Here is a 70,238-nt window from a genome sequence, read left to right as displayed (position 1 = left end):
TGTGTGTCACCCGACAGCGCTGACTGAACGCCCCAACAAGGTCTCGGTCACATGGCTGTACTAACTGAGCCAGAGCAACGCTCGTTCTGGTTTTTCTCTTTCTCTCTTTTTTTCAGATTGGGAGAGTGAGTTCCTCGCCAGGGGGTGGAATCAACCCTTTAAAAACCGACCCGCCAAGATGGAAGAGCCTCGGTGTGAAGAAAGTGTACGACGTCCGCAGTTCTGACGGTCCCCCAGTTCGGACGAGGTGTGCCGTTCGTTTTCGACATTTTCGTTAAAAGTTCAGTGGGCATTTTCTGCCAAATTGACGAGCGGCCAATTCGGGTCGAGTGTTTGGTAGTGATATAAGGTGGATAAAGTATAGGTGGATAAAGTATATTTCGGGAAATTGGTGGAACCACCACATACGCTATCAGAATCGAGGGTAAAGTGAAAGTGTCTCAATCGATTCCTTAAGAACGATTCTAAGGGTGGGAAGCTAGTGAATTGTGACGACCTTTTAGTAATAAATAAAATTGTTAGAAGAATACAGAGTGATCAATATTCCGAAAAAAACCAGTGACCAAGCCGGGGGGCCCGCTACAGATGGAGTTGCTGTGCCGTTCTCAAGAAACGCAGAAGTTCTATCAGAAGCTCAACACTTCCCGCAAAGGCTTCGTGCCGCGAGCTGAGATGTGCCGGGATAAGGATGGGAGCATCTTGACGAACGGACGCGAGATGATCGAAAGGTGGAAGCAGCACTACGATGAACACCTGAATGGCGCAGAGAACACAGGCACAGAAAGTCAGGACAGCGAAAGCGATGGCTACGTCAGCACAACATAACCAGTGGAAACCAACCAGCTCCCACGATGGGGGAAGTTGAGGATGCCATTCAACAGCTCAAGAACAACAAGGCCGCTAGCAAGGATGGTATCGGAGCCAAACTCATCAAGATGGGCCCGGACAGGTTGGCCGCTTGTCTGCTTTGGCTGATAGTCAGAATCTGGGAAACGGAGCAGCTACCGGAGGGGTGGAAGCAAGGCGTTATATGCCCTATCTACAAAAAGGGCGACAAACTGGAGTGTGAAAATTATCGTGCAATCACCATCCTAAACGCCGCCTACAAAGTGCTATCCCAGATTCTCTTCCGTCGTCTCTCACATATAGCAAACGGGTTCGTGGGAAGTTATAAAGCAGGTTTCATCGACGGCCGCTGGACAACGGGCCAATTCTTTTCCGTGCGGCAAATCCTCCAGAAATGCCGTGAGTACCAGGTCCCTACGCAACATTTGTTCATCGATTTCAAGGCGGCATACGATAGTATCGACCGCGTAGAGCTATGGAAAATCAAAACGAAAACGAAAACAGCTTTCCCGGGAAGCTCACAAGATTGAACAGAGCAACGATGGACGGTGTAAGAAACTGCGTGAAGATCTCGGGCGAACACTCCAGTTCGTTCGAGTCTCGGCGGGGACTACGACAGGGCGACGGACTTTCGTGCCTGTTGTTCAATATTGCGCTTGAAGGTGTCATGCGGAGAGCCGGACTTAACAGTCGAGGCACGATTTTCACGAGATCCGGACAATTTGTTTGCTTCGCGGACGACATGAATATTATTGGGAGAAAATTTGAAACGGTGGCAGATTTGTTCACTCGCCTAAAACGCAAACAAGAGTCGGGCTAATGGTGAATGTATCGAAAGCAAAGTACATGCTGGTTGGCGGAACTGAGAGCGACAGGGCCCGCCTAGGAAGCAGTGTTACGATAGACGGGGTTCGTCTACCTCGAATCCTTGTTGACAGCTGACAACAATGTTAGTCGGGAAAGGCGAAGGCGCATCATCAGTGGAAGTCGTGCCTACTATGGGCTCCAGAAGAAACTACGGTCAAGAAAGATTCACCCCGCACCAAATGCACGATGTACAAAACGCTCATAAGACCGGTAGTCCTATATGGGCATGAGACGTGGACTATGCTCGAGAGGCACTTGCAAGCTCTTGGAGTTTTCGAACGCCGAGTGCTAAGGACGATCTTCAGCGGCGTGCAGGAGAACGGCGGGTGGCGGCGAAACATGAACCACGAGCTCACTCAACTCTACGGCGAACCCAGTATCGTGAAGGTAGCTAAAGCTGGAAGGATACGCTGGGCAGGGCATGTTTCAAGAATGCCGGACAACAACCCTGTAAAGAAGGTGTTCGCTACGAATCCGGTCGATACAAGAAGGCGTGGGCGCAGCGAGCTAGGTGGATTGACCAGGTGCATCAGGACCAGGAGAGCGTGGGTCACAGTCGAGGATGGAGAGAAGCGGCCATGAACCGAGTGAATTGGCGAAATATTGTTGGCGAGGCTTTATCAAGATAATTGATGTAAAGCCAAATAAGAGAAGCCGCATTTGAAAGGCAAAGAGTTATTCATACTTCGTATGTAGTTTTCCGAAATCATTTTTTTGAATTTTGTTTTTTACTTAAAGTTGTGACATTTTTTAAAAAACACACTGAAAAAACATAGCTAATTTCCTCGAGGATCAGCTTAGATCGACCAAAATTTTAAAACAAGGTGTCATAAGAACCGTAATCTTATATTCTTATAAGGGCGCTCACGATTTTTTTTTTGCGGAAAAATCTGAAAACTATTTAAAATCAATGAAACAGCCATTCAAGTCATCGCGTGCAAAAGTTTCGGTAAACCTGAAATTACTTAAAACACGAAAAATCTGTGAAATCTCAAATCAAGCATTTACGCGCCATTATTTGCGTTTGACAAAGCTATGTGTTATTAAAATCGGTTGAAAAAATGCAGATATATTGACAAAAATGATTTGCGTGCGGCTCAGGTGAACCCAAACTTTTGCAAGATTTGCATCATACTGAAGGGTGAACCCAAACTTTTGCACGATGACTTGAACGACTGTTTCATTGATTTTGAATAGTTTTCAAATTTTTCCGCATAAATTTCGAGAGTGCTCTTCAAAGAATATAAGATTACGATTCTAATGACACCTTGTTTTAAAATTTTGGTCGATCCTATGCTGAAGAAATTAGCTATGTTTTTTCAGTGTGTTTTTTGAAAAATGTCACAACTTTAAGAAAAAATTTAGTATACAGAATTCAAAAAATTGTTTTTGGAAAACTACATACGAAGTATGAAAAACTCTTGCCTTTCGAATGCGGCTTAGAGAGTTTCAATTGGACGTGTAATCCCAGAGATATGGACTGAACACTTTTGTATGTTTTTAGGAGGTGAACCCAAACTTATGCACGGGAGTGTATAAGACAAACGCTCGCTATGTGTGTTTTGACATGTTTCGCACTAAAAAATGATGATGTGATATTTTGATGTGAACGGTAAAGTGGGACAAAAGTTTGAATGGGGCAAGAGTTTCCTTTTAAGATTAATATTCGTGATATTTAAATGTAAAGCTCTTTAAAACATTTATTTTGCTTATTTTTTTCCTCCTTTGCACTTATAGTGGTACATCAGTACCCATAGTGGAGGGTCCCATGAGAAATCAATGGTTTGCGCCACTAAAGGAACCATTCTTAAAGCATAGCTCCATTAAGGTAAAGATGAATCAAAGCCAAAGTTTAAATTTTCAAGAGCACGAATCTGGAGAACCAAACATCCGTTTAAGCTGAAAACTTAATCGATTGGTCGCTAGTTGGTGGTGACCAATCGATTAGGTTTTCAACTTAAACGGATGTTAGGTTCTCCAGCTTCGTGCTCTTGAAAATTTGAACTTTGGCTTCGATTCATCTTCACCTTAAAGAAACAGTGTTCCTATTACTTGTATGGCGAAATACATCTAAAAAGTGCTTCTCAAAATTAGGAACTATTTTCGAGAAACTATTTGGTGCAGGAACTGCGTAATGGTGATGGTTTTCACACATACCAAATATTTCACTTTTAAAGCTTTCATTTACGATAAATTTTAAGTTAGGATTTAAAAGGATTTCTGCTTCTGCTGATCAACTGTGGGCATGAGCAAAGCAGGTAATCCATTACCTATAGCTCTTTTTCTTTTAGGTTCTCTTCACTGATAAAATCATATGGCTACGAAGCCTTTAGAGTCCAGCTATTTACGCCAGCTTGCTATAAACTTAAAATCACTCCTTTTTGACATTTCTTGCCTACACTATAATATTATTATCGTTTAATCGAAGCAAACTTTGTTATGTTGAAAATTGTTTATGTTGATGCATAGGAACGTCAAAACAGGTATCCTTGATATCAGGAACCGAAAACCTAAAAATATAGGTAATCCTTATTTTCTGTGTTAAATGCTTTTTGCCATTATAGGTTACTAATATGAAGTCATCACTGGTTCCTGTTAATTCTCTATAATGAGTTATCTTAGGAACTGAACCACGTTAAAGGGTTTAATAAACTATACAGAGAATTTGATGTCAAAACAAATGGACCATTGAACAAATTTCCAATGTTCAGGGGATATTCTCGCTGGAACAAATTGCGACCAGAGCGGTTCCTGGCCGATTGTTTGTTGGTTGATTAGGGTTCCGTGCCCACGGAACAGAGAAACTCAAACATATTTAACTACACTTCCGATTTGGGTCATGTTTTCCGGATTCAATACATAGCCTGTCCGTACAAACGATGGACCTATGAAATAAACAAGCTAATTTACCGACATAATCTAATGGCATGTAAGAAGCTGGTCATAAACGACATAGACCTTGACAAAGATAAATATTCGAATATCCCTGATCATCATTTGTAGATGTTTGAAAATTATTTGGATTGTGAGATTATTTTATCCACTTTCTCTATGAGGTTTGCGGGAGGTTATCAAATCTGTAACGGCCGGCTTGGGTTTGGATATGTCAGATTAACCCAGCCAATAACGATGCACAAAATGCTATTCTCTCGAATTTCTTCATCTCTATTAGGGTAAGTGTTCCCTTAGTTGTGGGTGTTCCTATAGTTGCGGTAGTGTCGTTTTCACTGATTTTATTACATTAGCCACAAAACCGACATTGCCAACCGACGTATTGGCTTGTTGATACACGGAATAGTTGAAAAGAGCGTTCAAATTGCTTTGAAACTGATGAAATATCACTAAAATTGCTAAAACTTTTCATGCTTGTACCAATAGTTGCGGTAAAGTGTTCCTATAGTAGAGGATCCCATAAGAAAACAGCGGCTACCGCAACTATAGGAACACAAATCAAAAATATACCGCAACTAATGGAACAGTGTACCAATAATGGAGATATTTTTTTTCACTGACATGCCGTGGATTACTGCGATGAAATCATTTTTCTCATTAAGTCAATGGTCGTTACTTCTCGTTACAACATTAACATGATGATGATGATGATGATTATTTAGCCACCATCAGCGCAAGGATTACCTATGGCTGCAGAATCATACCGGGATGGAATGATCTACCTGATGGTTTGTTGTAGCAGGGCTAGTTAATATCTTTGAAGACCTTTGGAAGACAACACTAAGGCTGTTTTCTCATGATAAAAGGCTGGCGACCCCACGCACTTTCATCCAGTCAACAGTTCAATTAACTCCCTTAGGCTACCCCTCCCCAATACCCAATATATAGTAATATATCATATATAATGTTATTAAAGTATCTTACCTCTGTTATTAAAGTATCTAACCTCTTTGTACCTACAGTTTAATAATATGAAAACTGCGTACATAGGTACAACCAGATTACCACTATCTACGTGTCCAGTACACAAATTATATGATTACTTTCCCCCATGAAATGAAAAACGGCGGAGTAATCATGAGGATAATCCTCACATGTTTCATGGAATGTTTAAAAGCAATTGGTCATCGATTGTGCAGTTTGTCGCTTCTGAGTTTAGAGCATTATCCGCACAAGAGCACCAATGGCCCTCAAGCAATCACAAACCATGTGAACTTCTCGTTACAAACATTAACAACATACATTAATTGCGCTTCTTGAATTTAGGCGGTTTGAATGAAGTTCAATCGTGCTTAGTACCTCCACTATTGGTACATCTAACCTAATTAAATCAGAAACGCATTTTTTGTGGGGATGCCTAAAATGAAAAAAATAAGGTTTTGAAAAATACAAAAAATACTGCAAAATAAATCCAGTGAAAGTTTATGACATTTCATTCAACAATCGAAAAGCATTACCAAGCCTAAACTATAAAATAGATAGGCAAGTTTAATCATCCCCCGCAGTTTTATAGCTAGCGTAAAAAGCTGGACTAGGTCAAAGTAAGCTAACGCATTATTAAAGAACTGAATTTAGCCTGTATGGGTATCTGGTTATTCTTCAATCCCTGTAAATTAGCCTGAATTAACCAGCTCGAATGAAGCATAGCATAACTTCGTAAGTCATTAGTCTATTCTAGTATCAAAGCGCTGGGTGCTGTTTATCATTAATTCTTGAGCGAAAAATTCAGCACAAAGAATGTTTGGAATAGTATGTATAGTAAGTATAAATAGTGAAATGTAAGTCATGCCGTCACACAAACTTTATATTACTGAGCTATCTCAAGGGTGGTAAAGCATTCAACATGGGCCCCAATAGCCATTGCAGAACTCCGTTAAGCTATTCAAGCATGACCGTACTGAAAGTCATAAGTTTGAATTCGGTCAAAAGACGTTTTATCGTTTCTCGCAAAATATTTTCCAAACTGAGACGGGAATCGAATACAAACTCCTTAGTCCAAAATGTTTGACGATACTAACCGGCACGGCCTTTGACTATCATTAGTCATCTCATGTCACTCGAGGTGCAAAGCGACTCATCTCATCTTCCCCGAGTCGCATGATAATCCTGAACATCCATAAGAAGTCAAAACGTTTCATAAGTCGGTGCTTTGAGAAGATCATCGACTTCATGGAAACATTGGGTCATGTAGCAGAAATGCTTTAGAATGCTGTTTGAGAGGACCTTCACAGCCTATCATTTATAATTTTTGTTTTTAGTATGGTTCCAAGAATCGATATCGAATCATGGGAACATTGACTCATGGTGGTAATCACTGTATATCTATATCGGCTCTATAAGACGTTTATCTGTATTTACAAAATAGCACACTCACTGTTGGCCTTGGTCAAGTCCTTTCTGCGCCAGATCACGCTCACGCAAGACTGCATCCACTTGCTTCTTGGACAAATCAAAAGCTCTTTTGGTTGCATCACGCTCCTTTTCAAATGTTACAATAACATTCCTAAAAATGAATCATCAATATCTTCATCAGTTGTTTGAATTACTTTATATAACTTTACTCACTTTAATTTAGCTACCTCGTGCTCAAATGTGCTCTTAGCTGTCTCTATTGCAATAATCTTCTTTTGTAGCAACTCCTTGCTCTTAGATAGTTTTGCGTTTTCCAACGAAATTTGTTATTTTCGTCTTCTTTCAGTTTTAAAATGTTTTACTTTAGTGTTCAGTTCATTTGTGACCTTCTCTTTGAGCTGTACCATGTTCTCAAAATCTCCTTGAGCTTTGGCTAGCTTTACCTGTAGTAGGTTGTTACTCGTGGTCAAGCGTTCAAGAGTCGTTCGAATGGCCAGCCATCTGCATGTTTTGTTGAACTGTAGTCTTGTGGCTTGCTTCGGATAATTGTTTAAAATGCAATGCTTCATCTGTTTTCTGCGCCAGCCTCAGCAACAACTTCAGAATGGCTGAACTTGTAAGTTTTCCAGCATTCGCTTGTCCCGAAAGGCGTCGTTAGAAGTTTCGTCCAAGACTTTGTAAAGCTCTTTGACCTTATTTTCGGCATCGTTACATTTGTGATCCCAACTCTTCCGTGTACACTCGCTGCGTATTAAGCCGACGATTAAGCTCCTCAACCTCAACGAACAGAACGAATCTCGTTCTCGTAATATATTCTCTTTATGTTGCCCATTGCAGCTCCTACATCAATCATCCTTGTCACCATGCCTATCCGAAGATTCCGCTGATATCTTTTCTAACTTCTCGCGCATTTGATTCATCGCTTCTTGGGCCGTCTGTTTCTCGAGCTTGTGGCAGCATCTGCTCTTCTCCAAGCATCTTCAATCTCCGATCGAAACGCCCTGGATTTGTTCCTGATCCTTTTGAGATATAGCCAACGCTTGAGCAATACGCCCTGCAGCTGCCGCAACCTCATCCTGCATCTTTTCGATTTTGTCCTGCTCGTCCAACAACTGCTGCCGCAACTGTTGGCTTGTGGAGCAACAACTTCTGGAAATCCTCTGCCAAAGCATATTGCTGATTTCCCTGCAAGTCTTTCACGGTTCTAAAATAAAATAGACCAGTTACCTCAATTGAAGCTCAACCCAGAATTTTATTAAGGCCAACTACAAACCCACCAGATTGGCTTTCGAGCACATCTCATCGAAGAATTCATCGGAAATTTCTTTCGGAATGAGGTCATCCTCGAACGTCGATTCTGGCGCCTGGGAGTCTTCCCCACTTTCTTCAACTATTTGATCCATGCTTTAACAGGCTGCAAATCTTAAGTCACTCAAAATTTAAATTTTCGAAGCAGCTACTAATAGCTGATGCAACGCAAAAAATATGGCCTTATTTTTTCTACCAAACAAATGGGTGCGTGATTCCAGGGTAACGTATCGTGCTACGCGACGGAATTGAAACTCCGGCTGTGAAATTGCGAAACAACCACGTGTCGACCGATAACAAAAAGCGCAACAAGTGGAAAGGGCCACAAGAATGAATTGGGCTCGTTATTCTTTACTTTCACAACGTTTAGTTGAAAACTAAGCTCCGACCTACTTTGATGGGCCATTGATGACGATAGTGATAATGTGAAAACATAGACACAGCCAGAGACGTATGTATCTATCGCAAAATAAATGGGGCACAACAGGTAAATGAGCAATACTTAACCCACCGTCGGGTCGCCCTAGGTGTACTGAGTACACGCACTTTGCGAAAAGTCGAAAAACACGTTGAAATCCCTTCAAATTGATCCGGCTGTTGGTCCTATTCCAAGATCTACTCTTCTTCTTGCTTGCAGAGAAGAAATTTTTCGAAAAAATCAACGAAAAGTATTCGAAACATCGTGTTTTAACCTAAGTTTAAGGCGTGTACTCAGTACACCAGTGCGACCGCTCGTGTATTTTTTTTACCGGGCCCGTCACACGAGCGCGTCGCATCGTGTACTGAGTACACGCGGAGCAATTTTGATAGTAAATTCCAAAGCTAGGCAAGATAGAATATGGATGTCTTCGGCAAATTTCTTCAGTAACAACGGTACCAATTGGTCAGTGGACAAAAATCACCTTGGAAACATCCTCATCTTCCTGTGGCCATCGGATTGTGCCCCGGGGGAAACCGACATAGTGGACATTTCGCAATGCAACATCTCGAACACAATATCTTCAGGATCTAGATTTTTTAGCAAGATGGGAAGCTTCGGCAAAGTTGTTCAGTAGGTCAAGGGCTAACATGTGATAGGCTGGCTTGTTTCGAAATTCTGCCACCAGATGGTGCTAGTGAGCATTTAATTTTTCAAACACCGATATCTCAAGATCCTGATTACCTAGAAAGATGATGTGATCGACAAAGTTGTTTAGTAGGTCAAGGACTAACATATGATAAGCTACCTAACAAGAAAAACTGCCACAAGATGGCGCTAGTGAACATGCAATATTTTAATCACGAATATCTCAGGATCCCGATTTTTTAGAAAGATGGTGTTTTCGGCAAAGTCGTTCAGTAGTTCAAGGGCTAAAATGTGATGATCTTCTTGATTCGAAATTTTTTCAATAGATGCCGCTAGTGAGCATGATATTTTTCGAACACAGATATCTCAAGGACCAACGTGTTAAGTGTAAAATAAACCTACTCAAAATTCTTCCACATTCAATTCAAATTGCAATGGGCTGCTAGATTTCAAATATTTCCATCAGCTAGGTAAAGAGCTCCAGGTTTATTTTTTTTAAGTACAGAATCTCAAGTTCCCAATTATTCTAAAACTTGACGTCTTCATCAAATTTATTAGGTAAGGAAAGTGCTCACCATGTTATTGGGCAATTATATTTTGAATTATGTAACCCTGCGCCAGCGTGAGCATTTTAATTTTCTGAACATCTTATGATACTGATCATTTGGCCTATTGCTCAATTGTAACCACCATTGACAGTTCTTTGATTTCCAGCACAGACAAAAAGGCGTCACACTCTCATAGGTGTCCATCGATCATTTTTTTAAAGACCGATTCGTTTATATGCAACCAAGCTGGAGGCTGCAGCGCTAGCGTCGTTTTCAGTAATGTTTGACGTTTACACACTACCGGCCGCTGTTGGCTCATCGGTTCAAACAAAGTCATTTTAGCATTGGGCTTACACGTTTCGCGGCAATGATTTTGATCGTCATTTTTTTAAATATAGTCAAACCTGTATTAGTCGATGTTCCATAGTTCGGTATCGACTCATGAAACCATACTTAAACAAAAAATCATAATTACTATAATGCTCCCTTTTATCTGCTTTCTTAAGAATATCTGTCCATGAGTCGATGATCTTTGAGTATCGACTAGAAATTTGACTGTACTTGAAATTCTGTAGTACATTCTGATGGGTTTTCATGCTGAATAGCGCCGTTTCGAATCAAACGGTTTAAACAATTTAGTTGAAGACTTCATTTTCATGATTAAGCAATCACGATCCTTGAAATTTGAGTTGAAAATATAGCATACTCAGTAGCACCATCTAGTGGAAGAATTCCCAAACAAGTGTGGCCCATCACAAGTTTGTACTTGACTTACTAACTTTTGAACCGAGGAGTTTATATTTGGATGTAATCGGGATCCTCAGATATTAGCAATCAAAATATGCATGCTCAATAGCGCCACCAGTTGAACGAGATTTTAAAGCTTGAGGTTCCTTGCATTTAGGCCTTCATCTTAATGAACAACCTTGCCGAAGGGGTAATATTTCTTAGTAATGAAAATATCTCAGGATCATTTTTCTAAGCGATCAGGATCCAAAAATTTCTGCATTCGAAAAATTGCATCTTTAGCGTCGGTTTGTGGAAGAAAAAGTTGTTCAGAAGATCAGGGACAATCATTATTTTACAAAATCTCGAACTTTAAGGATTGAGCAAAGAAAGAATTTGAGCTACTGAACAACTCTACCGAAGACGCCATCTTTCTAAGTGATCAGGCTCCTGAGATATTTGCGAAATAGATGTGTTATGCTCATTAGCGCCGACTGGTGGCAAAATTTTGAATCAGCTAGCTCAAACAATGATATTCCTTGAGTTACCGAACAACTTTGCCGAATACGCCATTTTCCTAAGTGGTCAGCACTTAGGAAAGTTTCATGCTCACCATCGCCGCCTAGTGGCAAAATCCCGAATTTCTTGGCTAAAAGAATGATAGCCCTTGAGCTACTGAACAATTTTGCCAAAGACGTCATCTTTCTAGTGGTCAGACTGCTGGGATATTCGCAAAACCAAGGGTGTTGTACAAAGTACAACGCGCGACTACTCGCGTTACAAAAATTCGCGCGACGACCGAAAGGTTAAGCTACTGGCCAATATTAGCCCACAATATGCGTCGTATTGAAGTGCGCTTTTGGCCCACCCCTTGGTTATGCGACCTTGCCGCGATGGAAGGGCATAATCCATTAGCCCATATGATGGAAACCAAAGGCGTAACCTGTAGTGGTGGTATCACATTTTGGCATTTTTTGCTTGAAGCCGCGTCATTATTTATATGGCATAGACTCAATAATATCTCGGATGGGATCCAACGGACATTCTGCGTCATTAATAGAATTGATGCCCATTTCAAATAACTAATCTATCCGAAGTGAACATTAATACTATTGGTGACGATCAGTTTGCCTTTTGATAACCTGAACGATCCGTAGTAGCGTTGGGCAATTTTGAATCGATGTTCCGAAAATCGATGTTTCCTTTCCGATTAATCGATTTTCTGAATCGATGTATGGAACGGTGTCCAGCCATTTGGCCGAACGCCGTTTGGCCGAATGTCGTTTGGCCGAATGTCGTTTGGCCGAATGTCGTTTGGCCGAACGCCATTTGGCCGAATGCCATTTGGCCGAAAGGGTCATTTGGCCGAATGCCGTTTGGCCGAATCATGAACAAAAAATCAAATTGCTACAACGCTGATGTGTAGGATTCATAAGTGTGACCCAATAACTGATAAGCTAATTAATTTGTTGATTTTTATGATGTGACGGGACGTCACGTTTGTCACTATATAAGAGCTCCAAGAGAATGATAACATCGACCCTTTTATTCAGGACGAAGTTGTGATCTCCACACTTCACGTTAAAACTCTGAGGTGATGATTGATTCGCCACTGGATTACCAATGGTGTAATAAGGTTTCAAGAGTTTTTAATGATTTCATCAGAAATTTTTCCTTCTTTAAACAAAGGCTATTCTTTCTAGTTATACAGGTTCCATTACTATCAGCAATGACTGACCTTATATTTTAATTGGGAATTTTTCCTTCTTTAAATCATCGGCAATTCTTTGTTGTTGTACTGGTGAAATTAATTATTATATGCATTGCACTTATTTTAATTTTCATAAGAGATTTATCCTTTCATGAGGGAAATATTTTTCATAATTAATTTAATTAAAGCTTAAAATACGTTCTTTTCAAAACATATTTTTTTTAGCTCAAGGGTTAACTTACACACTCCGAAAAAATCATGCGATTCTACGTCTTTTGTGCTGGCTGCTTGGTCGTTCATAGAAGTTAATATTCAATGTTATCTTCTTTTCCAAGCAGCCTAGATAGCCGTGTAGTGTCGGTAGTGGTTGTCTCAACTGGCTAAGAATAACACTACGGATTGCCTGATCCTGTAGTAAAAATCTACTAATCAGGTAACCCCAATCCCAAGGTGTGATGCGACCCGTGCTGATGGATGAATGGTTGAGGGGGTTTAAAATATGCTCAATCGCTAACGGAGCCTGGAGAGCACCAGGGCGAACTCTCCAGTATGTAGCTCTTACTGCATTAGGGCGGGGCAATGATGCAGCGGACCGTCTTTCCCCAGCGACTCGTGGGACCAAAAAATGAGTGCAAATAATCAAACCAAAATAAAAGGTGTCGACTGCCTTCCTCAGTTCGAAAAAGGTGACGACTGCCTCTCCCAGTCGGATGAAACGGAAACAGAGAATGCTTTTGGTAAGCTTGGACTGACCGAAGATGAGCTTCTCAGTAGTTCGCATGAAAACATGGAAACCGACCTCCCTCTGACACTCCCGAACGACCCAGGACTCCATCCTTCGGTTGAACCAATGGACGACGAAGAGGATGGAATTACAGTCACAATAAACTTGACAGGATCGCAGCCATCAATCACAGGATCGAACGTCACCTCGGGTCCTATTGATGGGAAGACCGATCAACATCCAACAGATGACGCGAACAAACAAAAACCTACTGGCACCAAAAAGATCACTCGGAGCCAAAGGAAGCAGCTAAAAGCACTCCGACAAAGTGGCTTAAGCCGCCCTGAGGCCCTATCCAGAATCACGGGGGGTGAGGCTATGGTGTCAACTCCTTCGAAACGCACTCGGCAGGACCTTGACAAGTCTACAAATGCTGAAGAAGAACATAAGCAGAAACGGATGAAACAACACCTGAATCCGAGAAAGCGCGTTGGGCAACAGGAAACCAACAGCTCAACAGCCTTGACGATCAACAAACCCCCTCCAGAAGATAAAAAACAGACTAGTCTAAGCTACGGTGAAATTACCAGTCGCAGGAGAGTCGGAATAATCCCAAAAGACTTCCCCACGACCCAACTTTCAACGACTCAGCTGGACGTTCTCCAGGAGGCACTGCTGCTTCGGGTTGAACAACAACGGAACGCGACAATGAAGCCCAAGTTCTCTAACCTTATCTACAAGTCTGGCCATATGGTTCTTATTTGTAAGGATCAGGAGACTGCGGAATGGGTAAAGGAGATAACACCTGCATTAAATCCCCTGGAAGGCGTTGAGTTGGTTGCAATGGATGAGGATAAGATTCAACGTCCAGAACTGATTCGAGCCTTCTTCCCTCAAAGCGCACAATACACCGATGATCGTATCAAAGCTCTCATCGAGAGTCAGAACGATCTGCTAACCAACAACTGGCGTGTCATGCAACGGCTCACTCCTAACAACAAGCATGTGGTGTGGGTCTTTAATGTAGATGGACCGTCCATGGAAAAACTCATTCAATCCAAGTTCATCCTCAACTACCGCTTTGGAGAAATACAGTTGAGGAAAGTAAAGAGCACAACCCCAAACTCCAATGACAATCCAACTGGACAGCCGACCCAAGAGAAATCTGAGGAGGCCTCTAGTAGCATCCCACAACCAACTCCCACCATACAGGCTAGCTTGTCTTCCTCTGATGGAAAAGATGCATATTTGACCTCACTTCCTGGCCCAAGCGGTGTCACCTCAATGGCTCCCAATAAGGGCAGTGGAAATGTCAAAAGTGTAAAATTGACCACAGGGGATAAGCCAGCAGGCCTAGGTAAGGGAAAGGACAAAAACCAAAATCTAAGACATCCCCCAAAATCAAAAGTTGATGATCCGCAACATCCAAAGAAGGACGGCAAACGTCCGGAAAATGCGAAACGCCTCAGCAATGATTAAAATCCTCCAAGTGAATCTCCATCATGCTCAGTGCGCAACAGATGTGCTTTGCAGGAGATTCACAAAAGAACACCTTTCCGTGGCACTGATTCAAGAGCCATGGGTCAACAAAACTCGAATACAAGGTATTCAACTAAACTCGTGTAGGTTGGTATATGATGACAGCCAGCTCTCTCCCAGAGCAGCTATTCTAATACGCAATGATACTAAATGTTTTCCAATTACAGAATTCATCAAAAGGGACATCGTGGCGCTCAGGATGGAGGTTTCTACTGCTAGGGGCAGTACTGAGATCATTATGGTTTCGGCGTATTTCCCTGGCGACGCAGAAGACATTCCTCCTCCAGAGATGGCTGCTCTTGTCTCTTACAGTCAAAAACACAACATCCCCTTCGTCATCGGTTGTGACGCCAATGCTCATCACCTTGTATGGGGAAGTACAAACACAAATATCAGAGGTGAGCATCTTTTGCAGTTTCTTTCCTCCAAAAATATTGACATATGCAATGTCGGTGATAAGCCTACATTTGAAAACATCTTACGACAAGAAGTCCTTGATCTGACTTTATGCAGTCAATCCATCTCGGATAAAATAAAAAACTGGCATGTTTCTAATGAAATATCTATGTCAGACCATAAACATATAGTCTTCGAGTGGGAAGGGGGTCTAATGATTCAAAAGTCGTTTAAAGATCCCAAGAAAACTGATTGGGAAACCTACTCAGCTATTCTCCGTTCTGAAGACTATATAATAGAGCCGAATATTCAGACTATTATACAGTTAGAAGCAGCTTCGGATTCTATTAAAAACAAAATTCTAAATGCTTATCAAGAGAGCTGTCCGATCAAAACAGTTAGTTCGAACAGAGATGTTCCATGGTGGAACTTCAACCTTGATAAACTCAGGGAAACTGCTCGGAAGGAATTCAACCGAGCCAAACGCACTTCTGATTGGAGTCTATACCGAAAGGCTCTGACAGAGTATAACAAAGAAATGAGACGAGCAAAACGGAAATCATGGGTTCTCATGTGTGAAAGCATTGGGAAAACTCCCGTAGCTGCTCGACTTCATAAAACTCTTTCGAAGGATCACTCCAATGGTTTGGGAAGTCTTCAAAGGACTGACGGTTCACTCACTGTGGAACCTCGTGAAACACTGAGTGAAATGCTAAGAGTTCACTTTCCTGATTCAATCCCACAAACGAGTCTAAATGCTGAAGGTGCCAGACTTGACGTCTCAGTTCCACACGGGTTCCTATCAGGGGACTCAGGAGCAAAAAGGGACGCAATAAAGGTTGCCAAAGAAGCTTTTACTCGCGATAGGGTTGTTAGGGCAGTGAGATCTTTCGAGCCATTCAAATCTGCTGGCATGGATGGAATCTTCCCAGCGCTTATCCAAAAGAGGAAGAGACACTGATTCCACACATGGTAGAGATTTTTAAGGCAAGTTTAGTTCTGGGACACATTCCAAATGATTGGCGTCAAGTTCGAGTTGTCTTTATTCCAAAAGCAGGAAAAAAGGACAAAACCAACCCTAAAGCATTCCGACCGATAAGCCTATCCTCGGTAATGCTTAAAATCATGGAGAAGGTATTATGCGAGTATATAGATTCTAAATTTATGAAAACTATGCCTCTTTCTAAATCCCAATTTGCTTATCAAAGCGGAAAATCAACGGTCTCAGCACTGCACACGCTAGTGAACAAGATCGAGAAAATCTTTAATGCAAAAGAAATCGCTCTTATAGCATTTCTTGATATTGAGGGCGCGTTCGATAACGCTTCTTATTCGTCTATAGGTTCGGCAATGTTGAGGAGAAACTTCGACCCATGCATTGCAACCTGGGTACATGCTATGCTAGCAAATCGACAGATCTCATCTGAGCTGAGTGATTCGCGCATTACTGTAATGGCTACAAGGGGATGCCCTCAAGGGGGAGTACTATCTCCCTTATTGTGGTCATTAGTGGTGGACGAACTGCTAGATAGCTTAGAAAGAAGGGGTTTTGAAGTTGTTGGATACGCAGATGACGTAGTCATTATTGTACGAGGCAAATTTGACAGCGTTATTTCATCAAGGATGCAAATTGCTCTCAATCACACACTCTCCTGGTGTCAAAAAGAGAAACTAGGAATAAACCCTTCAAAAACAACAATTGTACCGTTCACAAAAAGACGAAAGGTACAACTCCACCCTCTTTTCTTGAACCAAATACAATTAGTTTACTCAAATGAGGTCAAGTATCTTGGCATCACACTTGACGCAAAACTAAATTGGAACACCCATCTTCAAACAATCATAAATAAAGGTCTCAACTCACTCTGGGTTTGCTCAGAGACCTGTGGTTAAAACATGGGGTCTAAAACCCAGTATGATCATGTGGATCTATAAAACAATCGTTCGGCCTAGAATAACCTATGCGTCCCTTGTTTGGTGGCCTAAGACAAAGGAAGCTACGGCTAGAGCTAAGCTGAACAAAATTCAACGTACTGCCTGTATTGCCATAACCGGTGCAGTTCGTAGTACCCCTCGTTTGCCCTAGATGCTATACTCAATCTGCCCCGGCTGGATCAATTCATAAAGCTGGATGCTGAGAAAAGTGCTCTTCGGCTAAAACGATCAACAGTCCTATTGTCAGGGGACTTAACAGGTCACCTCAGTATATTAAACGAATTTTCGATAAATCCTATTGTTGAAAAATGTAGTGACTGGATGGAAAAAGTGGTAAACTATGACTCGCCATTCACGGTGGTCTTTCCTTCTCGTGAGGAATGGGAAGGAGGTGGACCCACCATTTCACCGGGATCTATTAAATTCTACACAGATGGTTCAAAAATGAATAATTTGACAGGGTCTGGAGTATACGGACCGAAAACCAAAATCTCTGTCTCTCTTGGACAGTGGCCTACAGTATTTCAAGCAGAAGTCTATGCAATCAAGGAATGTGCGCAGCTGTGTCTGAAAAGAAATTACAGACATGCCACCATCTGTATTTTCTCTGATAGTCAAGCAGCGCTTCAATCTTTGAAGGCTTTCACTTGCAACTCAAAACTTGTGTGGGAATGCATTCTTGCACTGAAATCCCTAGCTGAACGCAATCGAGTTAAACTATATTGGATCCCAGGACATACGGGTCTAGAGGGTAACGAAATTGCCGATCAGCTAGCAAGGAATGGATCAACCAATATGTTCATTGGTCCAGAGCCATTCCTTGGCATTTCAAACTCTGCACTAAACACGGAATTGAACAACTGGTTGTTCGGTCAAATTCAATCAAATTGGAATACAGTTTCCAATGCGAATCAGTCCAAAAGGTTCGTAACAATAAACACGACACAAACACAAAAACTTATAGGTCTCAACAAAAGGGATCTCAGAACATACATCGGTCTAATAACTGGTCACTGCCCAAGCAGATACCACTTATACAAGATCGGTGTCGTCCAAAACACAAATTGCCGTTTCTGTGACGAGACGGACGAAACCTCACAACACCTTCTCTGCTCTTGCAGTGCACACATCCATCGTAGGTTCAAAATATTTGGCAAGCACTACTTACAGCCAGCTGATATTTGGAACGCATCCCCAGGGAGGTGGTTAGCTTTATTAGGCTGATCACGCCAGATTGGGGGAACTACAACACTGCAACCTAGGACTTCTGCCCATCAATGGCAGATGGTTCAAAGTTCAGTCAAATGCGCAAAGTATTCCGGAGGCACATTTGCTACTGGAAAACATTGTGTACATAGAGTAATAGGGTATATCACAATAGTCCTAAAAAATGGACGCAGTGATCCCACACCCGACAGAAGAAGAATACGTCTTTTGGATGCACATAAAAGAAGCGAGCCAAATGACGCGAATTTGTGTCTTATTTTAAATACGATGGTGTCTGATTCGGGAAATGTCAATCATAGCGGCATCGTTTTCATGTCCTTCATCATGTAAAATTACATTTTTCTTTCAATACATCTTTGAGAACCCATTTTTACGTCATTTCATCACTTACATAATGTGCCATTCAGTCATAATGCGAATTACGTTCGGAGTGATTTTCATTATTTTTAAGAGTGTAGATGAGATGTCATTCTCCTCCAAGATTAAAATTACAACTTGGGAACTGAACACTGCACCGTTTCTTGAATATAGCAATAAACGACTCGGTGAACACTTACGTCAAAGAAGTACACTGTTTCTCCGTTGTGAAAAGAAGAAGCCAAGACTTGTTGATGTCAGAACTATGACATATATTACTTAGTACGATTCGAGGGATCGAAGCAAGCCGATCCTGCAGAAGGACGAAAAAGTTTTAAACTATTTCAGTTACTGTCAAAAGTTCAAACGCGATGCCAAAACATCTGTTGGTGACTATCACCACTAGCATAGGTTCAATGCTGCTTACATTTAGGATGTTCTTTTTTCAGCTCTGACTGTTTCTTCAACTAACACTAAAAAGCTTATGTATATCAATGATGATATTTCCTATTTTTATGAATAAGCTGAATAAGTTCTTTGAAATTCAAAATGAATTCATGCTAACTGTAGTTCACTTTTGTTTTCAATTTCGGCCAAACGGCATTCGGCCAAATGGCGTTCGGCCAAATGACCCTTTCGGCCAAATGGCGTTCGGCCATACGGCATTCGGCCAAATGGCATTCGGCCAAATGACCCGGAACCGTATGGAACACCTAAAATCGGGTGAATCGATTCTCTTCATTCGATTCATTTTGTTGAAATCGTTGAATATTTCTTAATGTGTTTGTCGAGAAGAAACCATATTTTGAACTAAGCTTGAAGTAGTAAATCTGTTCGATTGATTTTCGAAACTGATTTGATTGAAAGTTGTTGAAATCGAATGCAAATGTGTTTGGTCTCATTTCAAGCTTCATAAATGTCAATTTTCATCCGATTCGAATCGATACGAAAACATCGATTCAAAGGATTCGATTACATCGGTGAATCGATTCAGCAGTTCAAATGTGAATCGATTCAGTAACATCGATGTTTTGCACAAATTTGCCCAACGCTAATCCGTAGCCACTCTTCCTATTAGCTAGCTAGACACATCGTAATCATATACGACGTAGGGAATATTACTCTGAGGAAATTACTAGTAGATTCACTGAGTAGAAATAAGTGGCGACAATCTTATTTTAATATGGTTTTTACATTGCCATAAAAAAATACCTCTTTTGTAACAACGGTATAAATAACCTAATTCCAGCTTCATTTTCGCAAAATTTACAAGTAGAAAGTAGGCGTTGTGAAGTATTGCATTTGCACCCGAAAGGTGAATCTTGTAGGAGACTGTAATAGAAGCCTAACTTTACTCTTAAATATTCACTATAAAATGACTATGGAAAGTAAGACGCTGAGATCGATCATTAGGGTACACTTGCTAGTTTTGAGAAATTGTTGAACAGACAAGGAAAGTGACTTTTTTCTTTAAGGATAAAGAAACGTAAAGACCTGAAATTAACTAGAACTACTATTGAACAGCCTAATTTTGTTAAGACTTGACGACAATTGACATTTAAGACTCTAATCTTACGTAAAAAACAGGAGTAATCAGAATAGCACTTGAATGACAAATTTTTCAAAACCATTTCGACTAGACAGTATAAGTAATGACAATACTACACTACTATTTCAAAAAATTCTGCTGATTTTCACAATGCTTCCTTTTCTCAGAAGCAAGGGAAAATGGGTGTTTTTAAAAAACTACCACGTCACAATACTAATAAAAAACAGTGTTCATGTGGGCACCATAGCCTAGTCCGTCTGAGAATTGGTCCTGGTAAAGGGGAAACTTTTTTTTTTCTATCTTTATTAACGAGATTTTTAGCCCTGGGCTAGTTCATCTCGAGACCAACGGCTTTACTTCCCTTCCGAAGGAAGTCGTCACTGATTTTTTTTTGTGACTATCTCGGGGATGGGGATTCGATCCCAGGTCCTCGGCGTGAGAGGCGTGTTTTCTAACCCCTACACCAGTCCGTCCCCTTCAGAGGGGAAACTTGGCAAAAGCCAGACCGAGGGTTCAGCCTTGACAAGTTAAGCTGTCAGGCAGCTCCAACTAAAAACCATACAAAAAAATATATATCGTATTGAAGTGCGCTTTATTCCAAATGGATTCGGCGGAGAAAACCCCCACATGCCAAAATGAATCATGAAATTGCCCAAGTAGTTCTCTTCCATATGAACATAAAACATAAAAATTGAATCTTTCGGATTGCGAGGAAAAGTGAATGAGAAAAATAAAAAGGCAAATGGTTTTGTTGATGAAATATTCAGCTTTTTTTTTATTAAACTGCTCTAGCAATTCTTTCGTACTTTTGCATTTACGATTCATTTCTTTAATGCTTGCATAATCACAATATATCTTAGTTTATGACTCACCCTCTTCTCTTACAGATTTCAGGCGTTGACTTATTTGACATGCGTTTCCTTTACATGTTTGAGATATACCTACAGTTGATGGTACAAGATTTTTTTTTCTTTTGACATTTTTCTAAGTTAAGAAAATTCAACCACTTTTCTTTTTTTCTTGTTTTCATCATATATACAAAATTATTGAACTAACTTGTATTCGAAGTATACACAAAACATTTTCTTTCTTCGTAAAAAAGATATCACTCTAATTTTTAGTTTTCAGCATTTTTATGCATTCACATTATCATTTTAGATTAGATAAAAATAAGGTTATATTTGTTAGATTTCCATTACTTTTTGCCAAAAAATGTGCTCAATTAACGCGTGTTATGTTGCACAATAGATGATCCTTTTTCAACTATAATTCAGATAACTCTTTCCAACATAAACCTTCGGCTATTTAACAGAATAAAATGAATTGAAGCTAATTTTCTATCCTTACTTCCAGAACGGATTTAGGTCAATGAATTTATGATTTATACTGAATTTTACCATGGTCGCAAACCACTGTAACTGTACATAAGTCTTTCAGATTAACTAACATGATTTGTAATATTTAGAGAAGGAATGTATTGAATCAAGTTTATTGTGTTTAGATCAAGAATCAGGGTTACATGGTTTGGATGATGTATGGAACATGATACTATAAAACTAAAAATGAAATTGCACGGTGACCAAACAACTTTATTAAAAACATTTCTGATACCGATTGCCAAAGGAATGACATATACTGTAAGCGGGGTATTTCATATATTGAACACTTGAATTGCAATGCGAGTTTCTACATATGAGGTTTTTTTTTTGTATTTGATGAAAAAACTTCAAAAATATGGAAGGAATTTGATTGTAACCTTGTAAGCCATTATCTTTAGTAAGTGGTACATTCTAGAAAAACATATTATTATACCAACCCTTAACAGTTTACGGATAGATCCAGGAATATTTCGACAAATTGTTAATCAAAATTTAGTTTGAATTAAGGCATTAGACATTAAAACATGATATGCTTCGAAAATTAGAATTAGAATCTCCAGTCTTGGAACATCGACTCATGGAGGTTTAATTGTATTGTCAAATGTATTCGAATAGTTGTGATGGTCATAATGTAAACTGGAAATATTCAAGTGAACACATTAATTATGCAATTCTTACGAAGTTCGTAGTACAGTGAAACCTCCATGACTCGATGTTCCATGACTCGATATCGACTCATGGAACCATACTGAAAGCAAAATTTCATGGTTACTATGACCATCCCCTCAAACAGTTTTCCAAGGCATTTGTTTCCACGCCTCGATATTTCCATGAGTCGATGGTCCTTTCAGATATCGACTCATGGAGGTTTGACTGTAAAGCAAGTTACAAGCATACCAGATTTCGTTTTGCATAGGTTTTCACAAATGTTTCCTGAATTTTTCACATTTTCTACGATTAATGATCGATGAATTCAGAGCTAATTGGAAAAATTTGAACAAACGATACAAGATGGGTTTCAATTTTCAGTCAGGACTTTGTAGAGGGACCGTAAAAAACACAATCAAAGCTAATCTTACAATCTAACATTTGTCACCTTCACAAACGGTTATAATTGCAACAGAAGCTATTTGTTTTAAGTGTAGAACATCTTATATTTTACATAATCAAAAAATAAAACCAAAAAAATATGTAAGCGAAAACTTTAAAGAATAAGTTAAATCAATGTAAATAGAAGTACATTTTCTTTTTAGTTTTTGCAATGATTTTTTTTTTTGGAGTTTTCTTTGGGCAATATGATCCCGGTCACCTTTTTTTTAAATAAAGCATTCTTGTGATTACCACTGATAAAAAGAATCGGGTACTCTGGTTTATACAAATCCTTCAGAAAAAAAATTGGATAGCTTTGAAAAGAGATGCGTAAATTTCAGTAAAAACATGATTTGATAATTTTACTTCGTCTTATGTTTTGTAAAATACAAATAAAACAGACATGTTACATTTTAGTAAAAACAAATACCTCACAGTAAGAAAAGAACTCGTCACGTGAAAAATTCAACAATAGTTAACTAAAAAGAATTGAGTTTTTTCAGCGCTGCTAATCTCTAGGTCCCCACTTCACGAACATAACAATCTCGACAAACCCGCACCGCCTTAGTCAATCCGTATTTGGGAAGTGGTGCAGAGGCGCTCGAGCATACGCCACAGAAAACCCCACCACAATTCCGACAGTGATGTCGCCTCCTGAATGGTGTAAATGAAGAGGCACACGCCATGCAACGTGGCGCATCTCCATCTGGAATCCAACGGGGAGGTGCCTCCGGCATGCGGCGTTCTTCAGCAGATGTTCCATTCACTGGACTGTTCGGACTAGATCGACTTCGTCCGTACTCGCCTTTGGACCCAATTGCACTGTGTCTTCGGTGGCTATCACGTAAATTGGAATCTGTGGCTCCACCATTGTTTTCGACCACAATCGACGTTTCACTTAAACTAACACTTCGTTCTTGGACATTCCTACTGGAGCTAGAGCCACCACCGGTAACAACCGAAACAGAAACATTAACTGTCACACCTCCACTCTCTGCAGTAGTCATCATAGTGCGCGGAGCAGAAGAAGCTCGTATGGGAGAAGTGCCCGGAGATCCAAAAACAGAGTCATGCGGATCTTCTGGATTTACTTCCTCTGCTGAATAAATGCTTTGACTCGACCCTCCACTGTTTTGACCGGGAGTTATTACATCCTGTTCGCTAGCACGAAATTCAAACAAATCCGTTGGGTCTGGTTCCTTTGGTTTATCACTTGACGTCGGTGCTAACTCTGGTGGCTCTTCCGGTTCCGGAGGTGATGAATTTATAATGAACACACTTTTTAGCATTTGGCGTAGGTCGGCAGCAAAATTGGTTTGTAATTGATCGGCGACTCCTGCTATACAGACAAAGAGTCTATGCAGAAGGTTTTCAGTAGTTCTGGAAAAAAGATAGCAAACGTTAAAAACTTTACATAGAAAATTAATCGATATTGAATAAGAGGCTGTCTAGCAAAGAACAGAAGCATATTCTCAAAAGTTTAAAAAAAGTACTTGAACAAACAAAGTAGCATATGGGCTAAATTTTTCGACAAAAAAAGTTGTTTTCAAAAGTAAATTGATTGTTTATCAATAGTTTTAATATTAAAACGGCGAGTTGAATTTTATATTAATCTGCTTAGTGTGGAATCATATTTGAGTAACTATTGCATAGTATTTATCTCCATTTCGTCAAAAATCAATGAAGCCTGGAACTACTATGGGAAAAAAGGGCCCGGCCCTAAAACCGCATGATTAAGGCTAATTGAACAAAAAAATTGAGCCTCCCAATTACACTTACGCACCTATCCTTCCATGAGGGACGCTAATTGGAATCGCGGAAACAGTATATATGGGATAAGGTTCATTGATGTCATGAAGACATCATAGTAAGCTTTCCTGTTTAAGTGCGTAAAACACAAATACCGAATCGAATTGTGGCTCACATGTTCACTTATAGAACAAATATTTAATTGAAAACTTTAAACACTTACGTAGGTAATTTATACTAGCAGAACTGCGCTCACTGGATCTACTGGAGAAAAATCCAGTGAATCGTAGATCTACACACGATTGTATAACATTTTGCGGTAATCCACTTCGCGGTATACCATTTCGCGGTTTGTCATTTCGCGGTACGACATTTCGCAGTTAGTACCATTTGGCGGCATGTCAATTCGCGGTCAGTACCATTTCGCGATGTACTGTTTCGCGGTTTGGACCGAGAAGTTTCATCTATCCTAACAGAGCAATTTGAGGGGCTGCCTGTGTTCAAAAGAAGGGTAAATCACCGATGAAAATATTATAAGTGATAATGCCAACAATTTTCAGTGCAACTCGTAGGAAAAACCACACCGCGAAATGGTATGGACCGCGAAACGACATACCGCGAAATGGTACTAACTGCAAGACGGTAAACCGCAAAATGATACAAACCGCGAAATGGTACACCGCGAAATGGTTGACCGCGGAATGGTTTACCGCGAAATGTTGGACAACCCTACACACACTTCGTTGTTTCCACTTTTGGTGAATTGGGACAAAATTGTCCTTGCTCCAAGTGATCTCACAATTGCTTGCCACTTTCCTTACAGGACATTTACCACACAATTCCCTTCACGGGAAGAGTGGACGTCTGGCTATTTGGAAAGAAGTATATCAAACAATATAGTATGTTACACTGATGGCTCCCTTCTTGAAGGTAGAGCTGGTGCAGGAGTATATTCTCGTGAGCTAAGGCTGAATCAGTTTTACTCACTTGGTAGAAACTGCACCGTTTTTTCAGGCGGAAATATTTGCTCTTATGTGTGGAGTGCAATCAGCACTTCAACAGCGCGTAATGGGTAAAGTCATATACTTCTGTTCAGATAGTCAAGCTGCTATAAAAGCTCTCGCTTCGGCCAACTCAAGGTCGAAGCTTGTTATCGCATTTCGAACTCAAATTGAGGAACTGAATTCAGTCAACTCTGTAAACCTTGTATGGGTACCTGGCCATTCTTCCATCGCTGGAAATGAATTGGCTGATGAGTTAGCTCGCGATGGAGCATCGCATGACTTCATTGGCCCTAAGCCGGCTATTCCAATTTCGAAGTGCTTGGGCGGCAACTCAGCACAAGCAATATTGGAATAGTTTGGAGTCATGTCGTCAAACAAAATTGTACATTACTGAGCCATCTCCAAGGGTGGCGAAGTATTTAACAAATCTGTCAAAGCAGAATTGCAGTCTCTTGGTCAGAGCGTTGACAGGCCACTGCCGACTCAACTATCACATGGCAAATATTCAGCGTGCTGACTCATTTGTGTGTGATAGTTGTGACTCCGATTATGGATCTTCGTATCACCTGATATGCAACTGTCCAGTTTTTTCGCAAATGCGATTCCAATTACTTGGTAAACACTTATTAAGTGAAACTGAATTCAGAAGCCTGAATCTTCAGGACATTCTGTTATTCTTAACCCGCTGTGGTAATGAGCTATAGGCTCTCTTTACGCTCATGCGTTTGCAGTGTCCCTTCCCTTTCCTCTCCCATCGGGTAGATGATGAAATAGGCTCAAATATGGCACAAATCTCCCAACTGGTGGGGAACGTGCCTTTGGAGCCGGCCTTCTGATACCTGATATATATCTATGCAAAACATTGCACCATCCTGAATCCTCAGACTAAGGAACTATTTCGACAACTCTAGCGCGATCTAGAACTGTCACAAGCTGGAAAAGTAAACAAAAACAAAGTACGCCTCTCCGTTTTCTCATGTGATGTAAATTTTCACTCCTGGAATTTAAGGTTTTTATGACTAAAACCATCAAACATCTATTTAACTGCGTAGCACATCATATCTTTAAAGTATTTATGATAAGTAGACGGAAATTGAAAGTATTATTATGTTCTAATTTCGTAGAACAAATTATTTGAAGATGTTGATTCTTTGGGGGTAAAATGAACCACTCAAGATGGGGGTAATATGAACACCATTGCAGGGTGAATACTACTAGATTTTATTTCAGATGGCGAGAGTTTTCCGGAGAAAATACAAAGACATACATGGACAGCCATCCAAATGGTCGCGGCTAAACGTTCCATCGATTCCGGATTGTCCATGAGATATGCATTGAACATGCACCAGATGCCGAACATCATGCCGCAACCCGTTCGATTTCAAAGGTGTTCATTTTACCCCCACTACATGTTCATTTAACCCCCAGTATATGTTCATATTACCCCCATTGTATGTTCATTTTACCCCCAAGTATATGTTCATATTACCCCCGTTACATGTTCATTTTACCCACATGTTTGGAACATTGACTCTGTGGAAAGAAATTTTCAAAATTATAATAATGTTGATAAAATTCTAATTCCATCACAAGTTTTCAACTATTTACATTGCATAAACATCCTTGTTATCTCTTTCCCTGGGCTTGGGATTATATTTTCCAGGGAGCGATGAATTTTGATAATTGATCGCTGTTGTTAGTAGTTTTGATTAGATGTTGGGTAAATTTCAAAGCAATGGCAACCTTTTTATTACAAAATTTAGATTTTATCTTCTGACCTAAAGATTCTGGTTAAACTACTGTACTATGCAGTTGGGCTGCACTACGCTATCACTCATCAAAATTACTTTCACTTCGGGAAAATATAATTTCAAACTGGCGAGAAGATTACAGACTGAGGGTGGGTTAGGAGCACAATCAGACCCTTGAATGTGCAATGTGGGGTAGTAATTGGGAATGCCATTGACGGTTTGTAATCTTCTACGAGGTTTTCGAAAACCAACAGGGCGCGTGCACCGGGTTGCGGATAGGAGCAAAGGGAGATCAATAGCATCTACCTAAAATAATAGAGCAAAAAGCCGTTCCATGATTAGGTAATGTTAAGCGATCTTCTATGGTGTTCTAGTACTATAAAATTCTTCACTCACTGGGAATTCTGGCCTTGATAATATCAATAGTGATAAAAACATAAAATAATACCTAATACTTAATAAGTACAATGTAGCTTTAATGTAGTAATAAATGAAATAAAATCAATTTTCTATACTTGACAAGGTTTTGAAGACAATCAATGAGTGAAAGAACTACCTGTTAGAAAAGCCACATCAGCTAAGTCTATACATATACAAATGTTGGTCATAGGGTCATGGCGAGCATTCGATATGTATGTCTATGACTGATTCTGATCTAATAGGGGCACTAGAAGACCACGCGGACAATTTCGAAACAAATTATTTTTATACATCGGTCTTACGTTCCGAAAGGCTCAGCTATGCTGCAAAGTAATTTTATAAGTTATTCATTACTGCTGTTTAATTGTTTATAATTCTAACAAAACTACATAATTAACTCATTACTAATCACTGTTCCTATATTCTCTTTTTCTCTCCTTCTTATCTGTTGCATGATTATGAGCATCACTAATATAATGCATGAGCATGCACAATAAGAATAATTTCAGGATTGAAAGCAGTACATGGATACCTGGATAGAATAGCTTCGAAAAGGGCGCTCAAAATATAATATTTCTGGTCAGGGAAGTATTTCATCAAGGGTATGTAAAATTTTTCCATTATTAACACCTAGATCACACAAACAAATGAACTAATATCAAATATTTTTTAAATATTTTTTATATAAATCAGCAAAAAAAACAGATAAAGTTTGTAAAGTTATCACCATCGATTAAGTTGCGCTCTGTATAGTAATGTTCATTCAGTATCAAAATCTCCTAAAGCGTCGCATTGTGCCATCAGCAGCCCTTAGCATCACTCTCATATTGTTATTATTTTGTTGTTTATAAAATTTCTAGAAAGCGATCAGCATATTCTTTCTTACTTGTACAATGGCCGATCTATTTGGAATTTTAATAAGTCAAATCAAACTTCAAAACTCAAATTAAATTGCTTTCAGCACATTTACATTTTGCAGCATTAATCGCATTACTGTGTCAAGTCTTCTCCATTCCCTATACCCTACCCCAACCCTTCTTATCCTTTCGATGGTGTTCAAGTGGTCCGCATAGACTATTACGGCCATTACCTATCCCTTACCCCGGCTTTGGACTGACTTGCGCTCTCATTGCCCCACCAAACGCTGCAAAATGAAAATGAAAATGAAATTTACATTGCATAAACATCCTTCTTCGATTCTAAGCAATTGAAAAAGAATCTGACAGCTTCATAAGCAAGAAAACATGAAAATTGCTTAGGGTGTTCATTTTACCCCCAGTTCCCCTACACGACATGTACAGCATGTGGCTTCCTTTTTTAAATAGCAAGGTACATTAAAGTGATGCAAATTTCGAAATGTTGGCACCCCTGTTTAAACGATTTTTATTATGATAAATAGCATCCTCCCAAAATTTTGAATAATTCGGAAGAAATTTGAAGTTTATATGGAGATTAGTATGGCAAACGTCAACCTTTTGTGTTCAGCCCTCAATCTCTTCGTTATAATATTTTATGAAAAAGTGAACAAATTCTTCTCGTGTTAAATCTTTCAACAACTTTGTCGAAGACCACATTTCGATTGGACGTCAGGATGAATTGTTATTCATCATCATAAAGTGGGTTTACATGCAGCATGCTTCACCAACTGTTCGACAGGCAACATTGGAGCCCCTGGCGAAGAGGATAGATCAAAGTAATCCAGGCTATTATGTTCTACAGCAAAAAAAGCAGTGTTGCTCTGAAAGTAATTGATTGATGATCTCAGCATTGTTTAGACTTTGTTAGCAATAATAACAAATTATCCTAACGGAGTGCTTCGGAGAGCCCAAGCAAGACGGTTCGTTTTCGGGACGCCGGGAGTTCGTTTTTTGTTTTTCGATTCGCTCGTTTGCTGGGCGGTGCTTCGGAAAGCCAAAGCAAGACGATTCGTTTTCGGGACGCCGAGAAGTTTTACGATTCGCGTTGTGTGAGTGCGAAAAGATATCCGTGTTCAGTCGAGGATGGATTACCAACTGGTGAGCTCGTTTCATGCTTATAATGACGCATTTTTTCGCGACAGCGTTAATTTTATGTAATTTTCAAACAAACTATGTATGGTTCGTCACTACAAGTGTCGGCATCATTCATGTTTCATTTAAAATATATACAAATATTTTTTCTTTTGTCGCCGTAACTAAAAACATCTTTTGAATGGTTCGACTTAACGGATGTTGACGTATTTTTTAAACCTTCTACCAAACATTTCTCGAGACAAAATGCAAAACTAGCTTTAAGTTTCATGGATCGTATCACTGATAAATGGTGACTCCCAGATCTTTTCCTCCCTCACAATTAAAACATCCTTCCCGTGGTTTTTTGTTGAGATGCAGAGGTATTCTCGGTCTCTAGAAGCAACAATCATTACACCCTAACATTCCTTCCCCATCCCAACTGACGGTAAGGAGTTGGCCGGCGCCGTTATTGATCAATGATATTAGATCTGCTAAAATTGCACTTCGAGAATAAGCGGAAACTCTCATCTCTTATTCATTTGGATCGTAGTGCAATTCTTACCAGTTCCGATTAATCACGGAGTAGCAGGCATTGACATGTACAGTCAGTCTATGCTATGCTAATAATAACAAATTATCCTTACGCCCCATCAAAATTTGCCCTTCGTCAAAGTTGAAGCTGGGAAAATTTCACATGAGAAGAGTTTGTTCTCTTTTCCATAGATTGTTATGACAAGCAGTTAGAGGACTGAACACAAAAGGGTTGTCTTTTCCATAGTAAATTGCATAGAAACTTCAAATAACGTATGTACAATCAAATTTCTTCTAAATCACTTCAAATTTTAGGAGAATGATTGAATCATAGTTGACACCGGGACAATGATTTTAATCATAATTGCCTTTGGGAGCAAAAACATCAAAATTTGCATCAGTCTAATGTGCACCCTTTGTTTGTGACATTTTTATCAATGTTTTTCAATTATTTCGAATTCTAATGAACAACAATAAATTTATATGACGAACACAAATTTCAAACTAAAAAATCAACATTACTACGTGAATATTGTTAAAACAACATTTCAAGCGTATGCTAGAATAAGGGAGTAAGTAACATTATCGATTTCACTTCGTCAATCCTCTCTTCAGTGAATAAAGGTGACAAGATGCCAGTTTGTTACCACTTTCCCGGGTAGAGGTGAATAACAAAATAATGGTAGAATAAGAACAAATTTTGCAATCATATCTAGTTTAACCATTATTATGTTATTAATATATGACATAAATATCTCATCAATAGCAAAACATACAATCATAGCAAAATTTGTCATTGGAATGTTATACTTGAAAGTCATGTAATAACTAACCAATAACAAAATATACTATCATGGTAAAATTTGTTATTTGTGCAAAAATACTAAAAAACATTAAATATCTAAAGAATAACAAACATCGCCAGTAAACAGTAAATTATGTTATTATTTTGATATTTTAAAACATTTTTTTTTAAATAATTCATGAGAACAAACCAACATCATATTTTGCCATAATAGCTCATTTTACTATTCGTTTGATATTCATTGAAGATTCAAAAAGCAAACGTTTTTAGCAGGGAAGCAAAAATTTTATTTTTCAATCATGCTAAATTAAGATATTGAAGTCAAAGAACTAAAATCACCATTATTTTGATCTACTTTTTAATAGCTTATTAAGTTATTATTTTGTTATCAATATCTAAATAATAACATATTTTGTTATTCACGGTTGCCTATATTTTTGCTATTATTTTGTTATTACAATGGCAAAATATGTTATTATTTAGTTTTTATGCCATACAAACTTAGTTATTATTTTTGTTATTTTATCTCTTATTTCAAACAAACAAAGAACAAATTTTGCTATTCAAACATTCTATTTTAATAGGAAATTTTGTTATTCTTTTGCTATTCTCCTCTACCCGAGTTAACACATCAGGACGCTTGAAAGGGTTGCAATCTAGTACACAGATGTAAAAAATGCCAACAAACTTGTATTTTGACACAATAATAGTGAATTCATCTTGATATGATCTCTGATACCCTCAAGTGGTAAGGAAAACATTGTATACGTAACTCGTTGCAAAACTCGATTTTTACAGCACTCGTCGTAATTATCCAACTCGGCAAGCCTCTTTGCATAAATGAAGACTCGTTGTGTCAAAATCATCATTATACAACTTGTTGCGTAAACTACTATTACAATCAAAGCAAAATTATTCCTAAACGCAAAAGGACATATTAGATCAGACTATTTAGCCTTCCATCTCTCTCTCTCTCTCTGGCGTTACGTTCCCACTGGAACAGAGCCTGCTTCTCAGCTTAGTGTTCTTATGAGCACTTCCACAGTTATTAACTGAGAGCTTACTATGCCAATGACCATTTTTGCATGCGTATATCGTGTGGCAGGTACGATGATACTCTATGCCCTGGGAAGTCGAGAACATTTCCAACCCGAAAAGATCCTCGACCGGTGGGATTCGAACCTACGACCCTCAGCATGGTCTTGCTGAATAGCTGCGCGTTTACCGCTACGGCTATCTGGGCCCCACTTAGCCTTCCATGTGTGACCTCAAAAATGGCCCTAATGCCCCTAATGGGTTAAAATAAAACACTGCAAAAATCACTTACTTGAATTTAATCCTTCCGGCTGCTCTAATGGCCATGGCCACGTCCTGTGAGGATTCACCGGTTGTGCTACTAGTACTGCTGCATTCACTTTGATTGCCAGACGACGGTGATGTATCACAGTTGGAGTATGTCTTAGATGAGGTGCCTTGATTACTAGGTACGATGACTGAAGCAGATGCACTCGCCTTATGATGTTTTGAGTTATATTTTCGGCTCGATGTAGCCGACATAATACTTCCACTAGATCGACGATGTCGGTGATGGTGCTGCTGTTTGTGAGTACGATATGGCTTTCCAGCAGATTGTGATGTGCCAGCACTGGAACCAGGGTCCATTAATTGTTGATTCGATAGATTGTTATCACTATCCTCGTCATCTTCCTCGTTATCATATTCGTCTATTTCTCCTTCTTCTGAAGATTCGCATGCACTACGACTTGTAATCGGCCGTTCCGTATCTAATTCTGGAGAGTTATCTACGCTTGGGTTGGCAGTGCCAAGTCCAGAATCCGCAAGTTTCTGGTTAGTCTCTGACAATATCTGTTCTATCCGAGCATTTGAAGAGGTTCCCAGCTTCAGCTCTTCGTCCGTTGCGATAAAACTATCGGTTAAGGGCGCTTCATTCGTCTGCAGTAGGTTACCGAAGTTTGTATTTGGAATCAAATATCCTGATGCACAATCTGTCGTCACTAGACTGTCTTTCAATACATTACTAGGATCATCATCGTCGTCATTTTCGGATACATCATCCTCCACGTCCGCATGTAATCGATTACTATCTATAATACGGTTACTATAAAAAACTACTGTTCCGATTGTCCCGAGTTTCCGATTCATGCCGCAGTTCATCGTTTGGAGAATCGTCTACACGGCTATCACTATTATCACTATTATTACTAGTATTAACATTGGTTGTAACGATAACAACGTGGTCTTCCTGTGGCAAGACATCGCTGCTATCATTTTCGTTTGCATCACAGATTAATTCTTCCTTCAGACTAATTTCCTCGTTGGTGCACAACAGCTTTTCCAACTGATAGAGCTCATGCTTGGTCAGCGTCCGAAGAAGATCTCGCATTTTGATCAATAGCTTTCGAAATGGTCGAAACATTTCTGAAATGTTATCTGCTGGTTGATCCATGTTTAGGGGTCCGTCCTTGAATATAACTAACCCGGCGACGATTGCTAACCGTGGAATGGAAAACATCAACGCCGGGTCATACGAATCCACCTGTTCCTGTTCAAGAAGTCCAATTTTAAGAGCCCGTTGCAATGTTTCGGAAAAAAGCACACATATGAGCTCCTGCATCTCGTACTCCTGCTTCGATTTGACTTGTACCATTGCACTGACGTATAGCAATTCAAATTCCGCAAACAAGCGATCGAAGATTTTCAAACTTTCATACAACTGTTCCGTCGCGGCATCGTTTATATCCAACCGCAGTGTCAAACTGTTGGGTGTGTTGTTCCGAAGGCATTGCTCTCGCAGCAAGTTTCGAACATTGTCCAAACTTTTCGTAACGGCTTTTGCTAGTGGTCGCATTACCCCACTCTCCACTTCACGATTCATGATAGATGATCCGGCCGCGAGACATTCTGCACCAAACCATAACTGTCCAGCCAAACTTTCCTGTAGAACCTCCTCTGGAAATTTGGCGCGGAAAGCTCGCGGCGCCCGATCGTCACCCAGAAGCTCGTCCATAATTTGATTGGTAATCGCCAGAACGCGGTCCTAAAATGTAGAGCAATGTGTGTTTTCATTATTTCATTGTAGGGGTTTATGTGCAGTAGAGTTTTGAGCATTTCCAGTCCGCATCAAAGGGAAAACATATTAAAATACATCCATTCTTTTGACATTATTTCCACATTGTTCAACTTTGAGGATTTGTAGCTCTTAAAATTATGGATAGATTTCAATAATTCTTGCATATATCTAAGTTGTATATGTTCGTAGCATATGTGCAAAACAAAAAAGTTGGTTGAATAGCGAAAAATATGTGTCCTTTAAAACAAAGAAGGGGCTGTGGCATCTCTGCATCTTCATTTACCCATTCTGCTATCAATATATCAACACATGAATCCTCCAGGGCAAGCACTCTTTGCTTTGCCAAGAATACGAAACCTACTTTCTAGCAAAACAATAAATTACAGAACACACTTGACATTCTTCTGCTTCGACCCACATCTGGTAAAAGTAGAACAATGCTGAATGTGTCTTTTCACCCTTACTCAATTTACAAACATTACCATTACGTCTATGTCTCTTCCGCACCATGTGCGTAACAGACGACGCAACGTTTAATGTTTATGACCAATTGAAATCCGAAGCGGCGAGTTGTTAAAACATCGCCTAGTACATGTTTTCAAAACCTTTTCCTTCGTTCCATGTAAGCTCCAAACTTCTCTGACAAATTCTAGATATAAGCAAACTTCTATGTATAGGTGAAGCAAACTAAACTATGTAACTTTATAAAAACCATTTGAAATGAAATATACGAGAGATTCTTACATCAGACACCGTTGAGACTAGTGCCTTCTCCGAAAGTACACACGCCACATGGCGAACCGTCGACAGTCTTGATGGTAAATTAGTAGAATCTAAGTTTAAATCCAGTCACGTCAGATTTCAGAAGATAGTAGTCACGTTAGATTGAAACCGAAGTACGAAGTTAAAGCGCGAAGTTAAAGTGCGAAGTTTAAGTGCGAAGTTAAAGTGCAAAGTATAAACTTCAAAAATACACTTGCAAAATGTCGTGGCTTTTCGGGGACACCTACGTGCAACAATCGATGAACTCGGTAGAGATCAAAGTTATCGCTGGTGTAGCGGTAGGTTTATTGGCATTAGCCGTAGTATACGGAGCTTTGCGTCTCCACGACAAATTTATGAAAGCCAAGATAGAGCGAACAACTCGCAAAGAAGTAAGATTGAACAATTCGGTGGTAGTGTAAACCAAAAGTGATGGAGGTGGTTTAAGAAAAACAATTCCGTGAACATTGAACATTCCAGCTTAAGCTGAACAGTGATAAAAGAGGGTAAATACCCAAAATTAAAAATATTAATCGAGCAGCAGTACCAATCCATGAATAGCAGCGGAGGCGGAATGCAGTGTGCAGCACCAGAAATGAACGACACTGAGTAGCAGCAGCAGCGACGAAAAGGTAAATAAAAGGAAAATTAAACCCAGCGCAAAGCGCGATGAGACCAAGAAGCGCATGGAAGGAGTGAAGAAAAGTGAAACTAAATATGATTTTATTGATACATGAGATATGAATGAACATGATTTTTTTTGTTTTTGAACTAAGTGTGGATTTTCATTTAATGTACAAAATCATTATTTAAAGTGTTTAATTCGTTTTGCGAAAAATAGGTCGATGAATATGAACAACATGAATACATACAAATAAATGGAACAGATAGAATTTGAATTCTCAATACTAAAGAATATTAGAAATAATTTATTAAAAAAGCCGAAAAATAGAATTTACACAAGGAGCACAATTTTGAATAAATTAAAAGAAACTAAGGAAGCACATGATAATATAAGTGATATATTAACAATTTTGGAGACAGATTTGGATATCGAAACCTTTAATAAAATTAACAAGAAAGCAAAGGAAATTTCTAGCGCAATTTATTTGCAGTTGCATCAGATGTTAGTAACTTCCACAACATCTAGCAAATTTAAAACTTATGCCATTCTTGTATTAAGTGTAGTGAGATTCAGGAAAACTTTTACGATGGCCAATGTTGAAATAATCAAAACGGTGAGTACATTGATGCCTTCTTATGATGGATCAATGGACAAACTAGATAGTACAATTGATGCTTTAGAAGTCATAGAAACTTTGGTAACCGATGCAAACCGAGCTACCATTATAAACGTTATTTTAACCAAATTAAGTGGCAGAGCACGACACACATTTGTTGTGAAGCCAGCAGATTTACAAGAGTTAAAAACCAAACTTAAAGCAGTGGTAACGGTTACACCACCCGAAACAATAATTTCAAAAATGATCGCGACTAAACAAAAAACTGATTTAGCAACATTCACAACGGAAATTGAATCACTTGCGACTCAACTTGAAAACGCCTATATTTCAAAAAAGATTCCAAATGACGTAGCAAAAGAGTTATCTACAAAAGAAGCTATTAAACACATGGCTTCTGGCCTGAAAAATGAAAAGACGGCTCTCATTTTACAAGCTGGAACATTCAACCAGCTGGCCGAAGCAATAAACAAAATACACGAAGTGAACCCCACATGCGAAGCCAATGTAATGTTTGCAAGAGCAAACCGAAATGCAAACAAACCGAGTCAGTCTAATGAGACTTGGATGAGCAGAAATGCACCATACAACCAAAATCGTTTTGGCAACAGGTACTCAAACCAACGTTTCAATCCAAATAACCAAGGTAGGTCAAGTTCGCGACATCAGCAGTATGGTCATAGATATGAAGGTCGAAATGATGATCGACAGAGTTTTTCTAGAAGGCAGAATTTTAACCATACTCAGCAAGGTCACTACAGCCACCAACCAAATGGTCACTGGCGTAGTAACAACAATAATAACAATCATAACTGCAACACTGATCGCAACGATCGTAATGTTTACTCTACGGAAAACGGGCGCGGGCCAGCTGCAACTCCCCAGGCCAGCTGTGCCGTGCCAATGAACCAACAAGGGGAAACCCGACACCAAGCAACAAATCCAATACAGCAAGTGCAACGCACAAACAATCAATGAATGTATATAATTGCAATATTAACTATTCAAATTTTGTAACACTAAAATTAGAAATGTGTGAAAAACCTGTCACATTAATTGTTGACACCGGAGCTGATGTTTCATTAATTAAGGAGAACGTATTGAAACATCTTACCAATATATATATAAAACAGAATTGTATTATTAATGGAGTGACGGATGGAAAACTTGAGACCATCGGATGTACATATACGAATATTCTTTTAAACAACGTTCAAATACCACATACATTTCAAGCGGTCACTAAAGACTTTCCTATTTTTACTGATGGAATTCTTGGCCGTGATTTTCTAATTAATTATGAATGTAATATATGTCTCAAAACATGGCTTTTAACAGTTGAATATAATCATGAAAAATTCGAGATACCAATTCAAGATAAATACAACGACCATTTCATTATACCCCCTCGATGTCAAATTATTAAACAAATAAACTTAATAAATGTCACCAAAGAAAGTGTTGTACTTTCAAAGCAAATTAAACCAGGAGTATTTTACTCTAACGGATTAATAGATAAAGATACTCAATATATAAACATAATGAACGTCAATAATTGTTCTGAAAAAATTTCAATGAATGATGTATTATCAAATATCAAAATTTTAGATTCGAGTGAATTTGAAAAAGTTAATAATAAAATCACCCGAAAAAGTAATAAAAACAGAGTCGTTAAATTGAAAGAAGAATTGAATCTAACACAAGTATCAGATGATATTAAACCACAATTAGTGAAACTGTGCACAACTTATAACGATATTTTTGCTCTAGAGAATGATTCTCTAAGTACGAATAATTTTTACAAACAAAAAATAACTATGGAAGATGAAAGCCCTGTTTACATAAAAAATTATCGCATACCAGAGGCTCATAAAATTGAAGTTGACAAACAGATTGATAAAATGCTTAATGAAAAAATTATACAACCTTCGGTATCTCCATACAATTCACCAATTCTGTTGGTACCGAAAAAATCTAACTCTGACGAAAAGAAATGGAGGTTGGTGATAGATTTTCGCCAACTAAACAAGAAAATAATTGCGGATAAATTTCCACTTCCGCGTATCGATGAAATTCTTGACAATTTGGGCAGAGCGAAATATTTTACAACGCTTGACCTTATGTCAGGATTTCATCAAATTGAGCTAGATGAAAATTCAAAAAAATATACCGCATTTTCTAGTTCTTCAGGACATTACGAATTTAATCGTTTACCTTTTGGGTTGAATATATCACCCAATAGCTTCCAACGAATGATGACAATCGCTCTGAGTGGTTTACCACCAGAGTGTGCGTTTCTATATATCGATGATATTATTGTGGTGGGATGTTCAATAAATCATCATTTGAAAAATTTAACTATGGTTTTTGAAAAACTTAGACAGTATAATTTGAAATTAAACCCATCGAAATGTCATTTTTTTAGTAGTGATGTCACTTATTTAGGACATCATATTACGGATAAAGGTATTTCACCTGACCCTTCAAAATATTTTACTATTGAAAAATATCCAACACCGTCAAATACTGATGATGTAAGACGTTTCGTAGCGTTTTGCAATTATTATAGACGATTTATTCAAAACTTTGCTGAAATAGCACATCCTTTAAACAAATTATTAAGAAAAAATGTAAAATTTAACTGGTCAACTGAATGTAAAACAGCATTTGAAACACTTAAATCCCAACTCTTATCACCACAAATTTTACAGTTTCCAAATTTCAAGAAACAATTTATCTTAATAACTGATGCCTCTAAAGTGGCATGCGGTGCAATACTAGCACAAAAGTATGATGATGTTGATTTACCTATTGCATACGCCAGCAAAGCGTTTACAAAAGGTGAATCTAACAAGTCTACTATTGAGCAGGAATTAACTGCAATCCATTGGGCAATTACACATTTTAGACCATATTTATATGGAAGAAAATTTCTCGTTAAAACGGATCACAGACCGTTAGTGTATCTGTTTTCTATGAGGAATCCATCTTCAAAATTAACCAGGATGCGTTTAGAACTCGAAGAATATGATTTCGAAGTTCAGTATGTACAAGGCAAAACCAACGTAGGTGCCGACGCGTTATCTAGAATCAATATAGATTCTGAAACATTATCAAATTTACAAATTTTAAGAGTCGAAACGAGAGCACAGAAAAAACAAAAGGTTCAACAATTAAGTAATGAACAACAAACAAATGTGATTCTAGATGATGAGCCTGATCAACTCAAAATTTTTGAATCACTCAACATCAACGAGATATACGAATTACCCAAACTTACCATCGAAAAGACGTCTAATATTAAAAACCATGGTATAATGTGCAAAATTATGAACAAAAAATTCAATAAGGAGTTGGCTCGAGCGCCATTTATTCCTCTGAAAATCAACAAAATGAAGGAAACCCTAGGTAAACTCTTAACGAAAATTGATGAAAAAGCGCACAAGTTAAAAATTACACGGATAGCTCTAGCGTTATCCAGTACAATTTTTAAAATGATGAGTATAAACGAATTTAAAAAAAGCATGCAACCAACATCTTCGTTTTATACAAATTTTACTATATGAACCCCAGCAAGAGGTTGACAACAAAAATGAAATCGCGAAAATTATACAAGAAAATCATGATTCCGCAATTGGTGGACATACTGGTATAAACAGACTATACAAAAAACTGAAAAATTTTTATATTTGGCCCAACATGAAAAATACAATTAAAAATTACATTAATAATTGCATTAAATGTAAACAAAATAAACATTCTTCCAAAACTTATGAAAAATTTGAAATTACTTCAACTCCCCAGAAACCGTTTTCAATAATAGCTATGGACACTATCGGTCCATTTACTAAATCAAACTCAGGTAATAGATACGCATTAACTATTCAATGCGACTTTTCAAAGTATATTATAGTCAAACCGATTCCAGATAAACAGGCTGAAACATTAGCTAAAGCATTTATTGAAAACTGCATTTTAATTTATGGTTCTCCATCCATTATACGAACGGATCAAGGAACTGAGTATAAAAACGAAGTTTTCAATAATATCAATCAAATGTTACAAATTACACATAATTTTTCAACTCCGTATCATCCAGAAACAATTGGTAGTCTAGAGAGAAATCATCGTTGTCTAAATGAGTTTGTAAGACAATTTGTCAATGAGTCACATAATGATTGGGATGATTGGTTGTCTTATTATGCATTTTGTTACAACACGACTCCTCACTCTGATTTCCATATACACCATTTGAACTTATATTTGGAAGAACAGCAACGCTACCAAACAATCTAAAAAAATCCTAAAGAAATTGAACCAATATATAATTATGAACAATACTACTCAGAACTGAAATTCAAAATGAAAACTGCAGCACAGAGAACACAAGAATTAATTAACAAAGCAAAACTTAAAAGACAACAAAACCAAGAAAATATTGCAAAACCATCGTCAATCAAAAAAGGAGATTATGTTATGATAGAAAATGAGAATAGGTCAAAACTCGATAAAATTTATAAAGGTCCATATAAAGTAACAGAGATAAATCATCCAAATGTAACGATATTTGACGATAACAAAATCAATATTACACAATCCACAAAAATAAATTAGTTAAATTCAAATAAAACAGAAAACAATTTTTTTCCTTAAGTAAGCATAGAATAGTATATTTTCAACTACTAAACTCAATTTTAAATCAACATTTATAGTTATTAAATAAATACCAATCAATTACTATATTCATTATAAAACTTTTATAAATGCAAAGATTTTTGGAGCTTGAATTTAAAAAAAACTAAAATGATCTCGCAATACTCAATCATTTTTCTCTTAGGGGGAAGGTGTGGCATCTCTGCATCTTCATTTACCCATTCTGCTATCAATATATCAACACATGAATCCTCCAGGGCAAGCACTCTTTGCTTTGCCAAGAATACGAAACCTACTTTCTAGCAAAACAATAAATTACAGAACACACTTGACATTCTTCTGCTTCGACCCACATCTGGTAAAAGTAGAACAATGCTGAATGTGTCTTTTCACCCTTACTCAATTTACAAACATTACCATTACGTCTATGTCTCTTCCGCACCATGTGCGTAACAGACGACGCAACGTTTAATGTTTATGACTGTTGCGCATGCAACGAAGGAAACAGATTTTTCCGTAATTTTAATCGTGTTTATTGGCTCAGCGGCAAGCGCCGCGATTAAAATTTTCCTGTAATTCATGTTTTGTTTAGTTTTATACATTTTAGGTTATAAGGTCTTCTTACTTACGTTTGTAAGTTTCCTGCACGGCTAATGGTTTGGTTCGATTACGGACGATGGCAATTTAAGAGGATAATTTTCTGATTTTTGAACAGCAATTATTAGCATTTGATTTTAAATTGTGGTATAACTTCAGCGTAAATTACCTTAAGACTCAAAAATATGTGTTCAATAGAATAACTGCATGTGCGATCAGCTCTCTCCCTCGCTAACCTATAAGGTGTACATTTTTCTGGTTAGTTTAAGTTTAACAGCTATGGTCACAAGACAAGTTACCGGCAAACTTAGGTTTAAGCAGAACTCACTAGGATTGTAGGGTAATATTTAGGCGTTAACTAATTTAGGCAATAACTAATTGTAGAATATCGAATTCACTTAGACGGCGTGTTGGCCATTGCAATTCACCTTTGCTTCTCTTCTAATTCTGACGTTTCCCTATCTGTCAGTCAACCACCGACAACTTCACTTCACCGGTGTCCTAAGACCGGGCAAGGTACGCTCTTTTGAAGTAGGTGCAGCGTTACAACTAGGGTGTACGCAACAGTCCCCCCCCAGTAGTTGGACCCATGTCCGGCTCACTTCCATTTGCACCTACGTCCAGCACAGCTAACTTAGTCGCAGGTCTGTCGTAGAATCCCGCAGCAGTTTGCACCACCGCAGAACGCACTTGTCCGTCTGAGGAAGTCTTCACAGATACTATCCGTCCCTTGGGCCAGCAGTTACGAGCCAGGTCTGGATCTACCACAATGACGACGTCTCCCACTGCAATTGGTTTGACAGGATGAAACCACTTAGTGCGTCGAGTAATTGTTGGCAAGTACTCCGCCACCCACCGTTGCCAAAACCGATTTGCCAGTGCCTCTGATGCTTTCCACGACTGATGTAGAGTCACCGGACAATCTGTATATGTAACGAACGGCTTGGATCCATCTGATGATCCCACTAAAAAATGGTTGGGAGTCAGCGCCGGCAACGAGTAGTCATCCACGGGAACGTGTGTGAGTGGACGGCTGTTAACGACGTTCTCAACCTGCATTAAATAACTTCGTAAAACTTCTTCTGTGGGCACACGCTGGGGTTTGACGACGGCCAGGATCTTCTTCACAGACTGAATGAGACGTTCCCAACACCCACCCATATGCGGCGATGCTGGGGGGTTGAAATGCCACGATGTTGTCGGAGTGGTGAACTCAGCCATCAATTTGTCCCGATTGAGCTCTGTCAACGCAGTCTTGAGTTCCTTGTCTGCCCCGACGAAATTAGTCCCACGATCACTTCTGATCTCTAAAGGTGTCCCACGGCGAGCGAAGCAGTTCCTTAATGCCATAATGCACGAGCTTGTATTCAGCGAGGCGGCTAACTCGAGGTGTATCGCCCGTGTTGTTAAGCAGGTGACAATCAAGCCCCAGCGCTTTTCATGGCGACGGCCAACTAGGACTTGGAGAGGGCCGAAGAAGTCGACACCCACATACGAGAACGGCCGCACAAAGGCTGCTACTCGAGCTTTCGGAAGAGGTCCCATCGCTGGTGGTGTAGGTCTAGCACCGAGAACCTTGCACAGCTGACAGTTTCGCCGAACTTGATCGCAGACTCTACGCACTCGTGGAACGTAGAATCTGGTACGTACTTCGTTTACACAGGTTTCGTGGCATTGATGGTGATATCGACGATGCACATCGGCAACAATAAGACGCGTAGTTGGATGATTCCGAGGAAGTACGATTGGCTGCCGATCGCTCTCGTCCATGAAGTCACATTCTCCTAAACGACTGTGAATCCGCATCACCCCATGACTGTCGATAAAGGGGCTTAGCTTATACAAGCGGTTCTTCCTGTTAAGGTATTGATCGGTCGTCGACAAAACTGCCAATTCTTCGCCGTATTCTTGTGATTGAGCTTGTCTTAGGAGAAAAATTTCTGCAGTAGATAGTTCCTCTTGTGTGAGCGGTCCGAGGATCGGTGAGTGCTTTTCTTTTCTTTTTCTAATGTTGCTAACGAATCGTTGAACGAAAGCAGCAACACGTAGTAAGCGTTTCCACGAGGAATAGTTTTCAGCATGTAAAATAGTGCAAACATCGACCTCAGTGTGGTGCATCAGGTTTGCACGAAGCTCCGTCGAAGTTTCTTCATCGCTAAGAGACGATTTTGGCCACTCATTCTTCGGTTGCCATAGGAAAGGTGGTCCGGTGAACCATCGACTTGTTGCTTTGAGGTCCGGTCTAAACTTCCACTTGGTGCCGTCGTCGGCAACGTTGTATTTAGAGCCCAACCACCTCCATTCGGTAATGTTCGTTGTCTCCAGTATTTCTCCAACTCGAAAAGCCACAAACTGAGAATAGCGTCGGTGATCTGACTGTAGCCAACATATAACGTCCCGTGCGTCCGTCCAGTAGTAACGACGATCGATTCTGATGGAGTGTCCATTTCCAATGCTCTGCGCCAGACGTGTTCCAACCACAGCTGCTTGCAACTCTAGACGAGGGATGGAAACGAACTTTATTGGTGCAACTCTTGTCTTACTGCCGATGAGGGCACACTCTATGTGGCCATCAATCTCAAAACGGAAGTAGGCCACGGCAGCGAAGCCATTTTCGCTGGCGTCCACGAATGTGTGCAACTCTACAGAAGCGTTGTCGATCCCTGCTTCATGTCGGAAGTAGCAACGAGGTATCTCCACAGACTCCAACTCGGGTAGTATACGCAACCAGGTCAGCCATTTTTCTAGATGCTTTTCATCGATCTTCTCGTCCCATCCGGTTTTTGATCTCCAGAATTCCTGTAGTAATACCTTCAGATACATCAGGTAGTGCGCGATGAGTCCCAGCGGATCGTAGATTGCCATCAGCACTCGGAGCACGTCCCGCTTAGTAGGATGCTTGTCACCTGACAGTAGCTCTTTGTTGCGATCCGTACATAGCTTGTAACTGAAGACATCATTTGTGGTATTCCACCACATGCCGAGAACCTTTTCCATAGCAAGCTCGGCATTCATCTCCAAGGATTTCTCGGACTTCGGATTTTCTTCGAGGGCTTCCAGTACAGCTGGTGAATTTGAGACCCAGTTTCTCATGTGGAATCCACCCTGGTGATGTATGTATCGAACCTCGTCGGCCAACTTGATTGCCTCTTCTTCGGTATCAACGCTAGTCAACATGTCGTCGACGTAGTGTCGGCGGCAGATAGCATCGACCGCTATGGGGTACTGATTTACGAATCGGGATGCGTTCTTGTTCAGCACGTATAGCGCCGTACTTGGTGAACAAGTGGCGCCGAATGTTACTACCTGCATCACGTAGTCGCATGGTTCCGTCGTGTCTTCGCTAGCACACCACAAGATCCGTTGACTATCCTCGTCTTCTGGATTCATCCGTATCTGATGGAACATCTCTGCGACGTCGCCTCCGAGACCAATCAAACGCTCCCGAAACTTGTATAACACTGGTGGTAGAGCGTTGAGCTGATCTGGACCCTTCATCAAAACGGAATTCAACGACACTCCTCCAAAAGATGCGGCAGCGTCGAAGACAATTCGGACTTTGCCTGGTTTGTTAGGGTTGAAAACCGGAAAAATCGGCAAGTACCATGTCCGATCGCCAACCTTTAGACTCTCCTCCGTGGTCAGCTTGCGAATGTACCCTTTGTTCTCGTAATCCGCCATTTTTGCTCGTACTGTTTCAGCTAACTGGGGCTCACGTTCCATCCTCTTAGTCAGACAGCGGTGACGTCTCAAAGCCATAGATCGATTGTTCGGCAGACGAATGTCATCGTATTTCCAAAGAAGGCCGGCTTCGTATCGCTCATTTTGAAAAGTGGTGACTTCACTCAGCTTTACTAGGGCTCGTTCATCTTCCTTAGAGAGTAGCTGGTTCTGTGGAGCGCTGATTCCTAGACTGTCTAGCGCAAAGTAGTTCTTAACCGCTTCGTGTAGCTTTTCATCCGATTCAATGGAATGCGAGCAGACATGAAAGCTGATAGGTGAGACGCTGGATGCCAAGTTTTTCGCTGACGGGTAGGAACCGTAGACTGTCCAACCAAGACGCGTCTTAACCGCAAAAGGTTCCTCAAGTTTTCCTTCGCGGCCGTCTAGAGCATGCATCACCCTTGCATTGCTAACACCAATCAAGAGCCTTGGTTGAGCGTTGTTATATGACTCTACTGGCAACCCTTTCAGATGAGAGTACTTGGAGGACAATTCAACAACCGATAGGGATTGAGATGGAAGCTTCAAGTGCCTTACAGTGTAGACTTCGTTCAGGCTGTGTTTACCGCTTCCGTTGTGTGTGCCGGAGATGTCAAAGGTAACCATAGTAGCATCCTTTTCGTATCGACAGGTGTCACCTGTCCACCGTAGGCAAACTGGGCTTTTCTCTCCGTTCAGGTTCAACTCTTTTGCCAAGACTTCGTCCATCAACGTTAGAGACGATCCACTATCAAGGAATGCATATGTGCGCAACTCAACCCCGTTACCATAGAGGATTACGGGAATGTACTGGAATAGCACTGCCTTGCTTCCTCCTCGGTGCGTGTGGCACGGCTCAGTTCGATGTGAGTTATCGGTGGCAGTTTTTTGCGGTACGGAGTTGCTCGAAATGGATGTTGCTAATTTATCCTTCGCATCGTTGTGTAAGAGCTGATGATGTTTGTACTGGCATCCGTTCTTCCCACAGGACTTGGCGGACTTGCACGGCCCACGATGACTACTCAAGCAGCTACGGCACAGCTTGTGCTCTCGAAGTACGTCCCAACGAGCAGAAAGAGCAAAAGAAATAAAACGCTTACAATTCTCCACAGCATCGCAGCTTCCTTGGCAGACAATACAACCGCTACTTCCTTCCAGCTGTTTAGTTTTCGGAGTTGCTTCGGTATGTGCGTTCAAAAATCCGTCATCCTTTCGACTGCGGCGAGATTTGTTGTCGATAGTACTAGAGAATTGAGGCATCGTTACGGCGCTCGCTGCTTCCGCCAACTTATATAACCAATCACTGAACTCAGCTAACGTTGCTGACTGAAGAGACTGTCGATGGGTCGCCCAATTCAGACGGATCATTGGAGGAAGTCGCTCGGCCAAACTGTGCAGAAGCGTGAGGTTACATAGGTGTTCCTCGAGTTCGCATGCCTTGACGGTTGCCACCATGTTGCGAACGGCTAGAGCGAAGTCGACGAGCGTTCCGAGACGATCTGCTTTGGGAGCGGGGAGACTGTTGATCTTCTGCAGCAATGAGTGGACAATAAATTCTGGACGACCAAAGAGCATCTTTAAGGTAGCGAGAACTTGGTCCAAATTGCTAGGATGTAACAATTGACATTTCACCGCTTCAAGCGCCCTCCCTTTTAAGCACTTCTGTAGGCGGACCATGTTTTCCTCAGCTGTGAACCCACAAAGGTGCGTTGTGTTTTCAAAAGTAGCGAAAAACAGGGGCCACTCTTCTGGTTCTCCGGTGAATACTGGTAACTCCTTCGGTACTGCGTGACGAGCGGCTATTTGGCTTTTGTTGAGCAATGCCGTTCCCCCTATTGCGGTAGGATAGTCGTGAAAGTCCGATGGGTGGTATTCGGGAGCGATTGGTTGAGAGTAACCCGTGAAAGGGGCGAACGCTGAAGGTTGCATGCGCTGATTACCACTGGGTTGAGAAAACGTAGGCACACTAGGACGGTGTTCGAGTTGAGGATGAACGAACGTCGAAGCAACGGGAGGGTTAATGACTTGTTGTGGATGGAACCCTGAGAATGTCGGAGGTAGATTGGTTTGCTGTGGCGGAACCGTTAAGGCACTTCGTCGAGCATTGTCGACAGGAAGGCTTTGATAATTATCCGATCGTTGTTGTTGCGGAATCAATGAAGCACCTCGTCGAGCATTGTCGACAGGAATGTTTTGACGATAGGTTGATGGATGCGGTTGAGAAATCGGGACAAAAGGCGAGTCAACCCTGTGTCGCGCATTAGGAGGTGGAGGCAACTGATTGTGAGCTATTGGCGATGAATGGCACAAGCGAGGAAGAACAACATTTTGACTGGACGGAATGTTTTCCCCTTGATTACACGCACGGTTCACGTTGACTGGCGACTCCAACAACAGCTGGAACCTACGCAGCAAATATCGCTGCTCGATGGCTTGCTGTTGCTCCAAAAACTGAATACGCATATCTGCTGGTAGTCTGTTCACCAAGTCCGCTTCGTCGGGGCAATTTAGATCGATTATTTCCAGTTCTTGATTCTCATCGACAGGGGCTAACTGATGCTGCTGCAGTGGGGTACGCGGAGGAGGTATTGGCGGGACAGATGTTTGTAAACCTGAAGTTCGAGGACGTGGGGTTGGCACACGAAATGGCAGTACTTGAGAGGCATTTGACGAGGGCAAATTCGGATCATTCGGTGGCTGCAGGGACAGTTGGGCATGTGGCTCGCTTGTATTACCTGCGGGTGGTGTCGATGAGAGTGGTGATGTTGGTAGTGGGGTCGGGTCTCTGGCTGTTAAGCAACCCGGGCAACTCCACGATCGATTGGCCACGTCTCCGTTGACTCCGACGCAGTCGAAGTGAAACCATTGTCTGCATATGTCACAGCTCACCATTTCACTGCTGTCCGGAAGGTTGCAGAGCAGGCATGTCTGCTGGATGCTTTCTTCCGGCACCCTGTTCCTCTTGCGGGGCTTCCGTGGCATCTTTCGTTGATCCGGGAAACGAAAATTTTAAAATGTTGCGCATGCAACGAAGGAAACAGATTTTTCCGTAATTTTAATCGTGTTTATTGGCTCAGCGGCAAGCGCCGCGATTAAATTCCTGTAATTCATTTTTAGTTTACATTTTAGGTTATAAGGTCTTCTTACTTACGTTTGTAAGTTTCCTGCACGGCTAATGGTTTGGTTCGATTACGGACGATGGCAATTTAAGAGGATAATTTTCTGATTTTTGAACAGCAATTATTAGCATTTGATTTTAAATTGTGGTATAACTTCAGCGTAAATTACCTTAAGACTCAAAAATATGTGTTCAATAGAATAACTGCATGTGCGATCAGCTCTCTCCCTCGCTAACCTATAAGGTGTACATTTTTCTGGTTAGTTTAAGTTTAACAGCTATGGTCACAAGACAAGTTACCGGCAAACTTAGGTTTAAGCAGAACTCACTAGGATTGTAGGGTAATATTTAGGCGTTAACTAATTTAGGCAATAACTAATTGTAGAATATCGAATTCACTTAGACGGCGTGTTGGCCATTGCAATTCACCTTTGCTTCTCTTCTAATTCTGACGTTTCCCTATCTGTCAGTCAACCACCGACAACTTCACTTCACCGGTGTCCTAAGACCGGGCAAGGTACGCTCTTTTGAAGTAGGTGCAGCGTTACAACTAGGGTGTACGCAACAATGACCAATTGAAATCCGAAGCGGCGAGTTGTTAAAACATCGCCTAGTACATGTTTTCAAAACCTTTTCCTTCGTTCCATGTAAGCTCCAAACTTCTCTGACAAATTCTAGATATAAGCAAACTTCTATGTATAGGTGAAGCAAACTAAACTATGTAACTTTATAAAAACCATTTGAAATGAAATATACGAGAGATTCTTACATCAGACACCGTTGAGACTAGTGCCTTCTCCGAAAGTACACACGCCACAGGGCTACTTTGGACACTTTTAAAAATCAATGAGATTTGATAAAAAAAAATGATTTTTTTCTCACAAATTTCAAACTATTCTATAGATTATTGTACATTATGATGTTACAAAACGTTTTTTCATCGATAAACATAATTTCGCAAATTTTTAAGCATTCTTAACACTTTTCTGCGAAACATGCTATTCATATCAGTGGCGACCCGAAACCTCACTTTCTACCTGTTCTACGGCTCTAAAAATGACTATTTCGAGAAATTTAGATTAAAAATCAAAAAGTTTATTATTGAAATAGTCCTTTCTAACAAATCTGTACTCTTTACATGCACAATTGTTGCTGAAATTCAAGGATTTCTATTCGTGGAACAGGTAGATTTGAGGTTAGGGAATCGCCACTGATTCATATTTTTAGTTTGTAACTTAAAGTTTATTTCCTTTTAAATAGAGCTGTCAGCTATGAATGCTTGGCTGTTTGAGAGGATAAAAAAGAATGATGTTAGTACCAAGTACTGCGATGATTAACTAGTTTTGTACAAAAACATTCGCTATGATTCTCAATGTTATGTATATGATTGATATGTAGAAGGATTTCATTTATTCCTGTAATTAAACATAATTTTTATTTAAAGCGCAATTTTTGAAGTTTAAGAATATTTTTTCGCAAGATCGTAAAACAATTAAAATTTTGCTAATGCTAGAAACACTTTGGTTCTTAATAGTTTTGAGATTGCATAAGAGCAGTTCATTTGTAGCAGATGAATGCTGCAATTGCTTTGCACTGCAAATCCATGTAAAATATGGCCAAAAATATTTTTTTTTTAAGATTTTGTTGTAAGTTTACTGTTTATATGTAAGAAATATATATTTTGTATAGTCATACACTATTTTGAATCTTTCGTTCCTTTTTCTGTGTTGTAAAATGTACAAATCAGAACTTTGAAATAAAATAAGAGTAGTAAAATCATTACCTTTGATCAATTATTTTTACAAAACAACAACTTTCAACACAAATTAGCTTAGCTTAGCTTAGCTTAGACTGACTACACATATCAATGGTTGCTATTCCGTGATTGACCGAAGTCAGTGAAAATGCACAAAGAATCAACTAGAAGTTCGGCTGGGATTGGCCATAATCTTCTTCAGTGTGCATAATTCAGTGCCTCTATTTATATAGGGTCAATAACGGCGCCGGCCACGTCCTTGCAGTCAGGTGGGATTGGGGGAAGGAATGTTAGTGTGTAACCTTTGCTTTTTGGAGACCGTGTTTGCCTCTGCATCTCCACAAAGGTTACTGGGAGGGATGTTTGTTAATGGGGAGGATCGTTGGGTCATAGGATTCACTTTGATAAGCGATTAGACCATGATAAACAATGATTTGTGAGATATATACATGCTTATACGTAAATATATTTTCATTTGATATGAACAATTTCTATGTAGAGGAAAATTATGCCGACACTTGAGGTGACGAACCATTCAAAGTTTGTTGAACAAATACCTAAATGTAACATTCCTACAGCTGTCAGGACGAAAGCATGTGTTATTATATTTTACTCATTTGAAAAGAAACAAAAAACTCGATTGGGACATCACTCTTATTCTTATGCCGACACTTACAGTGGCGAACCATCCAAAGTTTGTTGAATAAAGTGAACCTTTCGCAAGTCTACACTTGTAGTGTCGAACCATTCAAAGTTTTTTTAATTACAAAAATAAAGGTATATAAGAGGTGTTCTGAAAAAAAAAAAAAAAAATGTTAAACATAAATAAATCATGAATCAGAGTTTGTGTCGACACTCACAGTGACGAACCATCCATAGTTTGTTGAAAAATCATATTTACATCCCACCATTGTAACGATTGAATGTGCAGTCATACATATTTTATAGATTAGAAATAGTAGCATGAAACGAGCTCACCAATTGATCCGTTATCCTTGACTGAGCAGCCACAATCCACTTTCGGCTTCACTCGTTTACTCGGCTATAAAAAAGCACTCAGGAAAAAAAAAAAAAAAAAAAAAAAATAAGCGCGCGACCCAAAAAGAATAAAAAAAAAAAAAACTGTTCGGGCTTTCTTGACGCACTGCCCAGGAGCAAGCGTCAAGGTCGAAGGATCAAACAGAACTCCAAAACAACAACTTTCAACACAAATTTATTAAAATGTCTATGAAACATGACCGGTCGATAGTTTTGTTGTGCTTCCAACAAGTTTGCACGATATGCCAATTATTTAAACAATGTTTACATAGCAAATGTTTTGTACCTTGCGAATATTTGTTCGGACTTTTTTGATATATATATTATTGTATATCCTGTTATTGTTGATGTTGTTCCAAAAAAATATGCATGCCTGGTTGTAGAGAAAATATTGGTTAATAAAAGTGCTGAAGACACAAAATGGCTCAGATCAATATTTATGCTGCAAATAATTTCAAAAAGTGAGTGTCCAAAGTAGCCCCGTCCGACGGTCAGCTAACTGTACAAATTGTTAAAAGAAACTTCTTTCACCGTTAGACAAACTAATGGAGCAATCCTCTATGGCATTTTTCTGAATGAATCAATGTAGGGGGAGATCCCCCAGTACCGGACACTTAAGCCACTAAATTCATAATTCGAAAAATATTGTGTTACCCATTTATGATAAATATTATCATTTTTATAGTGTACAAAAATAAATTTGAAAATATAAATATGAATTTTGACATTGAGTTTTGATGATGTATTTTAGTACCAAATTGATCGATCTTGAAAGGTGGCACCCAATACCGGACACGATCTGGAAATGCCTCGAATTCTGTAAATTTGAACATCATTGAATGTGTACACTATAGAAATAGTTTATAATTACCAATTCAATGTAATTGCAACATTTACAAAAATAATTTGAGTTTTTCTTAGTTTGCAAGATGCCTATCAAAAACCTCTTTCATATATGATGAAAAATAGCACATTTTACGATGTTGTTATGAATGTTCATTCTTCTCAATTGTATTGCATGTTTGATACCATGGTCGACGGAACCCATGAAAAATGAAAGTATTTTGAGACACTCATGCAATAATTACAAAGATATCATATAACAAATCAAGCTGTCCGAAACTGAGGGACAGGAGGTGCTTAACCAAAATTGTGATTTGTCCATATTTACTTCAATTATGGTACAAAATACATTCATACTATCAAATTAGGATTGTGTTCGATCATGCTTGCGGGATCCAAAGTATTTTTTCATATTCAAAATAATTACTAAATAGGCTCAAAATTAAGAAAATACGTCAATTTTTTAAAGATTTTCAAACTTTTCTACTTTTTTAAAAAGGGATGCATATTTCAAGGATGTGTTATTCTACGCAAACATTAGTCTACACAATAGCTTTCTTTTCTACTACTACACCATCTTGATTGGACCATGATTTCTCAATGTTTCGACTTTGTCCGGTATTGGGTGCTGTCCGGCACTGGGGGATCTCCCCCTATGGTTTCTGAAAAAAATCTACGACCAACCCTGTATATGTTCTGGGCCATATTGACGTCAGCATTCCTGGAAGTAATTCTTGAGAAGCTTTTGGAACATCCATATCATATAATTCTTGAAAAATCTTTGGAACAATTTGTGGAGGAATCGAATGTACCGTAGAGGAATTCACGGCTACGCCGTCTTGGAGCGATTCAAACGAGTTTTATTTTAACCCATCATTTGACCACGGGGATTGTGCCTTTTTCAGGGGAAAATTATTTATCGTTTTTGTCTAGTTCTATGTTTGTTCTATGTCTGAAATTTCGTTGGTTCACTCGGAAGCAGTGTTTGGATTTTGATCGGAATAAGCCGTTTTAACCATATTCGGAGAGCGTAACAGTTTGCGAACCATAACAGTTCGTGGCACATCGCATTCAGAGAGCCCTATGAATGTAAACATTCACTCTCTAGTCTGGTTCGTGGCACGAGAGCGTTCAAGAGCAGCAACTCTCATAGACTGCAACAGTATCGAGCCATTCGGGTAATTTATGTTTAGCATAGAATTGGTGATAACTTTCATATTTTCTTTCATATTAGCTTTTACAACCTAATTATAATCTATTGGACCATTGAACATCTCTTTGGTTGCAAACATAGCTCAGAAAATAAAAAATATTCGCCACTGTTTCTTGATCAGAATGAATGTGAGTCATCGAATGTTACAAGTGTTGACACACAGTGCTCGGCGCCAAACAGTGGGTGGTGTGTGTCTATCTTGTTTTCGTTTATGGTTGCCATGCGTGTTGTATGAATGCAGGCGAATAAATTGGATGAAATTATGACTCGTGTGTCAATGATCGTAAAATTTTCCAAAGCCTCAACTCAACGATTTCTTTTTTTGCAAACCAGAGGAATTCAACGCTACCTCCAGTAATTTTCACAAAGATCCAAAAAGCTCTGAAAAATTTCCTTGATTACCTGGAAGCATCCCTGGATGAATTACTGTAACATTTTTTTAAAGACATCCTTGGGAAATTTTTCAAATCAATTTGGAAGAATTACTGAAAGAATTTTTAATTCTTGAAGAACGGTAATGTTGGAGGGAAACCTAGGAAAGTCTATGGACAAATTTCTGGAGAATTTAGGACTTCCTTGAAAAACGTATGAAACGATCTTTTGACGTATTCATAATAAAATCTTCGTAGTAATTTCTGTAATTCCTGTAATTAATTCATATATATATATATATATATATATATTCAAAATTGAATTCTTATCTAAAACGAAATTCCAGGAAGAATTTCTTAGAAAGTTCAAAATCACTAAACAAACCCCTAAAGAGATCTTCGGAGTAATATGTTAAAGAAAACTACAGTAAGATATGTACAGTATTACTTGTCGTCCGTGCAGCATTTAAACGCGTTTAGTTTGCGTTCCAGTTCAAACCTTTGAACGAGGGATCAAGTAGGCTTGAACAATGAGCAGTTCAAAAATTTGAACCCATACGAGCTAAAAACTGAACGTAAAATGAAAACTGTCTTCATGGTAGATAAACGACATATTTGAATGCGGAAGTTTAACAAAGATGTTAGGAAACTTTAATGGTTCCATATATTTGTAATGCCATGAATTCAATGTGTTCTGATGTTTTTATGGTTTTCAGCTTCGTTGTGCATTTTGAAGTGGGCCCGTTCACTTCTCCGTTCTCCGTTCTCGAGCAGGTGCAGAATCTTGAACGAGAGTTCAATGCTTACTAGGTTCTCGTGCAAAATTAGAACGCATTCAGTTCACTTTTAGCTCGCGTACAGTTCAAAATGCATCACTGATTGTCGTAATGTCACGAGGAATTGAAAAAATAGTCTTAGAAATATTCCTTAGAGAAATGTCTGTTCAAATGAGAAATCAAACTCTCATGTTGTGGTTCCTGTTGGATTTATATTTGTATTCAATCTGGGAAAACCTGGAAATATACGAGAATTTTAAATTCTGTAAATGAGTGTCTACAGCTTTCTTAGTCTTGTAATAACGACTAGCTTAAAAAAGAGCGGGCTAGAAGCAAAGGGGTGTCAGTTACCAAATCCTAATTTTAAGTAAATCTCCTTTGAGTTTTTTCAGCAATGTTGGAAAAAGCTTGGAAACAGAAGACTTTTTTTACTATTTCCAACTCAAAACCGACCAAAATGTTATTTACACCTTTTTGCGTTTGAGCCCCTCATATATAGTCACTTTCCATTTCCAGCCTAAGATTCCATAGGGTTAATTTTTTTAGCTTCAATGTGTACACGTTTATCCTATCCAGTGTTGTTCAGACTCATTTCCCCGAAAATAACATTTTGCGAACTACGAAGCCACGAACTACTACAACCATGCTCTATCCTCCTAAGATAGAAAAGCAGATGGTTAAGCTTGAGTACTGCACACAAAATCGATCAATTTTGATTCCAGAGAGCCACAATTCAAGTTTCGGTGAAATGAAATGAGTGAGTGAGTGAGTGCGAATCATTTCACCGAAACTTGAATTGCGGCCCACCGAGATCGAAACTGTCGGATCCCATGTGCAACACTCAAGCCCAACCACTTCCCCCTCCATCTCAGGAATACAACGCACAGTTATAACAGTTCATGGATTCACAATTCGAATTTCGGGGAAATGAGTCTGGTCAACACTGGTCCTATCCATGGTCTCGAACGTGGACGCGCCTCTGACCCCAAGGGAAGATGTCCAATACGAAACATGAATGTGACCGTATCAATATGAGTGTTAACCTTTCATTATTTTTTCAAAAAGGTCTCTCTTGAAATATTTATACAACATCGGCTTGTTCATCGGCCACCCTGTAGCAGATTCTAGGTACCCTGAGGGATGTGCCCAAATCGGAACACCTCCCGAGCCATATAAATTTGGGTGTCAACCATTAGAGTTCGTCAAGACGATGTCCCTCGAGATATTTACAAGATCTCATGTTACAATGGCCACCCTGTAGCAGCTTTCCGGGCGTCCTCGGGGATGTGGACAACACAGAACATAGTATCAAATTATATGGTTTCGAAAGCGATATTAGATTATTTGTAGGCCTCCGAATAACACTGGTTAGGGATTGACCTTTGATTATGTAAGGGGTCATGGGGGAGGGGGGTTTAATATTTCCTACTGCAACATGCCATAATTTGTTTTTCTATTTCCATGTAGCAAATGGGGGGAAAGCACTAAAGTTACGCAAATAACTGCTTTTATGTCGTCCTGAAAATCATAAAGTTTGATATGCATATTGACATAATTTAAAAAGAGAAACAAATAATCATTTCTCTGAAACCCTTTTCGCGGAAATGGCCATTTTTGCGTCGGATTGATCTGATTTTTGCATCCATATTCCGATTATTTCTGGTTTACAGAAAAAAATAAAACGGATCAAAGATTGAGCTCTTTAATTTTATTAAATGTAGAGTTAATTGATATTAGAAAACCAACTTACACTAATCTTGTTATATTCTACTATTTTAAAAATCTTATTCAAAATCATGCTAGTTTACCTGTCCTTGTCGTAACCGTCCAACTAGCCGAGTGCATCTAACTGGTTCTGCCCGACCATCGAAGCTATCCAACTCGCTGGCAACGGCGGTTAGCGCTCTATCTGCGTGGTAGAATCTGGCCAACAGTGACTTATCATCAGCCTAAAACGAGTAAAAAGTGAAGAAAAGTACTAATTAGTTAACAATACAATCAGTATTGAGTGTTATATCTCAACCTCAAAGGTGATAACGTCGTTATCGGCACCACAATCAGAGATAGGGGTATCAGGGGAGCGGACCATTTGGCATAATTACCATTTGGCATAACCAGAACTATATCCTATCCTTCAAATGGTGCCTGTTCTTGATGAAACAATATTCTTAATATCCTTTTCTTGCCTTATTGCGTTATGCTAAATGACCTTATGCCAAATGACCCAGATACGAGTATCGGGTAGAGTTACCATCTGTACCGATTTAGCGAGACATGTCTTGATTTATTTTGTAAGTGTCCAACACACCCGCAGTAATTTGCCGATCTATTTAAAATGTATGAAATGTCCTGATTTGCTTAGCCCTAGCAGATGGTATCCCTAATAAAAGATTAAAAAAATATCGACTTAAACCAGCCTAAAATGCAAGTCGATTTCCGCTTTTTTGCTGCACATCCCAACATTACGTTTTCCTTAAGCGTCATACTGTCCCGATAACCCCTATTGGTGTGCATATAGTATGCGATGATGAACACTCGGTAGCGGTCTGTATGCTTCTCAGAATCATTCGTTGAACACTTATTGACTTTTCGTGGTTGCTTACATTGCTTATCAGCTACTGTGTGTACAAAATCTAATAAAGCGTCCTATTACTCATCGGAAAACAAAATAAGGAGCTTGATGCGCAGATCGTTTAAAATTGTAATAAAAAAAACTATCTAGGGTAAGTGTACCAGTTATGGCCATAGTGGCTCACTATTTCGCCATACGTGTTAATTTGAGTAATTCCACATTTCAAAAGGTTTTGTGTGTTTCAGCAGTTAGATATACGATATAACTTGATGTTGAAACATTCGAAAATATTAAAAATGAGAAAATTTTGGAAATTGTACATTTGGCCAAATAGGGAACCACTATGGCCATAACTGGTACACTTTCCCTATACAGGAAATTTTTTAGGCATTATTATAAATTTATGACCTTCCTAGAACATCAAACGTAGCCTTTTATAAAATTTGTATTTGCTTTTTTAGCACTGAATTTTTCGCGCATTCGAGAATTCATTGCATTTTTATGATTCGAAATTATCTTGAATACACCTTTGGCATGTTTTGACGTTTTTCTTGAATTTTATCTGGCCAAGGTGTATACAATCTCAAGTATACATTAGTGTCAAGCTGAAGAAACTAGACATACAAGAAAAATGTTTAAATTGATGTGAAGTGTAAAATAAGGGCTCCTGTAAAAATAAACTAATTTCATGTATTTTCACACGATTATTTGAAATTAAGTCCAAGTGGAAAATGGGGGGTGTCAGGAGTTGATGGAATTTTCACGCTTGTCCAGGGCGACGAGGATGGGATCCAAAATCGAGGGTTCTATGCCCACGTGGTATAAGAACGACCCCTACGCAGCTCTATAACCACTTTCCACCGGTGTGCTTCATTTATTAATTTTTAACCGTTGAGATTGCACTGAAACAGAATCGAAAGTAAAATGTTCACGCACTGACATAGCATAACGGCCGAAACAAACAAAAAATATTTGCAGGAAACCACTTTCCATCATAATCATTTTTCTCAGCTGTTGCCGTTACCTGCTGCTGCTGGATCCATCAATCTCAAGCCGCTATGGAAAGTGAAAAATAGTGTTGCTAGGCAAATGAAGTGTTCTCCACCAATCCGGTATCCCATGCAATCGGGCCACAAACACAGCAAACAAGATAATGTGTTTTGAATACACTGGTGTCTGTCTATTAAGATCCCTCTGTTCCGACGAATGGTTAGATAACTGGCACTAATCGACCGGAAATACAGCCAATATCGGGGCTTCAGATTTCTCTAAAAGGCCTTATCAACGATTATTGTTGTCATTCATCATTTTGCAAGTTCAAGAAAACATAGGGGAATATTTCCTAAATAATAAGTAGTGTAACAATCGCTTTTCGAATTATGGCAGATGTTTCATTATTTATGGATTTCCTAATCTCTATCCCCGTAACCCAGACTGTATTCATTTATTACGTATGCTAAAATCAACATTTTACGCCCTTTCCCCCTTCGCAGCTGTATGAAAAAAAAATGTTTGTGCATTACGTAATTTGCGAATGGCGCCCTATGACCATTACTGTTTCATAGTGACGTAAGGAGTTCGACCATGCAGAAGAAACCCGTAAATGGATTAATGATGCAGCTTTACCTGCCCATGGATTTTGATTGCGGCCATGCTTTTCAGTCTCAATTGCATTTATTGATTGCTGCTTTTAATTACATGAGCAAATAATTTATTTGAAGTTATCACTTTCCTCTATTATTTACGGCATGGTTATTCTATAATTTACTGCCTACTGCAGTATTACAATTATTACCTCCATAAGTCGATATCTAAGGGACCATCGACTCATGGAAATAGCAAGTTATGAAACGATAATGCTTTGTAAATCTGTTTGCGGAATGATAACAGGGTGTCTCTCAAAACTAGGATATTTCCAGGTTTTTCTAGGTTTTACAAAATTATTCCAGTCTCAAGAAATGTTTTAAAATACATTAATCATTAGAGAATGGCGTTTTTTGGATGACTTAAATTGAAGTTAAGATTGTTTTCAAAATGCAATGAAACAGATGAACAAGAAGATTTTACATTAAATGTTGAAGTGTTTATCATTCAATAATTGATTACGCTTTTAATTATTTTTTTTCCACAAATGATTCCATGCTGGATTTTGAAGAAACTTTTTTAAATCCATATGTTTAATTAGATATCCAAGAAGAATAAAAAATAAATTGAAACTATTGATGTGATCTAATATTGTAAACTTTCCAGCAATTTTATACATCAACGTAAATGTACAGAACATGTCAGATTTTCAAATTGACTTTAAATCCTTAGAGTTTCTGAAGAATTAATTTCAAGAAGTTATTGAACTTTGATATGAATCTTGATTCGAATCGAATAACCTACAAAAAAGTTTAAACAAATGTTTTTTTGGAGAATGAATAATATTTATGTTGAAAAAAAAAATGTATTATATCTATAAATTTTAGACAAAGAAACACAGAATATCGGCACATGTCTTAAACACACGTAATGTAATCATAAAAATAAGAAAAATATATGGGTAATTTATATGACATACTTTATACAATAGTGTAATTACAGTCAACTCTCCCTAACTTGATATTGAAGGGACCATCGAGTTAGGGTATCGAGGTATCGAGTTATGGAACGCAAAACCAGTGCAAACATGATCCAAGGGACCATCAAGGTAGCCATGAAAACCAACTTTCACTATGGTTCTCTAACTCGATATCGAGATACACAATATCGAGTAAGGGAGAGTTAACTGTATTATATAAAGTGGAAAAATAAATATTTAAAAATAATTACTCTGTTGACGCAATTGTTAAGGTGAAGATGAATCGAAGCCAAACCTCAAATTTTCAAGAGCACGAATCTGGAGAACCGAACATCCGTTCAGGTTGAAAACTTAATCGATTGATCACTAGCTGGTGGTGACCAATCGATTAAGTTTTCAGCTCAAATGGGTGTTCGGTTCTCCAAATCCGTGCTTTTAAAATTTGAAGTTTGGCTTCGATTCATCTCCACCTTAAAGGGCTATTGTGACAGAGATTAGTCGTAGAAATTTTATGGTAGGGAACTGATCAAGCCACTTTTAATGACCAGTTGTTGTCCCGCATGGCAGATGACGAAGATGACTCAATTGTCAACAGTATATGTATATAATTAACGTCTTCATGCCTTCACCACTAAGTAGCACATTCTGAAACGTGACAAAATAATTTGACGTGTTTTGCCACACATCACCAAGCGCGGTTTAGCGAGTTACAAGAATAAGACTGAAATGGACCGATTTAGTCATACTACGACATTAGAACTTTTATAAGAACGAATTTATAATTATAATTAATACCTGGATACACAAATATGGTAAAATCATTGTGAATATCTGGAGTAGAGACAATTGTCTGCTTGCGCACTTGCATCGCAGCAAACATTGAATAGTTTTTTTTTTCTAATACATTAGTTAGATCGCCTGCTTTGAGCTTGAAAAATTGAGAGTGATAATAATCCATACAGAATACCATGGCCACACAGTTACGGATAACCCACAGTTACGGATCTCTTCGGCGTTCAACATCGCATAACTCGATCAAAACATACACGTTAGCGTAAAACTTTTTTTGCTAAATCATACTATTTGTCTTCTACCATTTGTAATGTTAAACACAACATTCAACTACTAAATAACGGAGTTTGTGACAAATGTTGAGTTGGTACTACACAGCTTTCATAATATGGTCGTTTTCTGTAAGAATTGCCGTCAGCATTTAGAGTTCAAATATGCTTCCAAACAAGGACAATTAACATGGTTTAATGGTCATAGCAGGATTTTCAAAAGTGTAAACTATCTGAAAAGCGCTTTCAGGTTGTATTTATTAATGCATTCCTAATTCGTTTTGTCTACTGTCCATTAAAGGTCATTATAACCTTGTTTCCAGCACCGAAACTGCAATTTTTTGCAGAAATATGTGACGTTTTGTTAACTTTTGCCAAATCATGCAAAATAAATGCAATGAGTTGAAAATATCTTGATTTTGCACACTGATCCGTAATATGTCACAATTTGATCCATAATCAGTGAATCAATTGTCACCCAACACGCAGCAACAAAGACATTGTCATTTCCTATTCTTGTTGCAACAATTTTATTCCGCAACATCAGTTTATCATCACTTGAACAGAATATGACAAAGATCGATCACCACGTGCGCAGCGATTTTCTGGGCTTCGCATTGCAATTTTCGAGAACTTTCTTCATGTTGGTAAACATTGACACACTATCGAACAGCATCCATAAAAGAAATTTGGTTTTGTGTTTAAAATAATTGATTAATCGTGAGTTGAAAAGGTTGCAACAATGTTGCGCCCTGTGATTGTCATGACAATTTTGATTTGTATTGTGTCCTTATCCTCAACAGTTGCAACAAACGGTTGTGAACGAGCTTGCTTTGTTGTTTGTTTTTTCGTCTATTTTGATGACAATTTGATTCACTGTCCATAATATGAAAATTGATGCAAAATATGGACTTCAGAAACTGACGGAATTTTTAATTTTTATGCAATCTTAAGTAAATATTACACTCAAAAAAGATTACTAAGGCAGCGTCCATTAATTATGTAACGCTAAAATTGGAAATTTTCGATTTACGACTCGTGCTGTAAAAATCATCATTCTGCAACTTGTTCCATAAACTTCTATTAAGGTACCGCGGGGCAAGTGGGGTAAATGGGGGTAAGTGATAATAATTGGTATAATTACCTGAATATGTGAATTACCGTTTTAAACTCATGCGTAAAACTTTGAGGCCATTGAGAACATTACGATAGGTAAAAGATTTCTGAGATTTTTCAGCCATCATTGCATAATAGAGCGAAAGATTGATAACCTGTCAACTATCACTCCGTAACAAGTTGGCGGCGTTCAATCTTATTTTAAAATTTTCAGCGGAAAAAAGTTGCGGAAAATAATTTTCTATACCCCTCCTAAGTTGTCCTTTCTGACAGTTTTGAAACTGCAATAAAAAAAGTTTTAGAATAAATTCGACATAGATCTAAAAAAACTAAATTAAAACACCGCCAATTTTCTAATTACGTGGGGCAAGTGAAAAGTTTCTCATTAGACATTCAATTTGTGTTTTCTCTTTCTATAAGTATACAAGGATCGCAATTATCATAGAACAACAGAACGTACTGATAGTTCAAGAAACACTATACTCAAAGCGTTAAAAGCTATTTTCATGGCAAAATCATGGAACTTCTCTAAAAATAAGGTAGCCAAATTTTACAATATTAATATGTTTCCTATGATTTAAGAACGAACATTGGAGATGTTGCAGTTAGAATGTTGTCGAATCATTTAAATAAACATAACTGGACAGACGAAAATTCAAGTACCTAACAAGAATAAAATTTTATTTATTTACATGTTACTTATGTTATTGTTCATTGGAACGCCTCAATAAAAGAAATTGTGAATATAACTGTTAGTTTTTGAATTTATCGTTCAAAACGATAAACTTTTCACTTTCCCCACAAGTGAGACGACGTTTTTCAAAAACTTCTTCTGTACTTTTTTCTTTATTTTACATAAAAATAAATTTCAGCATACTGCTTATATTTGGTGGGAGTCAAGCTAAAAAATATATACGACCTCATTTGTTTTAATTTAAAGTCTCTAGGATTAGAAGAATCCCAACTATGCGAAATCCATTAACCACTTGCCCCAATACCATCACCCCGAATGGTCCATTACTCCGAATGATAAATGGAATGTCATTCAAGGTAATTGTACATTCGGGGAAACAGTATTAGGTTGTAGCATTCGGGGAAATGGAGTTCTGGATAATGGCATTCGGGATGATGGGGTAGAATCCTCGCCTTATATTTTAACCAAATTACCAATGCTTCTGAATATAAAATATTAATAGAAACGCACAAGAATGATTTAAAAACAATCATATTTTGAAATAATGATATCATCCTAAAATTTGTTTCATCAAATGTGAATCCAATTTTTTATATACATCTTGAAGGCCAAGTTTAGCTCGAAGAACCCATATAAATGTTCAAGATGCATTGAATAAGCTACTTATCACTTCTCCTGAAGTGAAAACATTCAATGGGGCTTCAAAAAATCAAATGACTTCAAGACATTTCAAGCTTGTCCCCAATACCGGCCACCTTCCAGAATTTATGAATTTGGTACACAAATTTAATTTGAGAAAAAGAAATGAAAACAATCAATCAGTTTTATCATAGCATAGCATGAACACTTGCACAAATCTTCGGTGAAGTTGCAAAGATGAGCATTGCAAATTTCGCCAAAATGTGCGGTAGACTCAATCCTCTACACATATCTGGCTACCTCTCTACAAATGCTTTTAATTTGTAATAGTTCCTACATTAATTTGAACTCAGTGCCGAGTGCTACCGAGACAGCTTCCATACATGAGGGATTTGTGACATAAACAGGAAAGATCTCAACAAAATCAATCTGCTTCCATTTTTTGTTGCGTTTCAATTGAAAACATTGAAGCCAGATTCATCTCACTAAAATTACTTGAAATTTACCTGAACATCAGTCGGTTTAGGACAGTGGCGACCCCCTTTGAGATTCTACAAGCCCCCTCACGGCCCCCTTAAAAATGTTACCATGAAAATTTTCGAAAGGCCAAAGTAATGTTTATGAAGGTTTAGGCTTTGATTCAATTATAGTCATTAACAAGACTGGCCGCATTGTGTGTTTAGTACACATATCTTGAGAAAAGCTCGCTTTTTATACACGTAGTGATACAATCACTACGCCCATAATCATGTTTTCGGGTAACTTCAACTATTTTTTTTAACTTGATACTACGAGTCTGCTGACTAAATTTCCAATAGAGATGGTCATTGGAGCAACCATTACAAGAATTTCGTAAAATTTAAACAATAATAATTACCAAAGCTTTCCCAAGGTTCTCGTCAAAGATATTACCAGTAATCAATCCTTCAACATATTGCCAGGACCCTTTCGATTACCATGCCTTAAATCCGACAAGGGCGAAGTTTATAATCTGTGAATAATAACACATAATGCACATGCATGGATCTCAGAAATCCGTGAGTAATATCCGGTAATCCGAATATTATGTCAAAAATCTATTGAGGAACATCCCAGGAATCTTCCAAGGATAAGTACAGATATCCGCCAAGATAGACCACGAATCAACAAAGAGATGAGATTAAGAAATAACCGAGAATCATGCAATCAAACCTCAAAAAAACCTTGATCTAATCTAAAACAAGAATACCAAAGCCATGAATATGGCTTTTCCCGGCCACGCCTATCTTTACCGTAACTTGGGATTGGGGCAGGAATTGTTGATGTAGCACTTACTTAACGAGAGGCCTCCGTCTCAGTGACACCCTCAGTAGTGCTACGGAGTTGGGCTTTGGGAAAGGTAGTAGGTCAGGATACGCCTGAAAAACTAGCGATGAACCCAGAGCATTTGATGTTTAATTGTTTTTAATTTAATCTTTTGAATGCCGGCAATCAAAAGAAAGAAGCAATGATTTATTTATAACTTGAGCGATATTGATTCTCGTAAAAAAAAATAATTGAAATGATAACGCGTTTGACGATAATGACCTTCTTCTGCTTGGTAAAAAGCAGAACCGATCCCTCCAAGGTCATCGGAACCTGGGAGGGAGAAACCGATACGAAATTTATGTACGTCAAGGTGAGCCGAGATTCTGCTGTCACGAACTGTCACTGTGAGCCCAGATCTAAAACAATGGACAAACATGATAAAAGCGCGTAATCGATTAAAACATATTTTTGCATTTTATCAAATGTGACACAAATCGTTTGAAAAGCTATTAATGCTTATTCAAAAAGTGATGTCACAATAGCACCTTTTATTCTGGTTGAATATAAAGTATTCAAATACACATCATTTTACTTTTTCCCAATAAAAACGAAAATGTAATGCATAAAAAACTTAAGCCCTTTTTCCATGTTTGTCCAGAAAGATCGAAAGGAACACAAATAAAAAGAAAACTAGCGATTTTCATCAAGTCTGCCTTGATTGTCGTTGGCAAGCTGGATTTTTCTTGCAGTTCGAAATAACTTTGTGTCATATTTCGTGTGTAGTATCGGTGCCTCCCTCCCAGATCGGAACTATCCAAAAAAAAGGAAAAAGGATACGCATGCCGACCGACTCGGAAAAAAAACTGTCTAAAACGCATAAACCGAGCGACCCGAGAAAAAAAAGACTATGCATGGCCAATTTTTGCGACAAGCGACCAATTGATCATTGACTCCGTCTTTTGCCCCCGCAACAGAATCGAGTAAACAAACACTACCGACGCCACTTCGTGATACTTTGCCGAAACCGCACTAAGCGAGACCGAACACGATTGGTCATGATTCTGTCTCCCCCAATCTCACCCTGTTTGAGCTGCCGCTAGCTTCTTTCCCCGACGTTTTTGATCTCCAAACGCAAATGCACCACCAAAATAATATAGGCAAAAAGGAAATCTCTCACCAAGTTTCTCAAATTCAGCTATTTGCTATCATTCAATTGCATAGCAAAGTAGGAATCTGCTGCGAATCCCTCGATGCAAGAGCCACAGGAACACACTCCACAACTATTATAGAAATAAAGGGCGAACACGAAATTATTGCGACACATTCAACAGGGCATAACTTTTCTATCATTGGGTAAAAATCAACCAAATTTTGCACACTTTCTCATTGATGTGTATTGTTTACATGCTGTCAAACTCGAAGTCGTGTTTTTCGATTCAACGAAAATGGAGGTGAACCAATGCGAGTTGAAAGAACAAATTCTTTCTAAAAACCTGTAATTTCCTGACCTGTTGCACCGGCAGTTGGGAAAAATGTTGAACATTCACCATTCAACCGTCTCCAGTCTTGAAGCGGTTCCAGGAGCGGTTGACGTTGGACCACGGCAAAAGAGCTGGAAGAAAACCGGGACCGGAGAACAAAAAGACGGAGGGAAAGGTGAAGCGAATGATTAAAGAAAATCCCAACGTCTCAAGCCGTGATTTGGCTAAAAAGATCGGCATGTCGCAGAGCTACGTCCAGAATGCAAAGAAGAGAGCTGAACTACATACATACAAGGTACAGAACTTCCTAAACCGCGATGAGCGGCAACAATCGACGACTAAAACTCGGGCACGGAAGCTCTACGAGAAGATGCTCACAAAATATGGCTGCTGTGTGATGGACGACGAAACGTATATGAAAACCGATTTTAAGCAAATTCCGGGGTTGGAGTTTTCCACCGGCAAGAGCAAGATTGATGTGGACGACATGTCAAAGACGAGAAGGACATGTTAAGAAAATTGAAAAAAAAAACTGAGAAACTGGTACTGACACTGTAAAGACTTTGATGAAGGGCATCAAGCGAAAATGCCTTCAATTTTACAATCCAGGCTCTATCGATAAATTTTTTTTTTATTTTTGAAGTAAATATATGTATAAAACTACCCTAAAATATTGGTTTGATTCTAAACATTATAAGAAAATTGGCGTGACATTTTCGGTGTCGCAATAATTTCGTGTTCACCCTTTAGCCTTGTTTATGCACAATCACACTAACTACAGGGGTAGAAATCACTGGTTTAGAATAACATGTACGCCCAATGCTAAAATCGGTGTGTTTGACCGACGGACCAACAGATGGCGATAGTGTGTAAACGTCAAATACGAACAAAAACGATGCAAGCGCTGCGGGTGGTGGATTGGCCACCTACCATATTTTTGAATCGATCGTTAAAAAGGTGGTCGATGAACAATGATGAGAGTGTGCCGTCTATTTGTCTGTGGTAAATGTTAATCTACAAACTTGTGTGTCTCACCAAATTAAACAAACTTGTAAAAATGAAAAGCTTTTAATTTGCAGTACCAATTATGAAAGGGTACATTCCATAAAAATAATGAAAAGAATGGGAACTTTTTTGAGTTTTTATATAACATATGACTTTGGTTTTGCTGTGCGACCCCGATAATTATCCTATTAATAAGTTTTTTTTATTCAATTTTATTGACTTCATCATTATTTTGTTAACAAACTGTGTGAATTGATTGAAAGGGTGATAAAATCAATGATATTTAAGGTCTTATTATTTTGTCCGTCATTCATTGTATATTCCCACTTACGGTTTGCTGATTCACAATTCTAAACAAGTTCAATTCCATTAGCTTATGAATTTTTATATGACATATGACTTTGTTTTTGCTGTGCGACCCCAATAATTATCCTATTAATAAGTTTTTTATTCATTTTTATTGACTTCATCATTATTTTATTAAACAAACTGAGTGAATTGATTGAAAGGGTAATAAAATCAATGATTATCATAAAAAAAAAAAACAATATTTCAGAGAAATACATATTTAAGGTCTTATTATTTGCCCGTCATTGTATATTCCCACTTACGGTTTGCTGATTAAAAATTCTAAACAAGTTCTATTCCACGTGCCATAGCAGTCAGCCAGCGGTCTAGCTACCTTAATGATATAGCCCACAACACGTTCGAGGTCATCCTTGTGCCACACAAAAGCAACTTCTAAGGAAGCATGCAGACGTTCCATGCTCTTTACCCACATATGGCTAGTTTTCCAATTCGGTGGACGTGTGTTCAGAGAAGTGAATAACTACCATAATATAATAATGTAATAACCAGTCGACGAACGAAAAGAATCCATTCGCACAAAGAACTTCTCTGCTGCGCGATTTTTTTTTAATTTCTCGTGACCCTGGTCATCGGTCGTCGCCGTTGACGCCGGCATATTTCTCACAGTTGGTAGGTTTGCTCCGTCAGCTAGGCAACTCTGACCTCGGCATCAACACTTCCTTTTGCTTTTCCGAAACTACTACAGAAGTACGTACATAGTAGTCTTATAAACTAATCGTCCAACCGTAGGAAGTTGCTTTCAGTGGGCTAAATGGCAATAGTACCCATGGTACCTACCCAACAACGAAGCATTCTCACTGCAATGCAGCCGAATAATGTTGACAGGCCACCTAACTAGGGGACATGGTCACCAAATGATAGACGAAAGAAAATCCGTAGGGGAAGTTTCTCAATCGTGGGACCAATTTGTTCTAACGATAAAGTTAAATTGGTTAAATGAACAGTCTAGTAATGGACGTATTTTTTTGATATTCTTAAGTAAATCGACAGTTCAAAATTGTAACATAACGTACGCGTAGAGTAAAGTGGGGCAAAAGTTCGAGTGGGGTAAGAGTTTCTTTTTTGAGATTTACAGCTCAATCAAAACAAGTCTTATAAATGTCATGGTGGTTCGAATGCTAATTCAAGTAAGAGACTTCAAATCCAAATATCATAAAAAATCGATTGAGATTTGGAAAAGTTATGGCTGTTTGTTGTTTTTCGACGTGAATATTGTAATTTTTGGTCAAACTTTCGTTGCATGGAACCAATCGAAGATAAAATCTTTGTCAATATTTTATGTAAGGGCGTTTCTAGGCCTATCATAAGGTTGCTTTGAGGTGTATTAGTTTTTGCATAGATGCTTGAAAACAATTTTTGGCCCATAGTGGGGCAAAAGTTCGAATCAGCGGGACAAAAGTTCGACCCATGTATAAAATCACGGAAAAATTTGCAAATTGCCTAAGAATCCACATATTATCTTCAAATTCAGTTAAATTTGTCTGATCGTGTGAAAATTATCACCAAAATTTTACATTTCCGCATAGTTTTGTGAAAAACTGCTATTTTTGAGTATATTATCAATTAATCCGGTTTTGGGCAATTTTTTGATGAAAATTTAGTGTGTATTTATCGTCAAACTTAAATTTACGGCTGGTGTAAATTATGCCTACATAAAAGGATCGATATTTTGTGTTTTTAGCCAGCGAACTTTTGCCACCCACACTAGATTCGAACTCTTGCCCCACCGGTGGGCAAAAGTTCGAAATAAGACAATTAATTTTGAGACTGTTTTAACTAAAAAATGGGTAAATATTTTGACACACAGTTTGTTCAGCAAAATTATAAGCCATATGTTGACGGTTCACTGTAATGATATTTGTTTTGTTTTAACTGCTATTATTTTCTTGGAAACTTTGATTATACCACTAAGGTCGAACTTTTGCCCCACCTTACTCTAAGGAAAAAATTGGTACGAAAACCGTTTCAAAAATATTCACTAAGGATTTTTTATTCTATCTGTTATAATAAAAAAACATAGTGGAAATACCTTATAATGGGCAATTGTGAATATTCAGATCGCTCTAAAACAATCCTGTATTTGAACATCTCAAATCGGTTGAATCTTATTAGTGATGGTTACAAAATTCTTTGACACAAATGTTAATTTTTTCCGGGTAATTGAGTCCCGTTTGATAAAATTTCCGGAAAATCGAGATCCACCTGTATTTTGAAGAATGCATTCCAACATAAAAAACGGCAAGTTGAAAATTGTATACATAACACGATATTCAATCACGGATCATAAGTTAACGAAGATTTGAGTGTATAATCCAGGGCAGCCCAACGGCCCGAGAAGGGTTTGAAGACTCTTTTACATCTGGGCCGTTGATAAGTGTATAAACTTGAGGTAAGAGCATATCAACAACCTATTTTCAATGATTTTCTCAGACTATGGTCAAAGCTGAATTGATATCACTATCAAGCATCTTATTGCGAATAGGACCAACATTTTCTTTCTGAAATAATAGAAAAAGGTTCTCTTATCATTTTGGGCTTCGTTTCACGGAATTTACGTATTCTTGTCAATATTCTCAGAAAATTAGACAGATTTCCAACAAAATCTTAGATAACATTGTTGAAAATTCCTTGGCATAATTTTCACTGAAAAAAGTTCTTACAATTTGTTGCTGCTCACAGAATCTCTAGAAGGATTTCACAGAATTTTAGCATGGATTACAATCGAACTTAGATATTAGACCCTACATATTCCATTGCAAGATTTTAGAATTAATCTTAAGACTGCTACGTTACGTTCTTTTTGGACTGGGCAGTACACTCACAAAATATGCAGTAAGATTCCCACTGATTCCGAGGAATGATTTTCACCGATTTCTTAAACTGATTTTATAATAATACTAGGTAAGATTCTGTCAGATTGATATGCAGATATCAGAATTATGATCCCATAATTACCCAAATTTTTTTGAAAAAAAAAGCAATCACCTGAAAAAACACGACTGTGACCACATTTAGTTGTAGGCTAGTTTTTACCTGCGTGTTTTACCAAACTGAACTACAAAATACAATAGAAAAATAGGGGGCGTATTTGTTATATTCCAAATAATATTTAAATAAGCCAAGCTTTATTATTTGTTTAAACAGAAGTTTTGGAAAAGGGAAACATGACTCACCACTTTTAACAGTTTTTTTTATAATATTCGATTGCTTTCGATATTTCATATTACCCTTATACTGAAGCATGGGTCACTGCTTCTATGGAAAGTTCAAACGCATGTTTAAATGCCCACACAAGGTCATGACAGTAGAGGAGGTAGACAAGTTTATGATAGCAAGAACAAAAACGACAAACGCATTTTAGCTGTATTTTTTTTTCAGAAACACTGTTACTGTTTTAGTAACCACAAGTCGTTTTAAATTCTTACCGCTTTACGTTTGACTATAATGTCCATAGTTTTTTAGAATGTT

The 70,238-nt window shown here is 38.7% G+C and overlaps 3 long non-coding RNA genes and 2 pseudogenes across 3 annotated transcripts; 1 reads left to right on the top strand and 4 right to left on the bottom strand.

Moving 5' to 3' along the window:
- Positions 1-7,035: 7,035 nt before the first annotated feature.
- On the bottom strand, positions 7,036-8,680 carry LOC110681213 (annotated as a pseudogene).
- Positions 8,681-23,086: 14,406 nt separating this feature from the next.
- On the bottom strand, positions 23,087-56,072 carry LOC110681212 (annotated as a pseudogene).
- Positions 41,131-48,179, top strand: LOC110681211. Its single transcript, XR_002503126.1, has 2 exons — positions 41,131-41,176; positions 47,998-48,179. It is a non-coding gene; the product is annotated as an uncharacterized LOC110681211 (long non-coding RNA).
- On the bottom strand, positions 41,137-41,771 carry LOC110681209. The gene is made up of 3 exons (XR_002503124.1): positions 41,466-41,771; positions 41,336-41,402; positions 41,137-41,269 (listed from the first exon to the last, which is right to left on the bottom strand). It is a non-coding gene; the product is annotated as an uncharacterized LOC110681209 (long non-coding RNA).
- LOC110681210 lies at positions 47,988-48,547 on the bottom strand. Its single transcript, XR_002503125.1, has 3 exons — positions 48,287-48,547; positions 48,157-48,223; positions 47,988-48,090 (listed from the first exon to the last, which is right to left on the bottom strand). It is a non-coding gene; the product is annotated as an uncharacterized LOC110681210 (long non-coding RNA).
- Positions 56,073-70,238: the final 14,166 nt, after the last annotated feature.

Source organism: Aedes aegypti, unplaced genomic scaffold (genome assembly GCF_002204515.2).
Source record: "Aedes aegypti strain LVP_AGWG unplaced genomic scaffold, AaegL5.0 Primary Assembly AGWG_AaegL5_hic_scaff_571_PBJ_arrow, whole genome shotgun sequence".
NCBI classification, from domain to species: domain Eukaryota; kingdom Metazoa; phylum Arthropoda; class Insecta; order Diptera; family Culicidae; genus Aedes; species Aedes aegypti.
Note: the sequence above shows the minus strand (reverse complement) of the source record. Positions and strands in the feature narration are given on the sequence as shown.